Source organism: Trachurus japonicus, chromosome 8, assembly GCF_045865225.1.
Source record: "Trachurus japonicus isolate A0001 chromosome 8, Traja_1.0".
NCBI classification, from domain to species: domain Eukaryota; kingdom Metazoa; phylum Chordata; class Actinopteri; order Carangiformes; family Carangidae; genus Trachurus; species Trachurus japonicus.
The window spans coordinates 9604095-9674823 of record NC_140914.1 but is presented as its reverse complement, the minus strand read 5'-3'; the positions used below and the strand labels follow the sequence as shown (position 1 = coordinate 9674823).

The window sequence follows — 70729 nt, the reverse complement described above, 5'->3', positions numbered from 1 at the left end:
TAAGACCAAGAGGTAGAGCTTTATCATTCCATGTGTTTGAGTTAAATATTTACAATGTCGAGAGGGTTTGATACAGAGCCTGTGTTTGCAGAGCTAGTGAGCTTGTAAGATTATGCTAGTGCTGGTTTGGCTCAGTAGTTAATGGGACCATAAATAAATTCATAATTTATTTAGTATGTTTGTATCACAGATTGCATGATGTGTGCAATCTGGAGCATTGCCTATACTCAAACAAAGAAGAGTTAAGTAAAAGTAACCGATATCGTGCAACAAAGATAATGATAGCCTCCTAAGTTTTGGATGCAACTTCATCCCATCAAAGGATTGTTTATGTAAAATCACGAATCAAATCTCAACTGATTGAGTCCATTGACAAAAATAATAACTCTTAATTCTTGTGTATTAGTTTGAGCAATAGAACAAATGTTGAAGTAATAGGTCACAGTAGGGGCTACAGCAGTTTCCATGTCAACCGAACACACAACATCGACACGGACCAGAAAACAGTCAACATGTCAGAGTGAAGAATGAAAAGAAGACTAAACAACAATCCATTGTGATTATTGTGAAGCAACCAGAGTCAGACTGATGTGAGTTGGTTGCTATTTTCTTTTTTCCACCTCAATCCTCTGTTAAGTAGCCGCTCCCCCTCGGCTTCACAGAGTTTGCTCGGGTCATTGTGTAGCTGATGAGATCAAACCTTTTTCTGTTTTGCTTCACTCTCGCTGTTCTCACATCAGAGGAAAAACACTTTAAAGCTGCTGGTGAACACAATGGAGCATTTAGCAGCTTAAGAGGACACTGGTATTTCCCTCAGGAGGTGGTGGAGACCAAAAATGGAGGCAAAAGAATGAATCTTTCAACTTAAAGACACTTGTTGGCAACCGGCATCAGGAGGCCAGACGTGTCAGTTTGTGCAGGTCAAAGCACTGTTGGGTAGTGGCGCTGTACTTTATATTAGGACATCCATGTTTGTCTACAGTCTGTGGTTGGGCAACTTTTCTTGCACGTTCCAGCTCCAAATGTCACGGAAAGATAATGAACTTTAGTAGAGAGGAAAAAGAAGTGCAGCGACCTCAGGTAAGAGTTCATGTTAGACAAACGGATAAGAGATGATTTCTGTTTAGTAAACAGTTTGAATTAAATTTGTCTTGTCTTGTCTTGTCCTCCTGCTCGGGTGGAGTCGGGGTTTTTTTGGTTTTTCGTTATTTTGCAAAACGGATGAATCTGCAGCATTTCTCATTTCTGTTTCAGCCTCTGTCAGATTTTTATGATAAATCTTTGCCTGGTGCATGTTTGAAGTACAACCTGCTGCGGACCAGGAGAAAATAACTCAATTTCTAGTGGATAAATGTTTCCTGCTTGAAGGCAAAATTCATGGTCTGATTTTAATAGAGAGGCCCAGATGATTAAAGGTCATTAGATGTTGAGGTGCTCATTAATAATACTCATTACAAAGCAAACCAGCCTGTGATTAACCCCTAAAATACTACATGAACATTTTTGTATGTCACTCAAGCAATAACTTAAGGCAATATGACAAATATGATAGTAAAAGGGGAGGAAATATTGTCTTTGTCTATATAGGTTTATTTATGTGCATATTTGTTTTCTTTCCAGTTTGTCAGTTTTGTCAAGAAAATACCCCCTGGCAACAAGTGTAACATCACATCGGACCTGCAGCTCCGTGCGAGGAAGATGAAACGATATAAACAAAAGGTAGAAAATAGCAGGAATGCGGTCGGGTGGGTACAGGGTCAGAAAGTGTACACTAGATTGATGGTGTGACACATGTGTGAGGCCCTGTTTCTGTGAACTGCATTCCTTGTGCAGGGAGGCCTCCAGGATAGGGGCTTGCTGCAGTATTCTTGTGCCTGCCTGTTTAATCACATTTAAAGAAGGCCGCAAGCCACGGTCAGGGCCAGCCGGGCCGTCTGGAGCGGACTGCGGAGCTCACATGGCAGACCATGCTTGCAGCTCGCATCTTGGCAGCTCAGGCACTGCCTCTTTCCTCCGAGACCCGCATCACAAACCAATGCCTGAGCTCCTCCGTCAGCGCTCCGCCCCGCCTCCGCTCCTCCCTCAGTCCACTTCTGAGCCGGATTCCACTCCAGGTCTTGACTCGAGCTTGTTCCCTACTTTGAAAGTAGGTCAGTGTTTGCTTTGTATTATTCAGCAACTGGAATGATTGTGCAGTGAGGGTTCTTGACTGTGATCTGGGTGACATGCAGCCAGCCAGTGGTGTGCAGAGCAAAAGGGAGAGGGCGGCAACAACAACACACCCTGACCGGTTGATTAAAAATAATATTTGGCGTCGCAGAGCAAAGTGTAACTTCTCCCCATCAGTTTTTTTGCGCTGTCACACTTGCTGTGAGCAGAAGCCTCAATCTGAATGACCTCTGCGCCCACGTCGGCCTCTAGATCTCATGCCACAGAGTAAGGGAACGGGTCCTTAATGAGCAGTCAGGAGGAGGTAGATGAATAAATGGCAGCATAAGCGGCGAGCTGCGGAGCGAGGAGGTCATAGCAACAAGGGGTCATGAAATGTTTTAACATTTAAGAGCATGAAATGAAACAAGGCTTCTGCAGACACGCACAGCGATCTAAGATGAGATGAACTCACAGCGAGTTCATCTTATCCTCGCCACAGCTCCTGCACAGCCTCCGGTGCATTGATAAAATCTGGCAGGAGTTTGGTCTGTGTGTGTGAAGGTATATATACGGCATATTTGTGCCCACTTGGAATGAAATACTTTCTATTTTTTTCTGCTAAATGAATCTGTATTCGGTCCACAGGGGCTTTAGCCCAGGCTGGGATCCTACCTGGAATGCAGGGCTGTTACGTAACTCAGAGGACTTTGGATGATCTGTGATTGATGCACTTTGTGGCATGTTATTCTGGACCGGCTCCATCTGAAAACACAGCCATGGCACACAGACGCACACAAATAAAAGTACACACTATAAAATTATTTGTGGCAGTGTTAAGCCTTGTGTAAAAATCAGTGGGCTCGCCATCTGTGGAGTCACACATTTGCTCTGAGAATCTATCAACTGTCATTCTCATAGTTGGAGTCTGTGTGAATATTTTGAGTGTGGTAGAAAAGGGGAAGGGTTGTGGTTTTTAGTCACTGATGGAACAAAACTGTCAGGCTGAGACAAGTCGTATTTTATTTGCTTGAAGCAATAATACGAAATCAAGGGGCTTATCAATCTTTACATCAGAAGACATCTTCCGTCCTTAGACTGAGACTCACAAATCGGGATCAGGAAAAATATTTTCCAAAACAGCTTTTAAAGGGGAAAAACTGTGGAAAGGAATTTCAGGAAAGGCAACACAGACTGACAGATATGGAATAAATGTTGTGTCTACGGGAACCACATTTATAATCAGGATGATAACATCATGCGCATTGAGAATATCATCAGTGCTATTGGATGAGAAACTAAAAAACTATGGCTGCAACATTGGAGATGCACTATTTTAAGTTTGTAATGACTCCAAGGGTGAAATTTGGCAGATATTGAACTTGTTCTGTTTGCATCTTGTGTATATTCTGCTGTATATTCTGCAACAGATCGTTTTGTAAAGAGTTTCAAGTTGTTACCTACTGATTCACAACTTCATTGTGTTGGTTCACACTGAAACCCACTTGCTCAACATTTAATATCAGACAGACACCAACTATATTTTGTTACTAAGCAGCAAGTGGAGACCAAACATGGTGCAAAAACTGAATGTTGCATTTACGCCAATCAAATGCTCAAAACATGATGTTGTTCTGCAAATTCTCTTTTCTATAAATAACCAACTGTCTTGTTAACTACTTCACCACAACATCATAATTTATCTCTGTTTTACGCATGTGGCCAAAAACCTCCTGTTATTACAGGTTTCAGCTCTACGAGTACACAATGAAAGTGTATTTATTTGCTTGGTACCAAGTCAAAATATACATTATCTCAAGGCATTTTACAGCATAAAGCCAAGACCTTTCAATAATATAAAGAGAAACCCAATAGTTCCCACAATGAACAAGCAGTATGTGACAGTGGAGAGGAAAAACTCCCTTTTGCTGGAGAAAACCTCCAACAGAACCAGACTCGGGGTGGGTGGCCGTCTGCCTCGACCACTTGGGTTGAGAGGAGAGAGATGGGGGAAGAAGGGGAGAGGGAGACCAGGAACACTTTCATATACTGTTGTTTTTATGCACTCTGACTGATTGTAAGTGGAAACTTTAGCAGCTATACCAATACACTGCTGTCATTTCCTTTTAACATCCCAGCGTGGAGGTTGTTGCAGAGTAAAGTCGGCCTTGTTTTTTTTTTTTTTTTAGAAAAGTCATTCTCACATATTCCCTTCGCTTTCTTTTCTTTCCCTCCTGATGCAATTTATTCCTCTTTTCACTTTCTCACTCTCACTGACTAAATAAGTGGCATTATAACTGCAGAGAACGCAGTGTTAATAAAAAATCTGTGTGCAGGTATATGGAGCATATATGGAGTGGAATATTTTCCATTACTCTGTGTTAAAATAATCTGTATTCAGTCCACGTCACCGCATTAATGCCACTGAGGAAAAAAGCCGGATGCCTCCCAATACAAAGCCTTGGTTTTCAAATTGATACGCTGGCCTGAATAAAGACGGCATATGAACAGGAATAAATCATCTGCTCGTCTCCTACTGTGGTTCTGATAACCTTTTCCTATCCTCATTAAAGGATGGAGATTATAGATGTTCCCCTGTTTTGAAATCTGTCATGTTTTCATCTCAGTGTGATAAAAACCCATCAAACAGGTTGTCTGATTGACCTGTCTCGCTGTTTGTAGTTACCACATTCATCTTTGTAACTCATCTTGGGTTATTAAATCTGATATTAAAAACTGTAGCTGCTTCTATTTATCCTGTGCACCTGCATCTTACAGGAAGGTTGCAAAGATGTGTTTATGAACCACAGAAAATCTGATCGTTTCCTCTTCGTATCAGGAACATTGTCTCTTTTCAGTGACTGATTATGAAAGGTATGAAGGTGGGGATGAGAATACAAACATGTCAGGCATGTCAATTAAAAACTGATCTGTGACAATTAGTTTCTCAGATGTGCTGCGGATGATTAATTGATTGAGTTGTTCTTGCATTGCACAAATTCTGAGCAGGAAGTGTAACAAGAATTAAATCCCCACATGTTTCTGATGTCATCCTTGATCATTTGACCTATAACAAAGTGTCCTCAACAGAAATCAATAATGAGATAATTAATGCCTGAATCCAGTGTAACAGGAACACCTAAAGGACAATCTAAGGTTTGGTCGTGAACTACTAGCCCAGGCAGGTGTGTAAGGTGTTGTCTGTTGTGTGCAGTTTGTCACCTCTCCAAAACCAAAAAAAACAAAACAAAAGAAACAAAAGTGTAAGGAGTGGATAAAATGGTGTTTGTGTGCACAGTTGTCAGCTGCTAACATTAACCCACTTGGCTAAAGTAAACTTCTGTTGCAGCCCAAGATCATTAGCCAACAGGTAAATGCCAAAGCAACTATAAGAAGGACTGTTGATAGCATTAAGACTGGGAGCGAGCTTGTGTCGATACTGCAAAATCCCATTCAAAACAACCTTAGACTGAACCAAAGGTGCTAAAATTCAAACTAATTTGCAGGTTTCAAGACTCACTCCAGCAGCACTCTGTAAGAGGTGAGATCTGCAGAGGAAAACTCAACTCTAACAATGTCGATGTGTGAGTTTAAACTGCTGTAGGATACAATTTTCTTTGTCACAGCTGGGAAATGTTCCTTACAGAGTGTAAACTGATTATGCAGACTGATTTTTCTGTTCATACAAATCTTTTTTTACAACTTCTGTGTTTCTGGTTCCTTTTTTTATTCAGATTTTTCTCATCCATCACCTGAAAATTAGTCCAATTGAACCAACAGTCGAGCGTTATTTAGTTGTTTTGTATGGAGGCTTCACAGACAGCAACAGTAGCTACCAGGGTCTGGTCTTACTGCCCATGAATTCACTTTTTCTCTACAGTCTCACTTGAAAATAGTCTTTGTTTGCCACATGTCTTGCAGGCATGCGAGTGAGCAGCCTTAATCATAATCAATGAGATGGAAGATCATTAAATTGCCTTTAGTCATTCTCAGAACAGATATATTTTGGAGAATACTGATCTATTTTGAGGACTCGCTGCAAAAGACAGCGCTGTAGCTTTATCCTCATTGGGTCTCAAGGCCTTAAACCATCGACCAGCATCAGTCTGTTCAAACCTTTTGTTATCAACATCCATTCAAAAGAGAGAAAAAAAATCAATGTTGCTTTTTTCATGATTTGTTTAGTTTTTGGTTTGTTGAGCAGCCAATGGGTCCATTTGGTTCTGCCAATAACTTTTCCAAATTTCCCAAAAGTTATCACTGGAATTTTTTTTATCATATTCAGCCATAGTTAAGCCGCCACAGTCTGTTACTCAGCTCCTGAACATCACATAGTGCAAAACCATCAGCAGGTTTTTGATCTTTAGAGAGCTTTAATGGGAACAAAGTTGAATAATTCATGATTCAAATCACGAAACTCAACCACAAATGGATGAAACACTCCTGTTTGTGAAAGAGAAACCTGCTGCCTAAGACTCCTGGTGTATTTAAACATTGAGCCCATGCCAGTGAACAACAACGAGGAGAGTGCACCACCTTAGCGTGGTTTCAGTGGGAGCACGCAGCCCACACAGCTGCCTGCTTGTTTTTAGTGCGTCTCTTGTTGCCCGGCTCAGTGGTGGTGATGGCATTGGAGCTGGCACTGTCATCAGCCTCTTCCTCCACAGGGAACAACAGAGAATCATCCAACAATGTCCCGCAGAGCCGGAGATGAAGGACACTGTCTGCTTCAAATAAGGTTCACAGAGGTGAAAACACACCAAGATCTTCCACTCTAACAGAGAAATGCTCATTAAAGAAATATTAGAGCACCATATTAAAAGCTTTAACCTGACCGTGTGTTCCAGCTTTTTTGTTTTTGCTGTTGTTGGTTTCTTGCAAACAAACACTTAAGGGGATTTTGATGACTAAATTAGCTTTTCTGTGGAGCTTTGTACACACAAACAACCATTCACACCTAATTTAGAGTTGCCAATTAAAATAAACTCCTCGTCTTTGGACTGAGGGAAGGAGACATTCACCAATTAATGTGCCTCAGTGGAACAATTCATACTGTATGGTGGTGGGGGGATTGGAAACATGGCAATAAACTGGTGTGTATGGATGTTTATGAATAGGAACTATTACTGTGTGCACATACTGATAGCAACAGACTAGAGCGCACATCTTTTCAGTTCAATACAAATCCCTGTTTGCTTTGACGACCATAGCAGTAACACAAGGTCAACACAACCAATTACAGGACAAGGGAATGATGAGATGAATGGCTTCTTGTGTTAATGACAACTGCAGTTATTATGGATAAACCATGTGGAATCTAATACAAACACATGTCTCTATGACTATTCAGCTGCTCTTTCACTGGATTTGAATTCAAAATGAAGATAAATACAACTAAATAGGGTATGTTTCCATCTTTTAGCGTTTGGAAAAACAAATTCTCCGACCTTCAGGTGGAGGTCAGTGAATTGATCAATGATGTATGTTGTCACGTCCGCCTTGCTCTGCTCTGCTGCTCTCCCACTGTCGTCTCATCTTTTCTGCAGGATACTGGTTAGGTGCGGACTGACGGTGCTGCTCACACAGATGAGTCATGGGCTCAAAACGATTGCTGGTACTGAACCTGCGGCCGCCATCTGCCGCGTGCCCTGTCCTGAGCGGCATCCTTAGCTCCGCCCACAAAAAAACAAGCTCAAGTCAGGACATCAGTGTTACCCCGCGCGACCCCTGAGCGCTGCTGCCTTTATGCATGCTCACTGACATGCTTATAATGCCTCAGGAGTCAGGAGAATAAACATGAGGAGCTTAGCTCGTGTCCTGTTGAATGTAATAAAGGTTTAATGCAAATATTGCAGCCAATAAGCTCCAAGAGTTTGACAAAAATCAAAGAGACAGAAGCAGCAGCCTCAGTTTTTTCAGTGCGTTCGGGCTTCGAGACAATCTCTTGTTCATTAAAGGTGACACATTTGAAAAGTACTCGTTATTTTCAAGGCTGCAACTGTGCAGCTCTGTTTCATCAGTCTGAAGGCTGAAGACATGACTGTAGCTTAATTCACCACCTGTTTCTGTTTCTCAAGTAGAATTTGGTGTTTGATTTATGTAATGCAACCAAATTGTCCGGTAATTATTGGTGTTTTGTCGAGATGCATATATTAGTAATCTGGATTTTCTTTTTTTTAGGCCTCCTTTTGTGCCTGTGTCGTTGCTGCTGTCAAGTCACATTAATTTCTCTCATCGTTTCCTTTCCCCATATGTCCCACCTCTCACTGAAACAAGCTTTTTGCATTTTCTTTGTCTGATCCTCCGCTGTGGGTGGCAGCTGCAAAATTAGCCCGATGCCTTGATGCTTCATTTCAAGAACATCCTATCCTGTACACTTTTTTGTTTTCCCACATAACCGCTTGCAAACTCCAGGTTTTTAAGAGGCAATTAAGTGCAGGGGAAGCATAGCCGTGCTAACTACCAATTAATTTATACTGGGAACAGGCAGAACCACAGCAAAGCTACACAAGAGAGAAGTCAGGTTTGGTGACTGAAGTTAAAAAGTAGTTCAAACTACTCCATGGGAAAGTGAAATGTGAGATGTCAGATTTGGTTTATTAACAGTACCTGCTCAAACACAAAGCCATGTTTATTCTTCCTAAGGCTGACATTACAGAGGTGTGTATCCATGATGATGTTTTCATCACCTTAAGCTTTTGCACATTCAGTACACAAAGGTGTGTGTGATGTGGTGTAGACTGTCTGACAGATGCATCATCTGGCCCGGCCTTCACACAGGTCTGAATGAAAGAGAGATAAAAAAAAATAAAAAAATAGAAATAGAAAAATGATTATGAATGTCCCTGAACTAGCAGAAAGCATTCACTACATGTCTTTTCTACTCCCCAACCACAACAGTTATGTTCAATTGCATCAACTGTACTAAAAACAATATCTTGTACTTTTTTTGAAAACAGACACAGAATAATGAGAAAATCCATCTGCAGCTCCTCATGGGGCATGTTTTATTTTATTCTAGACTCATAATCCTCCGTTTTCTGTTGAGGAACATCCTCCCACTCCCTGCTGTGGTTATTGTTTTGGTCAGACTGATCTGAGCATGACAAAAAATAGCCCTGTTATGAAAGTGCAGGTGGAGGTTGAAGAGCACCGAGGGTTAAACTGACTGCTCAGAGCCGCAGGTTATAAATTCATCCTGGTGAAGCAGCAGAGGATGCAAAAGAAAATGGTCAAAACAGGCCGAAGTAAGCGCGTAAGTAAGCCATCATCTAATTAAGGTGTGATTGGCTCAGAGGCGACTAGTGCACGTATGCGTATGTGAAACTAGGTCGAGTTAACCAGAGTATGTAAGAGTGACGGCACGAACTCTTCTCTCCTTTGAACTCAACGGAGTCGGCGGAGACAATGTTGCCTAGAAACTAGAGAGAAACTGCTTATTCCTCACTTCTCCAAGGTTTCACATTGTTTTCGTTGTTTTTGTTGTCACATCATCGCAAGTCCTGTGTTGAGAGGCTAATTCTTTGAAATATAAACACACACACACACACATAGAGAATCTGGATTAGGGAGAATTATTCATGATTTGATTCACTAATCTCAACCACAAGTGGGTAAAACAATCCTATTTGTGATGGAGAGACCTGCTGCATAGGTTGGTTTATTTTGTGTCCACGCTGTCACAAAGCTGTATATAATTCCTGGTGCATTTCCAGGCAGCAACAAGAGAGAGCGTACCACCTTATCATAGTTTGAGTGAGAGCGTGCATCCCACACAGCTGTCTACTGCTCACTGCTTCACTGTGAATCTGTTGCCTGGCTCAGCGGCAGCTTTTTATCTGGCACTGTCGTCTCACTCGTCCTCCGCATGGGGACACAACGATGGCGTTTACTGAGCATGCCGCTCCTCTCTAAAAATGAACATTATGTCATTCAACCAATTAACCAGCCAACCATTCAACCTTATTCTGTGGCGAGTCACATGTTTCTGCCATGATTTTCTTCTCAATGAGGTGACATAAGTCTGGGTTACGAGAACAAGGACTAATCCTTTATTCTTGATTTTGGTCGAGTGGGAGCCGTGGGTCTGAATGTGAAGCGGATGCATGTCCAGAATTTATATTAGAGATGAATCACAGCGGAACTGAACAAATGCATTAGCCCTGCCATTTTTCTTTTTCATTTGTTTGTTGTTGTTTCTCACTCTCTCTCTCTCTTGCCCTGTATAAGGGTAATGATCTAAAGTGCCCTCTGACACATTTAGGTGGCTTGTTAAGATTTCCAGGACATGCAGGGATTTACTTAGTAATCCTCCCATCAGCTGGTCAAAGCCAGTCGACTATTTTTTGCCAGACTGATACTACACTGTACTATTCCTGTAGTGTTTTTAACTTTGGCTGACCAGTTCAGGAACACAAGCTGCACGCTGTGGAGAGACATAAGCTACATGTGTGCAATAACCTGGTGGTTTCACAGCGACCTGTCGAATCTCAAGACATACAACAAGATGAGATAAATTAAAGGTACCACACTGCATAAACATTGATTTCCATGTGCGGTTTGATTATAAACCAGGACTAGGTTCCATATTAATCCTGTCAAAGTATTAAAGTGCTCAGTTCACAGAGAAACGCTGACAGCCTGTATTCAGAAAATGGGCCTTAACACAAGCCGTCTGGACTTCTGTGACTTTGTGATGTCACAGCCCCCGCCGTACCCCAAGCTCCGCCCCCCTGGACCTGCAATTCAACTTTGCAGGTGTTAGTTTCTGTATGTTGAGAACACTGAAATCTGCTATACTTGTATTTTAATCACTGAGTCAACAGTCAGCCAATCAGAAGAGAGGCCCTGAGCTTCCCCTTCTCTGATTGGCTCATTGACTTGATGTTGTTAGAGCTTCAGAGAGAAGCCTGAGGTGTATTTTGGTTGTTAATACCACAAATAAATCTTCTTATGGAGCAACACTTACACTTACAAATAAAACACTTAAAGAGTGTGACATATGGGACCATTAATTGATGTACACAATAGTCCTGAAACTATTTTTAGGTTTATTTAGTGAACTGAGCATCAGAAAGTTGATCTGCAATAGCGATAAATAACTTAAAACAGTAAATAAACTAATGTAAAACATCCCAGCTTCAAAAATATGACAATTATTTTGATAATATACCTAATCTGTTGATGTCTATTTGGACTAAAATGTGATTTTTCTCGACTTTCTGACAAACTCAATCAATAAATCCTCCTCACACAACTTTTTCATCCTAAAAATGTCACTGAGTTTGTATCAACTGAGTTTATTTCAGTGCCACTTCACGAGCAAAACCGCCAACATTTTGTTATATCCCCCAAAAGGTCACAAATATCAAAAATGTAAGTTTTTCATATATCAGAGTGACAGTGGTGGGCTTAACACAGCCTGTAATCTTCACAGTGTTGCAGGGAGGGAGATTATAAAGGGCAGAGCAGAAAGGGCAGAAACAAACAGAGATAAAAACAGAGCTGAATATATTCACACATTTTCATTTTTAAACTGATGAACTTCCTGTTTTACACCTTTGTTTCTCTTCAGAAGAAGCTTTAAATTTTGGGCATTTCCATGTGCATATTATGTATCAGCTTTTCACTGAGACTATATGATGAATGGAGGTTAAGAGAGATTGCATATAACATCTGTTTTTAAAGCTTCATTCTCCAACTATTAGTGTCATATCTGGTTCACAAAACCCAGTTGAGCCTGGTTCTTAAGGACTTCCTAGTACACATTTTGTGTATCACAGAGCAGAGTCAGCTCCATGGCAACTAAATGCTTGTTAGCTGTTAGCGCTATGACATTAGTGGCAATGTGAATCACTTGGCCTGAAGGCTTCCTGGCGAGCCTCCAAGGGGCTTCCGTGACAGCACCAGACAGCCGGAGGACAACCCCTCCAAAACGCACACTTACTCACTCACTCACACACACACACACACAACAACACTCTCACACAAATCTGCGTCCAGCTCATCCGTCTCCCTCCTCTCCTCCTCCCGAAGACTCGTTTGTGCCTCAGCTCGAGTCCGGCAGCCCCGAAGGCAGGAGGATGGTACCGCCGGGCAGCAGCTGCTGTTGCCGTACCAACACTGGTACACCGGAAATAACAGACGGAGCCTGGAGAGCCTGAGGGACACTTTGTGCTGCGTCCATTAAAATGTACGGACAAGCGGTGCATCACACCACCACATGAGAGACGATTCAAATCTTAACCCATTTTCAGCAACGCATGTTAATTTTCATCCATTTATGAAAAAACACATTAACAGTTTCATATTAAACCAGTTCCTGCAGCACAGAAACTTCCTTTCACCTTCGGTTCAGGCCAAATAGGATTCAGGGGGCGGTCAGCCAACAGATGGATTACTGAGTGTAAACACACTCACTGTTCATTCACACTTGTTCTCTGCATCGTTTAGACTGAGTAGAATCTAATGTGACTTGTCAATAGGCCTGTTTGTGAAACATCAGAGAAGATGAAACACGCTGCATGGTGAACCACAAAAGGCAGATCAGACTGATGAGTTAATATACAATAAAAAAAAATATCTAGCCTACATTGTCTGATTTCTGTGTGTCGTTTGCAGGAAGTATCGTGCAAAAGAGTGTGTTGGTGAAGGTGGGAGATGGTGTTTCCACTCGTGCATCCTGGTTAAACAGATTTCAATCCTTTTCCTCTCCTGCGCCATTAGATTTTAATCCACTAAAGTTAAATATAAACGTCTGATGTGGCGTGGGAACATCAACGAGTTCATTTTTGACACACCAAAGTGAACTGGGGGAACTACTGAACTTCCTGGAACTGTCACTTCCTGGAAAACGGTGTCCTCTTGTTGCACTAGTGGGTGTCGCTCTGAAGTCCCACCAATTAAGCTGCTCCAACTAATTTCAAGGTCAGTTCACCTTTACATCCTTTGTATCAAATCAAATCAAATCAAATCATCCGCCCTAATAATTTACATTAATCATACTGTTTTCAGGATTATTAGTTGTACTATATCCACATTCTTTCATTAACTCGAACAAAGTGGTTTCTATTAACAGTGCTTGCCCTCCTGCTGACGGTCAAAATTTTGCATGAAGTTATTTGACTGATGCAAAACAGTTGCTTATGAGCACCTGAAAGGGTGTGACTCTGTCCCGCTGAGTGTTTTGCTTCACTTCCCTTTTCCAGTTTGCACTCACTACTTCACCATCGGGGGGTTCTGGCTATAAAGATGTGGACACCTGAACATTACAACCAGATGTGGTTGTGGAACATCGCATTCAGAAACAATGGATGTTATTCTGCTGTGGTACTCCTCTGGTTTCAGGCCAGTTCCAGCTCATTATGAACCAGGCAGCAGGGGCTTCGCTCCCATTTAGCCTCAAGAACATGAATAAGATCCAACAGTGACGTTATAGGTGATTAAGTCTGGCTCTAAACTAGAATACGGTTCGTCAACAAAGGCATTGGATGGGGTTGAGGTCAGGCTAGTTGTCTTTTCTTGTGTCACTGAATGAATGCGCCGAATAAACTTTGTCATGTAGCCAGTTTTCATGACTCAACTTGGACCTTTTTTGATTTTTCACTATACTTTTCAGTATTTCGTACCTGGTGCATCTCTTGGTATCACTTCCACAAGGTTTGAAATAAGATACGGTGATACCACAAAGTAGTGTAAACACACTGCAGACTACTGATTGGTCTGATCTATTGACGAGGGGACAACATTTCTTTGTTTGGATTCCCTTTGTTTTGATTATTATTGATTATCCTCCATTGTTCATCAGTTTGTCGCGTCAAAGGTTACGTCAAAATAGTGACATGCATTGTTGGTTTAGTAACAACACTCCATTGAAGGGTACCAAGTAGAAAATAGGTAGCTGATGCAAAAAGGAAGTAGTGTTCAGTCAAGCTGAGTTGGTTTTAAGCTGGTGCACTGATATTATATGGCACAAGTCTGAAATCTTGGTGATGAAGTACTCATGATCAAGACATCAAGAAGTAATAAGTCTCCAGACCAAGTCAAGTCCAGAACTTGAGAGTCTAGTTTAATTGCTAATTAGTACCTTTGAAGATTTAATGAACTAATGAAGTCGAGTTGAAAATCACGTGATGCAGGTCCATGTAGAGTAATTTGCTACTTCAACTTATTGACTCGATCGTCGTACTGTGGGCTTCAACAAAGCTACAACGCAGCAGAAGCCAATCAAAGCCAGCTGAAGTTAACTGTGGCGGATAATCACATTCCCTGATTGCAGCGGCCGCCGCCGCCTCGCTGGGGGACGCCTCGGCTCAACACCAGTAACTTCAATCAAATGAACAGTGGAATGGGAGCAGACAGCAGTCGTTTAATGAGGCACTCTGCTGGGTCCAGATTGTTTACGCTCTGTGTCATGGAAAAATGAGAGGGCTGAACTGAAAACGGTCCGACTTTCTCGTTTGGACGTCCACTGTCTGTTCTCTGCCTCTGCTGTCTGACTCACCGCAAGAAAACAGAAACATGGAAACAACACACAGCCCTGTAACACAAACACGACAGGTTTGTTGTTTTGTTTGCGTGACAGGAAGGGAGACTTAAGACAGAGATGAAGAAAGAGGGCAAAGAAAGACCGAGAGTCACAGAGAGACAGAGAGCTAAGTGAGACTGAGAAAAAGAGACGAGACAGAGAGACAGAAGGCATGTGCTTAGAAACGTGTCTCTCCACGCTGACAGCATGTGACTCCATACAAGTCTGTTTTCTCTAGTAATGTGTTCAGATCTCCATCATTCTCGTTCTGCATGTGTGAGCAGGACTCGCTGATCTGTGCCAGAACCGTTAGCAGGTTCGGACAGAATGTGAACAAAATCTCATCAACGTCCCAAAGAGGTGGAAAAAAACAGGATGCAAGGTTTTCTCCTTTATTTGCCACCAGTGTGTATAAAAAAATCAATATAATTTAATATAGACTATCTCATTGTGTGTATATGGAACATAAGAGGCCCACTTCTGAAGCTATAAGTATGAGGATCTGCTGTGAGGCCTGCGTGGAGTTTTCTGTAAGCTTAGGAGAGGCTATAATGGAAACCCAGACAAACAAACTGTCACTATAGCTTTCAAGTTGTTTTCCCTCGGCTCTCAGCCTTAATTACTAAAAAGGCGAAATTAGGCAAAGTCCCATTTCCACAGTACTTTATGAAATTGAATTTCAAAAACACTGTTAGTTACTTGCTCTGGCTGCCAAATCATTAATTCGAGTATGACTAGGCTCTACCAAAAAAATTACAGCGCTCGCACAAAGAGAATAATCACCGTAATGGATGGAAAATTATGTTCACATCATTTTGTCCACTGCAGCACTTGATTCAGGCTCCGTGCTTTTAAAATAAACACAATCCACTGATGACCAGCATCTTTTAATCTCATGAGAGTTTATATCTATTTTATTTTGGAAGCTAATTCATTCATTATGTGTCATAAAGTCCCAACAATGAAGAAGCTCCCCCCTCTCTCTCTCCTCCCTCTATAAATGGACCCACGGCGCATTACAGACTCCAGAAATATACAGTAGCTGTCAGCCACTCAGGTTCACCTGCAGCCCCTCTCCAATGTGTGTGGGCATCTGAGAGCACGGCGGCGAAGCAGCAGAGGAGATGTGAGTGTTTAATGCAGTGTGTGGGATGTGGGAGATGAACAGCCCTCCCATACGCCTCAACATCTCTCACCTGCTGCTGGCAAGTGGAGCTGATGAGCAGGTAGGTGGAGAGTCAGCTGGAAACGCAGGAGCTAAAACTGGCCACGTCTGTTCCTGCAAGTAAAGGGCCCAAGTACAGCTGCAAAACGCAAGATCGTTCCCATTCCTCGTTTTAGCAGAACGTGGGCTGGAGTAATTATCCCTCCATACCATAAACACGTATTACTCTGTTTGGTTTAGCAGAGAGAGAGAAAAGGGGGAGATCTGGAGCCCTGAAATGAGCTAAAATAAGGTAAATTATAAGGGTGTAGGCCTAATTTACAGCTATATGATTCATTATTGACACATCAGGCAGATTGTGTTTCATAAGGATTTTTTTTTCTTCTTGGTAATCTCCCTTTTTTTCTGAATCAGGGCTCTGTTGAAATTGAAATTAAATCTTATTCCTCACGGCGCAGTTGCTGTCACTGCACATCAGAGACCCACAATGCAAGGGCATGTTTTCAAAGAAATGCCAGCCGTACAAGCAAGTACTTGTCTGTCTCTCAAAGCTTATGTGTGGAATAGGGGTTAAATGAAACCATAAAATCGGCACACAATAGAAGAGACCTGCTTTACCCGAATGCATGTACACATATTGAAGTCCAATGTATGTACATACATTCAACATCTGGAACCGATTGGAAACTGGGACAGTTTTCAATTCCTCTTTCATACAAATTGGAACCATTTCATATTCTGAAGAAAATGTCTCGCCTATATAAATATGTATGTTTATATCATTATACTGTAAACATACTGTACACTATGTTATGTAAATATATGTCTCTTAGCCCACATGTTGATATTATAGACAGTAGAGACCACTTTTCCGAGAACAGGAAGAATGATGTTTAAAATTGTTTTGGGATTAATAAATAAAACATATGAGGGATTTTTTAATAACAGACAAGTATGCTGCTTTATGCAAATGTAACTTTTTGTCCAGAAACCCTTGAAGGCATCACCACATTTAGCATAAAAAGATATTCTCAAATAATAACATGACGAAGCCAACTGTCAGCAGAGACGCATTAGCAGCTGATTCATTTCCATCCACTGATTTGATGCGTTAATTGTGCATTAAAAGAAATTAGCATTTACGCATTATGATTGCGTTAGCGTTGACCTAATAACCCTCAAAAGTATTTATTTTTATCATGTTTGTTGTTTTAATAAAACTGCATATGGGATTTTTATGTTAGAAAACATATCTTGTATTTACAGGTTAACCTTTTCAATTTAAAACAGGTCTATTCACTACAGCACATCCACCATGTGTGTGTGTGTGTGTGTGTGTTATTCTCCCTGTGTATGAGAGTCTGGCTCTGACGCTGCAGTATCAGAGTTCAGCAGCTCTGTGCCGCTCTGAGGTTAATCTGAGGACATTTACACTCACAGCAGCTCCAGCCAAAGCAGATATCCAAGATAACTTTACACTCATGCGTTTACTCTGCTAGTGAAACACACTGTTCAGAATGAATTACAGTACGAGTCTGATTTTGACCTTTTCTTCTTATTGTGCACAAGAATAAAAGATGTTGCTTCACTGATGACTCTGTGGGACCTTTGAACTTTCGCCTCAACTATATGTCACATCATTTTTTCAGACTAATGAGGACTAGAAATGACAACCCTAGTTCCTAATGGACACCTCAATAGTTTTTATTGAATCTGGCTGCGAGGATACACCTATAGTGAGTAGAGATGAGATCTGGCTCCTGTTCACCACACATGTTTTTTTATGGACTCTGATTTAAAAGGACATTCCAGTCATTATGGTTCATTTTTGAATCCCTCTCATCGTATAAATGCTTCATTGTTGAGATTTTAGTGCTTGTCATGTGTCAGATAATGTAATTTTTAAAAGTCTCCTTTCAAACCTCTACAAAGAATGATTAAATAAATAAATAGCCAGCCTGATGGTGAATTCTCTCTATTAGGTTAAACGTCCAAAATAAGCCTGAAAAAAATAAAAACAAAAACATATCAGGTAATTATGCTGAATTATTTTAAGACTGAGTGAAGGTTCCCTCCTGTCCTGACTGAAACACTGCGCACTGGGACGGTTGTGTATAGTTGCAGACCCGGGACGCTGCTGTAACAGGCGAGGGGATAACCAACCGCCTGAGTCCATGTAATTGCTTTGCTCAGTGTTACGTAACAGGACTGGGTTTGTTGCAGATTGCGGATCATTTCGGCAGCAGCGGCGGCGGCAGGCTTAGAGCCTCAGTGCTGCTGGATTACTCTGATATATTTTATCAAGCTTATTCATTTCCACTCCTCCCATGTTATCCCATTTCTCAGAAAGAAAAAACTTGTTTCTGACATCATTTGACCCATTTATCACATGGGGTTAGGGTATTATATTTTTCACATAGCTCTTATATTACCAGGATGCTACAATTCAAAGTGTGTTGTGGTGGAAAAAACTTTTTAGGCGAGCTATGCGTGCTATTCCAGGTGTGACACACCTGTCCACATACTTGAGTGCAGCTCTGAAGTATGTGTAGCTGTTTGTTTTGTTGCTGTGGATCCTATAGCTCCAAACAATGAGAAATGTCAGTGCTGAACTGACATTATAGATGATTACGTGCCTCCTGCTTTGCTGCAACAGTTTGAGGAGGGTCCTTTCCTGTTTCAACGTGACAGTGCCCCTCTGCACAAAGCCCTGAGTGATCTAGTAATCAGGCTACTGTGATATTAAACCCACTAAACCCACTTTGAGCCGACCATTTTAATTAATGATAGTGATTGTAATAAAGGATTTTTTATTTGACTTTTACCATCATGGCGTCATAAAGACGAACTGTACGAGGAAGTAGATTTATTTGGCAACCAGACAGGATAGCAATGCATGCAATGAGATTCACAGTATGACTGCATCAATAATTTAGAAGGTCCCACATAGAGAACATAGAGTACAACGAGCACTGCGCTGAGGAAGAGGTTGAGAAATCGACCCTGCGTGACCACAAACTTTGACATGAGGGACTGTTTTTCTCTTGTCTCTGTTTAGGAAAAGAACGGATGGGTAAAAGAAAATCACAGTTTAGCCAAATGGAAAAATTTCAGAATAGTGTTTTTGTCATCTGTAAACAGTGACATGTTAAAGGGATAGTTCAACATTTTGAGTTATTTTCGAGGTAAATTCATGCAAAACAGCTGATGCGCATTCCCATCAGGGGGCAGTTTTCCGGCAAGCAGTCTCTGCATTTGCCTTGAAAACAACTCAGTCTCGTAACATTCAGTTATTATCTCATAGCGTGGTGAATGTGCAGGTCACAACTTGTCCACGAGAGCGTTTTGGAGTTGTTGGATTGTGTAAACCAAGAAATCCCATTAGCCTCCGTAACGTAGCTCTGAGCAGCTTGCAGCTCTGCTCTGCCATTCTAAAAATAGCTGGCACTGACAATTAAAGGTAACAAAAACTATCCTAAAACTATAACGAAAACTCCTAAAACTATAGGGATTATGGCAGTGAGCCAGTTTGCCGCACCATCAGACATTCTTGAAGACTGCACCTCAAACGTATGAGGATGAAACCTTTTGATTTCTTCACTCACATATACAAAACATATTTAAAGCTGATATCCGTTTCCCAATGCAGTTTTCATTGGGAGTATTTCTGCAGGAAACCGTGCTCCTGTCTGGGTTGTTCTGAAGAAGTCTCCTGTGTGTAAAGACAATAATAATAGATGAGCAGACGCACGCTCTTCAGTAGTAGACTGTTGTTGTTGTTTTTTGCTGTGGGGTTTTTGTGCATTTAGGCTAAAGTTACCGACACAGAGTCTGTTCCTAAAATGATCGCTACAGACTCTGATCATGAATATGAAACAGAATACAGTATGCTGCAGATATTTGAAAAAAATAACTGCAGGAAGTTTGTGTTAACTTCCTGCCTCTAAATGAAAACATGAACATGAACAAATACTGCTGTTTTTGCGCTGGTGCTTCTCATTTTCACATCAAACAATAGAATAAAACAAATATCTTATGGAAATCTGGCGCAGACACCAAGGAACACTGTGTAATCCCCCCCGTGTCTCCTCACACAGGTCTTTGTGGCCTCCTGTCACAGCTCAAAATCACATTTTTGCACGGCAGCCCTTCTTTGAATTTGCCTTTTTATGTGTCCTTGACTAATTCCGCCGCAGTGATTCAGGGGCACGTTGCTCCGTTCAGCTGACCTCCTTCATACAACACAAGTTTTGTTCAGCTCAAACGTCACAGTTTTCCCTCTCACAGAGTTTTCTCACAGTTGGGGGAAAAAAAACACACACATATTATTGCTTCCTTTACTACATGAGACAGTGTGACTCAGCCATGCATCACCTCTGACTCTGACCTCTGACCTTTGGTCCTGCAGCAATTCTCATGCAAAGCCTTAAGTGCATTGTTTTACTATTGAAGCAACAGGAGTGGATCTATTTTAGTAGTTACATCACGGTCACTGTTTTTCACCATGTAATTATATTTGAGAACATGACGTCAACTGTAAAGACTGACTGTGTTATTAATAGACTATTATGGCATTTTTATACTGTTGACCTGCATCAGGAATGATGTTGATTCTCATCTATGATCCTCAACATGAAGAAGATTAAACCTTATTTGCCAGATAATTCGAGTTTTTCATGTGTGAACAAGTGCATTCATATAGAGTAATAATAGAACTGTGTAGATATTAATTGATTGATTGATTTTAAAAAAAATGCACGCTTCTTCCTTTGGAATGACTTTTAGACTAAACCAAACATTTAGAACAGTATGAATTAATGGGGTGACAGAGAAAGAAGAAGGATCTCGTCATCTGGTGTAAAATTATTTCTGTTCATTGGACGGCTCTGCATTTTCTCTCTTGGATTCTTTCCTTTCTGCTTCCTGGATGTGAAATTACTCTGAGCTGTTTCGGTGCACAGCGTGTGTGTGTCCAGCCTCTAGAAATAAATCTGTGTATATCTCTTCCTTTTTAACTCTGTCTCAATCACCTCAAACTATTTTTTTTTATACTGCATGAAGCCGCAGGCAGAATAACAGTAATAAAAGTCAGAATGAAGTCATCTCACTGTGCAGTTCATTTTCTACCTTTGATTTATGCTTGTTCTAATTCAGCTTTTTGTAGGATGCTGAAATGAAGTGATACTTATGATATACAGATAATTTACCCTCAAATCAAATACCTTTCTTTACATGCCCATTTTGTAGCCATTTATAGTGAAATTTACCCATGAAATATATCTAATGTGCCTTTTACTGTAAATTACATATTTTTATCTCATGCAATAGCATATAATATAGCAGATAAGATGAGTTTTCAGATAACTGTTCATATCTAAGTCCGTTAAAAAAAAGGCTAGGAGATGAGAGGAGAAGCTTTTTATCAGGATGAAAGACGATGCTGGTGTCTCCTGGTTCTGACATAGAGGTGAGGGGTGTGAATGGGGGAAACACCCAGTGTCGTATGGTATGAACAATAAGATGTGTGTTTTGATATGGTGTGACACGGTCATGGGCATGGGGACAGTTTCATAAACGGGGGAAAAGAAAGAAAAAAAAAAGGTGGGAGGTGGTTTTGTTCCAGTCTGGTCGTGATCAACATCTGCACAATCACAATCAATCACGTCCTCACCATGCAACAATGTTTGTCTCCATCTTTTCATTTTTTGTGGAGGAGAGGAGAGGAGATGCTGATGATGACACAGACCAACCACTCATTAAAACAAATAGAAATGGGCAGAGCACAGCGAGGATTTCAAACCATGACTCAGCCACTACTACTCCAGACAGCGTGAGTTTCCATGTGCCGCGACCTGCACAGATAGAATTGCAGCCTGACAACACCCATTGGCTGAAACTAGGTCAAGTTTAGATTCACGTCATTCTTCATCGTGGCACCGCAGTGGATTGTTTCCTCACCGCTCAGATTTACAGTTGAATACAGCAGCACAGATGCTTTTTTTTTTCTTTCTTTCTTTCTTTCTTTTTTACTGGTCAGGACATAAACTGTATGACAACCACTCTGTTTGAAATGTGGTTTTGGAGAGTTTATACGTCTATAAACACTTCTCATCTGAGGGAAAGAACTTGAAGCAGTCACCGAATTAAAATACCAGTCTGACTTTGAGAGCATAAGCTGCAGCCAGTTCGGTTTTAGTGGAAAGCAAATGTCATAAAATCTTCTCGAACATGAAATTACTGCTTGAATCTACTGTTTTAATATGTTTTATTTCCACTAAGAGCTGTTCTGGTCATATAAGCAGTATATATACATTACCCGAGCTGAGAAAGATGAAGATCTTTCAGGGTTTATGGGCGGATTTTATGAGACACTTACAGTATAATTTTTGGAGAATGTTTTTGCTCGGGGTTGAAAAAATAACTATAAACGACGTGGAACTGACTTTTACAGGTGACATGTAAATGTAGCGTAACAGGCCTGTCAGTCACAGATTTTCAGTGTTGACATACCTGCTCTAAAAATACCTGCGGTGTTGCAGTAACAAGAAAATGACACGGGAGCATTTGTGACATGACAGCGATTGGTAACCGGGTAAAGCTTCAGATGACTGATGGGTCTCGATGAGAAACAAGCGTGAATCACTCAGAGTCAGACGAAACATAAAACCTGTTGTAAATCAAGTAGTTCATAACTTCTGTGGAGGAAAATGCAGTCATTCATTCATCTAATACAGCTGTTTGTGCAGACATGTTTTAACCCTGCTGTCATTTAAGACACTGACACTCTCTCTCCTGTTCACCTGCTCCCAGTGTAGCCGACAGTACACACCAGTCTGTTTCCACCTCCTCTTGGCTTGCCATAGACTGTCTGTGTGGTTTAGCACAGCTCCCACTGCTGTGTTTTGGATTTTGCACACAGCCTGACCTTCTGCTTTTATGTTTATATCCTTTTTGTTTGTCTGTGTTCATTTTACATCTCCCTCCTTAACTCTGTCATGCTGTCATGACACGTTGCACCTGTTGTAGCTACCAGCTCTGGATCCTTTTGCCCAAAGTTTAATTGGTTATATTTGGGAGAGTAAATGACTGCAATGTTAATAAGTCTTGATTGACTGAATGAACTTTTCTCCTCTCAGTACAGTTTGAGGAATTTGAGGCTATTGTATTAATGTTTAAATTCAAAACACAAAAATATAATCTCAGTGCAAAATGATTCTTTTCTTTTGTGTGTGTTTTTTTTGAATGAATGAATGAATGAATGAATGAACATCTTTCATTCATCATCTTTGTTTTGTTGTTGTTGTTGCTGTGTATATATTTCTCCAAATAAAACAGAATAGGCTAACCAGAGATGTTCTAATAACCCACCACAACTTCCAGAGTCATTGTGAAGTCTTCTTCTGTTCAACTAAAAATGACATTATAGATCAATTAAAATTATAATTTTCTGCTTATTGGCCCTTTAATCAACCAATTTATTGTTTCAGCTGTGATGCGAAAACATGCGAAACAAACTAAATCGCATGACTACAATAATACGCTCATACTAATACGCTGAAATGCCAAATAACATTTTTCCGACGGTACCTGAAGGCAGCACGTTTCGAGCGCCTTTCCAGAACGGAGAGGTTTGTTTTCTCCCACGCGAATTGAACGCGTCGCGAGGACTGGTCCCCGCCCACCCGGGGCTTTGACGTCACCGACGTCCGTCTCCGCACATGGATGGAGGAGTGTAGAGAGGCTCCGCCAAAGCCGCGCTCCCTCCCTCCGCCCTCCTCCTCCTCCTCCTCCTCCTCCTCCTCCTCCAGCTATCTGCCAGCCAGCCGCAGCGACAGACATCCAGCCAGCCGCTCACCGTCCTGCTGCTGCCGCTGCTGCTCTCAGCCCCGGCGTCGCTGTTTCCTTCTCTCCCGTCTACGAGGAGCCCTGCACGGGCTACCGCCGGCTCGAGAAGCTCGGTCGCGTTTCTTTTTTCTCAAGAGGGGGGGATCATATATATTTTTTTTTTAAGAAAAAGTCTCTGTGAGCGTTGTTCTCCTATTGCACCTTCAAGACATATGGAGAAAATGGCCAGACCTCTTCCAATAAACCCAACTTTCCTGCCGCCGACTCACTGCGTACTCAAATCCCTGCTGGAGAACCCGCTGAAGCTGCCTTTCCACCACGAAGAAGGTGCGTTTGAAAATGTTTGTTAAAAGAAAGAAAAACTTGAGTTGCGCGTAGGCTACAGCTTCTCTCTCAATCTCACTGTGGTGGTGCCTCTCTCCGCAGCTTGTTATTTTCATTCTGCAGGCATCCAGTCAGTGTTTTCACAGACAGCGCAGTGAAGGACACAGGTTCACTAAACCTCTTTAATATATTACTGTCTTTGATCAAAAAGAAACAATGTAACCTTAATGTGGAGAGAGAGAGAGGCAGAGATGATTAAATCAGAATGATGATTGTCTCTGTTGGATGTTAGTTGACTGACAGGTTGACGTGAACTTCAGCTCAAGCAAACGAGCTTTTTTTTTTTAGCTCCCATTTGTGACTAAATTAGCTAAAAAATACTGATCGATCAGTGTGTTTCTGTTGTGACTGCTGTTTTTAGCACCGAAGGTCCATTTATAACCTTTACACCCTCTCTTGTCTTCAATGGGATTTGTCTTAGCCATACCACAAGCTGTCGATAGAGGGCGTCTTCTCTGCTCCTCAGCTGTTGTCAATGTTGTCCACCCTCTGTTTATATTGCATCAAGTGTCATTTCATCACTAGACATCAATAGAGGCTTTATTTTTAATCTTAAATTGTCATTTTGCCATAACAACAACTTATTTCTCCCACTAGTAGCCATGATAATAACTTTGTTTTTTGTGTGTATATGTTAAAATATCAATATTTATCCTTTCCTACAATTCAGGTTTTGTTTTTGCTTACAGCACTGATAAATTAAACATTCATATTTTTTATTAACAGAATTAATTGGTTAAACTGACCCTTTAAGATGTCACTCACTCCAGGCATACTTTCTATTTATACCCATGCACTGACCCGTGATCTGAGACACTGCAATGACTGTGTGTGTGTATGCAACTGTTTGTTTTGCAGGATTTGGGAAAGACAAAGAGAAAGAGAAGAAGCTCGAAGATGAGAGCAGCACAGCCAGCCACCCACAGTCGGCCTTCCTGGGCCCGACCCTGTGGGACAAGACGCTGCCCTACGACGGGGACAACTTCCAGCTGGAGTACATGGATCTGGAGGAGTTCCTGTCGGAGAACGGTATCCCTGCCGCCAACACGGCCCAGAGCGAGCAGGCTCAGCAGGCGGCGCAGCAGCAGCAGTCGCCACAACAACAGGCTCCTCCGCCACCACAGGCCCCGCCCACTCCCTCCGTGGTCGACCTCAGCAGCCGCGCGACCACCTCGGTTCACACGGGCATGGCGCCTCAGACCTGCCTCCGCAGCCCCAGCAGCACAGCAGGTGAGGAAGAAGCACAACGATGCACATGCAGCGGAGCCTGATGTGCACCTGAAATCACACCTGCACCCGAGGGGGGGAGGGAGGGAGAGGGAGGGAGAGGAGGGGGGCACACGTGGGATCGCACACTTGTTGTTCACGCCTCCTCCTCCTCCTGTTTGCTCACCTGCTGCTCACACGCACGCACACATGCACGCACGCACAAACACAAATGCACCACCACCCACCATTAGTGTAAGTGTCAACCCAGAGATGCTGTGAGGAAACAAAGACCCTGTGGTTTTTGAGTCCCTGAAGGCATCACACAGCATGTGTTTCAGAGCTCTTTCTCTTTCAGCTCCCCGCTGCTGCTGGTTGGAGCATTTGGCTTAAAGGTTAAATACACACTAACTAACACACACACACTCCGGCTCCGATTTACAGCCCTGTTCTGGACTTTGGAGTCCTACAGTACAAGCCAAGCAGGCTCAAGTCCAAGGATGTCGCTCGCGCACAGTCTCATTCATGAAGCTGTGACTGGCAGAACAGACGTTGTCAGTCACGGCTCCTGTATATTGCAGTGTATTTGCACTATGGTTATAAGGATGTAGGTTGTAGGTTTCATTTCTACACTCTGTACCAGTCTGCTTCCCAATTTATTCTTATTACCAACAGTTTCCCTCTCCCCGTGGGGTTTGGAGACTGCTGATTAAAAGTTGCTTGCATTAGTCAGAAGAAATGTGATTCATAAATTACCAGATTGTGCTAGACTTCATTTTTTTTTGTCCTGCAGTGCTGCAGACTGAATGAGATTAGTTTCTGAATAATTTAAAGACAGAACATTAGCATCCACCTGGGATCATCATCAGAACATTTCAAACATCTCAGGAAATGAAGCTTCAGTGATTTCAGTGATCGAATGAAGCTGCTCTTCATGTCAGATGTCGTAATTGCAACGAGCTGATGTTAAGCAGGCAGTCGGCATTTGGATTGAAGCATTAAAGCTGTGTAACAAGAGTTTGTTAAGCTGCTGCCAGACACTATTTAATGTAGGTTTGTCAATTCACCACCAGACACCGATTTGAGCGATTTGAATCGTTTTAGGGGGGGCCGACCCCCGCCGTAAACATCAAGACAGCAAACAGTCTTTGTGTTTCACCTCCAAACTCGACACACAAAGCCGCCAGGCAGAAGATGTGGAGATATGTGGCTGATAAACATATGTGGGCTGTGTGTGTGTGGTTGTGTAAAACGCTGTGTTTGTGTGTTTTACCTGTAAACGCTGAACAGGTGGGTTCCTGATTACAGCTAATAGAGTGTGTGTGTGATACAGAGATAAAAAGACCTCAGTGCAGTTAAGTGATTGAAGATGTGACAGTGTGGATGATGATTGAGGTCGAATGGGGATTGATCACCACTCCACTCATCGTTTATCAGCTTAATTATAAGACGTGTGAGCGGCTCCTGTTTGCCTGTCGTTGGGTGAAGTCATCCATGACTTCTCCTCCAACAAATGACCAAGCCCCATAGTGAGTAGTAGTTGTAATGGTGGTGGTGGTGTTACGTTAGGTCTGTTTATGTGGAAAAACATGTGGTTGTGATCTCTACATCTGGTGAACAACCACACACATACACGCATACACGCACATCCTCTCAGCATGTTGTGTCTTCTAGCTTTAAGATTAGGAAGGAAGAAACGTTGATGAGGTATTGTAAAGACCCTGCTACATACATTATATCACATCCAGTGTTTGTTTGTTATAAAAAGGCCTGAACAATAGAATATATGGTATCAAAAGTCGATCTCATCAGCATCAGTCAGCCAATCAGCATCCAGCATGCATGAACCATGATGTAGCCTATTAATGCAGCTGATGGGCTGTCTATTGAACAAAAACACGTGACCGAGCTTAAAAATAAAATAAACGTGAAACCAACATGTGTAGCATTGTGAAAACTGTCATTCTGATCAAGAGAAGTTATTATTATGATTAAAGTCCAGGTATCGATATTGATATGGAAACTTTGTAAACGATACCCAGCCCTGTCCCAATCCTGTCTGTCCAGAAAGTCTGAACCTGTAACGTAACCTTAACCTACCCTGTAATTTGTAGATTAGTCATGTTGGTTTGTTTTCATAGAGCAGGTTCAAAGCAACATGTTGGACAGAGTTGTAAAAAGTTCAAATTTTTTAGTTATTTTAGATTGAAAGGTGGCAATCAAAAAACATATTTCATAGCAGAACCAGACAGAGACAGAGACGGAGCCTCCAGCTGAGGTTCACATGAAAAGAAAACAAACATAAATGTAGAAAAAAAACACTCATATCATCATGTAACTAATGTGATAATACAGTGTCTGATCAGCACCAGTTTGCTCCAGTACTCTGTGATGTTTACCTGTGAGCGGACTGAGAGTGTTTCTATCAGTGTAATGGTTCACAGGCTTAAGTTTCCTCTGAACCCCTTGTGGCCTCTTCGCCTGCCCGACTCCACCCTGCACTGAGAAACAGTTCAGTCAGACTTAGAGCTGCGTCTAACTAATTATTGTTGCTGCTGATCAGTTGTGAAAAATGTCCCATCACAAGGTCCCTGCACAAATCTGAAGAGACGGCAATAATTCAAAGATATGTGGTTTTAAAAATGAGAAATGAATCGTTTTGTTTGTGTTGGATACGTGGTTAAATTGATGGTAAATCCCCCCTCATTTTGACGTTTGCTCCTCCTGCTGCAATGTTGCAATTTGCGGCTTCACGGCTGCTTAATAATTACAACATGATGATGATGATGATGATGATGATGATGTTCCTACAAGCGCAGAGAGCTGTGGAGGTTCAGTTACAGCTCCAACACCGAGCACGGGAGAGTCAGTCAAAGGTACAGCCGTTTGTACCGTACTGTTTATTCCAGAGCGAGTGCACATGGGCCTAACATCTGTGTGTGTGTGTGTGTGTGTATGAGTGTGTGTGTCTCTGTACTGTTTGGGTCTGCTGTTTCTATGTGCGTCTTCACATTTCACGTGAACGCGGCTGGGGTTTCCTGCAGCGTGCCGGGCCATGTGACGGACACATGCAGGCGCCGTGTGCAGCTCTGAGCTGCAAACAGGAGCTTGTCACGGCATGAACCTGCCTCCTCTCCTCTCCCCTCCCCTCCTCTCTCCTCCCCTCCCCTCGTTCTCTCTCATTCTCACTCTCACTCTCACCCTCCCCTCCTCTTTCTCTCTCTCTCTCTTTCCCTTTAACACTCTGTGCTTCCCGTCCAGCCTTCCTCTCCCTCCCCTCGGCGGGCTCGGCTCTGACACAGCCTGGACTCGGAGCCAAGGCACAGGCTGTTCCCTGCAGAGATCACATGGACTCGGGCGTGCTTTTGTCACGTGCATGCGCGCAATATTGTTCCAGCTCGCCAAGTCTCGTTTCGTCTCGTCTAACCAGCCACTCCACCACCACCAACACCGACACCCACAACAACAACAACAACCACAATCCCCCCTGCTCTGCTTGCATTCACTACAGCAGGCAACTGATAACATTGTTATCACTACCAACCAACTAACAATTGAAAGAGCAGGCGTTTCACTCTGTTGTCAGCTTTAGTGTCCTGCAGACGTTGAGGGGTCGGGACCCCCGTTCACTGTGGGCAGGGAGAAGTCAGATGTATTGCAGTATTGTGTATTGTGCATTCCAGTCTGTTAATGAAGGGAAGGTATTGCATAATCAACATTGTCAAGGAGCTGAATGTGAAGTCCATCATCGTATCAACATGTAGGGATCATAGCAGCGAGTTATCAGTGCACATCCTTTTTTTATTTTATCTTCCTTCATTGTTGCATCCAGTTTCCTGCAGCCAGTGTCCCGTCATGCAGCCTGCAGTGGACTTGGTTGATAAATGGGTGAGACAACAGGTTTGCTTCCTGCACAGGATGAATTAAAAGGCCCCTTTTTGATTTCATTAAAAAAAAACAAAAAAAAAACACATCGTATAAATGGAGTTTGAGTGGAAACAGAATAGAAATGTTTGTTTTCTATCATACACATTTAGTGTAAGTGAGCGTTTGGTGCAGGAAGGTGATGTATGTGTTAATGGTAATGAAGCAACATGTCACCCGGTGCAACAGTAATGTGTTTCTAATATAGTCTCAGGACAATAATGGAGCTCTATGGCAACAGACTGATGAGACGTTCACGCAATACATCTCAGTCAGATTAATGAACGGTTCTTCTCTTTATGAGAATCCTTCAATTTTATCCCTTTTTTTTTTTTTTTTTAATCTTTCTGCCCCTTTGGCCTCCATTTGCAGTTTGTGAGTGGAGGTGTGTCGTGTCGTGTCGTGTCGTTGGCCCAGATCAATACGCCCAGGTCAGAGTTCAGCTGCTCTGTTCACTGTTCACAAGATACGACCAACAGCTCCTCTTATCACCAACCGTAACGTTATCAGTCACACAGCAACTTTGATGTGATCCCCGTAGCATGACAGCAAGCAACCTTCAGCCAATTTGTGTGTGTGTTGTATGTGTGAGTGTGTGTGTAAATAGGTAAAAATGATTAAAGATTACAACAAGTTCCACGGGTATTTAACCAAGAAACCAGTGTATTCCAGCTTCTTTCTAGGTCAGCGCTGGACTCTACCTTTCCTGGCTTGTTAATTTTAGATTTCCTGTTCAGGAGGAGGTGTGTGTGTGTGTGTGTGTGTGTGTGTCGGTGTGTGTGTAAAGGGAGGAGGAGGAGGGGTGGGGGCTATTTTGCGAATCCACATTCAACTTTGTACATCAGTTGAGCACATTACGGGTCAGCGAGCAGGCTTGTGTGTCTACTTTTAGCCCGTGATCATGCTAATTAGGAGATCAAAATGACCCGTAAAGGTGATTAGGGCACGGTGGGCTATTTCTAGTTTCTAGTGCTGCTCAGGCCTGACAGATTGTCTCAGACTGCATCTAGTTTTAGTGAGTAAGTAAGAAGCTTTCTGTCTGGTAGGCAGCACCCAGGTTATGAATGCTAGGGTGGTTTTGTCGGGCAGCTATATGTGTCTTAGCTTATGTGATGGATTATCTCCAATCATGTGATTCTCAGAGCTGATGTTTATCTTTGAGTTCAAAAAAAAAAAAAAAAAAAAAAGTGGAGGCGGTTTCTTAGATCTGAAGATGATGTCTTGTTTTTGCAAATCGACCGTTCACATCCTCCCAAAAAATATGCAGTTTAATATGATCAAATCCTCAGATGTCAGAGGCTGGAACCAGCTGGAGACATGTCGACTTCTAATGATTATTTACATGATCAATTATGAATTCTGGGAAATAAAAAAAGGATGAAAATGTCCAAACAAGAGCCTGTTGAAACTTTGCTCACCAAAACCAAATGTTCAGTTTTCTTTCATATATGAGAGGGAAAGAAAAAACAACATATTCAGACATTTAAGACATTAATATCTAGTTCAAATGAATACAGTGATAAATTGTTGCTGAGGAAAAAGAAGGGGAAAAAGTGGTCAAACAAAATGAGCCATAAATGACAGATTCTCAAATTTTCTGCTTTTTATGTCATTTTGAAAAAATATATATATATAAATCAGTAATTCCATGACGTCACCAAGCAATTAACCAATTAATCAATTTATGTCCGGTGAATGGATGGCTGCGTCACGTCTTGTCAACAGAATCTTGTTTACTCTTCATGTCGTATTTACTTCAGTGCTGGAACAAATAAACAACACTGAACCTGTCGGCTGGTTGTGTCGGCGGAGAATGTAAATGTCTCCAGATGACACAACACGTTAAATTAGCATATTCATGACGATATGTTTACATTCAGTCAAGTGTCGGCTGGTTTCGGCATTTGGTTTTTAGAAAAGGCTGAATTCATAATAAGAAAAAACCTTCTCATCTCCACCTATAATGTCAGAAAACAAAACAAGTGATTGAAAAACATGAGTCATTAGGACTTGTACATGTTCAAAATCAAATCCTGATTTATTTATAACCGTGATGTCATCTGACTACTGTGTTCACTGTTAAAATGAGCACTCAGGTTAAATAACAGAAGGTTTGTACAAAAAGTAGCTAGATTTGCCACAAGAGCTATAGAAAAAAAGTTTTAAAGGTCTGAAGATGAACATTTAGTCTTTATATTTTTTGCTTTTTAGCCATTGTGAGATATTTGGTCGATCATTCAGTTCTCTTTCTCACTCAGCATTTTGATATTTGAAACCCTTCGGCTCATTTTTTGTAACATCACACATTTAATTCAGATTTAAAGTCATTGTTTTCGTGTTAATCTGATGGAGGGGTTTCAGACCCCACCCGCTGCACCCTGTGTGTAGTGGACTGCAACTTCAACATCTGCTGCACACTGTATTTCAAACATACAGTATGTGAGGAAGTTGTTGCCGTTGCGTTCAGTGGGGGATTTCTCTTCCACATTTCTGTTGAGCTTTATGAGGTGATAATGAAACGCTTTAACAGTTTCTGCACAGTTCATCAAACAAACATAACCGTGTCTGTCTGCAGAGAAAATGTTGTTTTCCTCGAGCTCAGCAGACAAAACCTGCGGCACCCTGCTCGAGGTTTATTTCATGTCTTCGATGAAGGAGCCCATCACTTCCTCTGGGGCAGGGCAGCGCCTCTTGACGTTACAGACAGTGCAGGCTCAACACAGACTTCCTGTTTGTTTCTGATTTCCACAGAGAAAACATTCAGAGAGCCCAGTCCGACGGCCCCCTTCTCAACACAAACCTCCACCGCAGAGAGAGAGAGAGCAGTGTACACTCTGACCGAAGGTCAGCGCCAGCATTGATTGGCTGTCACTGCAGGCTCGCAAACAAAAAATCTGGGTCATGATGTTCAAACCGAGAGCAGATCATCAGCAACTGGTGGAACCACACGTTCTGCCTCCAGGCGTATTCCCAGTCCTTGTTGTTGCCGCTGCCCGTCGATGGTTTTGTGTGAAGTGGGGAATGCAGGTGTGGTTCGTGTAATTCATGTAATGAATCAAGCTGTAATTGTTCCATCCAAGCCGCTAATAACCTGAGTCACCCCGCACAGGTCGGCCCATGACTGCAAATCAATTAGAGAGGCTTTACACAACAACAACAGGCTGTATAGGCAGAGCAGAGCAGAGCAGAGCAGAGCGCCGTGGAAGCATCCAGCAGCTCCACATCAGCTGACAGGAGCTGCTGATACCTGCTGAGCCTGGAGATAGGACAGCTTGTGAAATGATGTGCCTGTGTGTGTGTTTACCTGTGTGGTGTAAAAGGCTGGTGTGATAGCACCACCTGCTGGCCGCATCTGGAACAAGCAGAGAAAGACGTTGTTTTTTCCAGAAAAGGCTTCACTTCACATCTGCAACGACTCTTAAGTCAGAGTCTGACATTTTCTACAAGGATCAGCCCACGAACACACAAACATGTGAGCTGAGGAGGGGGATGAAAGGCGGCATTCAGCTCCCCCTCGGAGCTCGCCACCTCCTCCACCGCCCCTATAGGAGAGGCTCTTAGCAGCACAGCACTACCCACCGCGGCTCCTCCTGTGTCCTCTGTCCAGCTTTAAAAGATTTTGCTGATGAGGACTCTCTCATGATGTTACATAACCAATTATCCCAAATGGAGCTGCCACCTGCAACGCTAATGGTGCCATTTCTGCCACTACAGCCGGACTCAGAGTTTGGTTTCCTGCTGATTCTCATTGTCCCTCTGTGTGTCTGTCCCTCTAATGCCCTTTCTTATATTTTTTTCTTTTTTCCTTTGTAGCACTGCCAGCATCCCGGGACACCCCCAGCCCCATCGACCCAGAGTCCATTCAGGTGCCCGTCACCTACGACCCCGACCCGGCAGACCTGGCTCTGTCCAGCGTCCCCGGCCAGGAAATGTTCGACCCAAGGAAACGCAAGTTCTCCGCAGAGGAGCTGAAGCCGCAGCCCATGATCAAAAAGGCCCGGAAGGTCTTCATTCCCGAGGACCTGAAGGTGACGCGCTGCTCTCACTCTCGGGGTTGATCGGGGGGAAGAAGGGTTTTTGTGGTGGCGAACTGAGATTACACCCAGTGCTGGGATCTGTTGTTATGTAATACACACAATACAGGGAGGGAGGGAGGGTGAAAGGCAGGTTAGACCCTGAGGGGAGACAGACCTCAGACTAAAGGAGGGATTTAAAAAAGAATAAATGTGAATATTTCAGTGTGTTAAGTAGAAGAATATAAAACATTAGAGCTCAATATAATGTTATAACAAGTGGATTTCTACTTTGCAATGATAAAGGTAATATAAATCCTTTTTTTAATGTAAAACTGATCAATATTAAATATGCCAAAACATAAACAAATGCAAATCTGGTAGATAAGAAAGTAAAAAGAAAAAAACAGAAATCTTTAACTGTTAATAATTCAGACTCAAGGAGTTGTACATGATGTAAAATTTGTTTTATATCACATGATTGAAGGTTGATTGTTTTTTTTGATTAATGAAGATTATTAAGCTGGCTAACTTTCAGAACTTATTAGTATGAGGTATTTGGAGCTGTGACATTTCAAAATGTGAATTTCATTGGTAAAAAGGCTTCCTGTTGACGAGTTTTCAATGATAGAAGAACAGCTTCTTATGAAACAGACTTAAGATCATACGTTAAAACCATATTTTTAACACTTCTATACAAAAATGGTAAAAGTGAAGGTGTTAGAGTGTGATTCATATTTTTAAAAATCGTAACGTCTTATGTTATGAAAGAAAAGTTCAGTCCGAGTTCAACCCTAAAATAACGTCAGAAACATGAAGTAGCTCAATAACCTGAGTCAAAAATGGTTATTTAACACAGTTGCATCTAAATATGGAGCAACAGTGTTGTAGTCAGTTGAGATGAGTCACAGCATCAAACAGCAGAAGCCCACACGGCGACCTGCTACGGCACAAACCGGTCACCTCTGGTATTTTTAGTCGTTTCCGGAAAAAAACGGAAACGAAGCTCCAGGTTTTTAGAAGAATATTTAACATTAGGGCTCAATATAATGTTATAATAAATGGATTTCTACTTTGCAATGATAAAGGTAATATAAATATTTATTTATTGTAAAACTGATCAATATTAAATAGGCCAAAAAATAAACAAATACAAATCTGGTAGATAAGAAAGTTGTTTTTTTTGTCGTTTCCGGAAAAAAAACGGAAACGAAGCTCCAGGTTTTTTTGGTTTTTTTTCAGCAGAGGGTTCAGTTCTGTAGTTCTGACTGGTCTGTCTGTCTCTGCTCCTCAGGACGATAGGTACTGGGCCCGGCGCAGAAAGAACAACGTGGCGGCCAAGAGGTCGCGGGACGCCCGGCGGCTGAAGGAGAACCAGATCGCCATCCGGGCCGGCTTCCTGGAGAAGGAGAACGCCGCGCTCCGCATGGAGGTGGGGGACTTGAGGAAGGAGCTGGGCCGCTGCAAGAACATTGTGGCTAAATACGAGGCCCGACACGGGCCCCTGTGAGCCCCCCCCGACACCTGCCCCCTCCTCCCCTCCCCCAAACCGCCACCGATACCAAGCCCCTCCCCATCTGCCCTCCTTCTTTACCCCTCGACTCTTTACCACCCACGCCCACTTTTTCCTCGAGTTTAAAGGACAATGTGTCTCTTTTGGTGGCACTGCCCCCTCCTCTTCCTCCTCCTCCTCCTCCTCTTCCTCCTCCACCATCACCTCCTCCTCCTCCCCGACCCCCCACCCTCCTCCAACACACACCTGTATGATTCTGGTATTATAACTGTCATTTTGACTTCTATCATAAGCTTCGATTTTTTTGTCTGTTCCTCCTTTTATTTTTCTGTACACATTGTTCGACTGAATATATATACATATACATAGATGAATATATATATATTTACACATGCAAAACCTCCCACTTTAATGTATTGTGAGGAGTTATGAGCCAACCCACCAGCTGAGTCCCCCTCCCCCTCGACCCCTCCGACCACCTTCCACTTTTGAGAAACGATGCCATGCTGTTTGTTGTTCACTTTCATACCAATTTTATACGTGACATCAGGACTAAAAACTGTTGTTTCTTGATTCCTGGCGTCTTTTTCTTCTTCTTCTTCTTCTTCTTCTTCTTCTTCTTCTGTCTTATAACCATGTGACGTGTCAGAACCTGCTTCGACCCCCCCCAAAAAAAAAAAATCTGGTGTTTTTAAGCTCCGCTTTCTGTTGTATCAGCGAAGATCATCATGTTTTTGATCCTTTTTATTGAGGTTTATGTTTTATTTCAGTTGTTTGAAACCCCCCTTCCTCCTCCCCCCCCCCCCCTTCCCTCCCCTCCAGCTTCTCTAACAGCATCCTGGGTATTTTAACGTTCAGATAGCACTTACATTTATTTTCCTCCTGTGCAGTCGTGGTGTAGATTTACCGGTTTTATAAAGACACGAAAGAAAAAAAAGAAAAAAAAAAACACCATCATGGTTTTTCGTCATCACCCGGACAATGAGCAATAATCCCTCTCCAGAATTAAACCGACATGACTACCTACATGTTCCTCACCCCCCCCGCCCCCCCGTGCCCCCTCCCACTGTCACCACACCACTATAACCACCTCTGACAGATTTCTCCCTGTTTCCACCTCACATCTTAGCTCACCTCCGTTAACCGAGGTGACTTTAGCTAACCTCTGCACTAATGCGTGTCTCACAATCTGATCCGGTGCAATGTTTCCACTTGCTCAAAAATTTTCCTCCGCCTCATATTTATCTACCTTTTTATTTCTCAGATGGAAGATTGTTGTTTTTTTTGTTTGTTTTTTTTTAATATATATATACAGTATATATACTTATATATATATCTATATATATATATATATATATTCTGTTGATATAATTGTTAGTATTAATACTTCTCTTGACATTGTTGTCGTTTAGCCTCCTCCTTATTTCAGATTTAAGCATGATTTCTTTCACAGAATGAAAAGCTATTTACAAATGTTTTCTTTTTATTTGCAAAGTTGTCGATAATTCTTTTCTCTTTTTTTTTTCTTTTTTGCTTCTGTTTAACTTTAGCATGATCGATGAGTGTCTTTATTTTAGAAATCAACAGATGTCTGTAGTCTCTCTCTCTCTCTCTTCTCTTTCTCTTTGTAGCTCTATGTTTGCCTTCTTTTTAAAGATGGCTGTATGAATGTAAAAGATGTTGACAAGGTTGGATGGTGTTGTCCAATACTGTGGTTAACCCAATCAATTTGTTTACTGCAAACCAAACGATTCACAACAGAGATGATATATTGGTTACAAGAGATATGTTTATATAAACCTATTCTATAAGTTGTTCTTTTTGTACAGTATTTTTCCTATACATTACTGAACTATGTATTTTAAAGGCACAACAGATCCAAAATATTATTAAAAATACAAGTATATAACTCAAAGACAAATGCATATAGTGGTATTTTAATATTCTATATTAGCTAGGCTGTGGTAGTTTTACAGAGATTTGTGGATATTCAGCAGCACCTAAACCTCCTGGGCATTATTATTATCATCGTTATTATTATTAATATTATTATTATTGCTATAACAACACTCCTCATGATGGTGCCACCTTAAGGCTCCCATATAGATAAAGACTAATCCCATTAAACTCATGGGAATCAGATGCACCGAGACAAAATGCAGTCCAGAAGAGAGAATGTAAAGTCAGGCCCTTTCCGAAAATCCATAAACACAGTTCCTCCATCGTGTTTTGTGTCGAACCCCTGGCCCCGCCCACTGACCCCCACGCGCCCGGCAGTCGGCTTTTCTTTATGTTCAAAAGCCAATATTCAATTCAGTATGGAGGCTTTTTTTCTTCTTCTTTTTTTTGTGGCAGCGCAGCTTTTGAGTCTTGTTTCTTTCTGATCTGCTTTGATGGGATGAAGTTACTATGAAGGAAGGGAAATCTATAGCTGGGTGCTGTTGCTGCTCTGTACGTGTGATTGGTTCCCTCGGCCAATACAGTTGTAGCGTGTCCCTCAACCTGAGTGATGGACACTGGGAAGCTCTTTAATTTTTTCTTAAAGATGAAAGCTTACAGTGGAGTCCCTCCTGCCCCCCACCCACCCCCCCTCCCCAAAAAAATAAAACAAAAAAAACAAAAAAAAACAAACGTTAGCTGTGTTGTAGTGTAGCTAGCGCTGTGTGCAGCAAAGTTTTGTTTTCTTTGGCTTTCAGTCAGGAGTGAGATGAGACTGATTTGTGTTTTTGAAGGCTAACTGCTGATATATATCATCAATACTGTGGAAGTTCAGGAATGCAAAAATTTCAATTTGTGCTTTAATTATGAAACTTCAGCCAATTGGCAAGCAACAAAGTCCACCTCCAAATTCTGCACAAAGACTAACGTGTCATTTGTTTTTAGCCTACACTAAAAAAAATTTTTGTTTTAAACAGTTTATATATATGCATTATTTGATGATTGATTAAAATCGCTATAATATTTTGTTTCCCTTGGACACGGCCGGACGTAGCATTTTCCACCTGCAGTCTGTGCATGGAGCTATGTATGCTAACCAGCTCCTGGCTGTAGTTTTGAATTTTATTTTTGAAATGTATTGATTTCATAGATATGAAATTATTTTCTTCTTTATCTGCAAGAAACACTGATACCTTAACACAACAGAAAATTAATTTTCTGTTCGATTTGAGAAATGTTTTATTGTTGCAGAAAGAAAATTAATGTTCCATTTGTGTTTTTATAATGTATGATTCAAACTATCCTTTGGCTGGATAATAGCCACCCAGTGGTTTTTGATTCAAATTGAAAAGCTTGTGTTCAGTGTAATAATTACGTTTTTCTACATGAAAATTGAAATTGACTGTAAAATTTTACTTTTGTGACCTCTGAAAACAGGATTTCAAAAACATAACAATCAGAGAAGTCACTTATGGACCTAATAAAACACTTAAAGCTACATCAGTCTGATCCCAGTCCAGACTTGGCTGAGCGGTGTCTCTCCGATCCAAAGGTGTGTGGTGCGATGTAAAATGATCCTTCTCTAATCGAGCTATGGTCTTAATGTTCTTTGCGCTTTAGAGGGTGTTTCCTTTCTGCACCTTTTTTTGCACAGATGCACTCGATTGTGAACAAGGCTTGTAGAGAAAAGTGAAGACTGGAATGACGCCGTTCAGCAAATCTGTGGAGCGTCTTTTTATGAAATCATCTATATATACCGTATATATATAAATATAGGAAAAAGCCAATAATTAATCCATGTGTATCCCAAAATTACCTCACTGTCGAGTGATTTCACTACCTCACCCGGAAACGTTAACCATAATTCTGAGTCTATTCCAGTGCCTTGAATACACTGACTGTTCCCCAGTCTCTCAGCAATGTAAAGATCTCATCACAGCGCCATTCGGATAGGTTCAGATCTGCACTGAAGGGCTTCTTAGTGCATCAAAAATCTATACATTATATACACTGACAACTCCTTTCATTTCTTATTTTGGACATTGCAACAGACTTGTAACCATTGTATTCATGGCAACACCAACGGACTGTTTCAGAGTGTATAATATTACAACATAAAGGAGTATTCGGTCTTGTCTGTCATGGAATGGATGCATAACATTTATTTGTGCTATTCAGCCCTCAGCCTCTCTGTCTCTTCTCTGTAATTTGTAGTGTCTAATAAAAAATCCCAGTTCTTTTCTGACCTGGTCTAATTTCTCTGTAGATTGAAGTCGTCTGTGTGTTTGTGTGTGTATATTAACCAAAATGATAAGTATCGGAGAGCATTTAAATCTAGTTTTATTCTTTGTTATCCTCCTGTCCTTATTTTAAGTCAATAAATTGGGACTTTTTAAACAGGTATGCAAATACTTATGTAGAAAAATGCTTAGGCTACTGGTTTGTTTTGATTAAAACGTTTATATTTATGTATTGTATTCATTCATATTGAATATTACATAAAGTTGGACATGGAGATATGATGCCAGTCAGTGGTCAGGGGCAGAGTGGGCAGCAGCTCATTTCCCAGGGTTGACTTTTTTCTGTTTGGTCACTAAAACATCACTTTATTTAAGCATCTACTCCTAAAAATCAAAGTTTTAAGAACCCAAACACCATCCTCTGACCCTCTCCTGGCACCATTTAATATAAATATTTTAGGATTATCGTTGTATAATGTCAAATAAGCCATCAGTCTTGAAGGCCGCTGGTGCAACCAAGGACCAACTGATTTAAATGGATGATAAGAACCAATGTGAGGCTTTTTTGTGCCTTCAAACTTTGCAGGCAAACTGAAATGATGCCTTTGCTTTAGTTGATCCTTGAGAGAGAAAAAATACTTTAGTTAATTCAACTTGTGGTTCTTTCATTTCTATAGGTTTGCTGCACACAACACTGTAAGACTGATGGAGGCCATGTAGTAATTTTCAACTCTTATTTACATTTTCCAAGAGTTTACTGCAGTGCTGAGCTAATTTCTATTACTTTTAATTTAATTTAATTTTCATATTTGTGTTTCAACCATATTTGAGAGATCATTGCAAAAAATGTGTAAGTATGTAGGTCATCAGAAATGTTTTACCTGCAATGATGAGAAGTTTGCTATATTTGAGGATTTTGTTGTTTATCAACATGTGATTTTACTGTTTCTCCCCCCTCTGACTGAATGTTTAACATGAATGAAGTTCTCATCCGACATGGGGCATTATTGTTTTTATTGTCACATTATAAAGGTACTCAGTATAGTGGAGGAGCATTCATGTTTATGCAGCACCATTAACAGCCAATGGAATAGACAGGAAGCAGTTTTTTTTTCCCTGCAAAGGCCAGGATTCATGTAATCAACAGAACAAACAACAGAATATACAAACATTACAAAACAAGAGTGGTTAAGGAAATCAAAATGTCAACAAGAGCCACAATTTAAAAAATATGCAATCATTCAGCTCCGCACATCGCTAAGAGGAAAAGCAACAGAAAGGTAATTTTATGAGTCAGGAGCCATTGAGCAATTTTACAAAAAAAAAATACATAAATCAAAAAAAACAAAACAAAGGACATGAGATTTCTCCACCGATCGAATACAGACAGGAAACATTGTTCGTCCTAGTGGTGCAAACCAAAAACAAGAGAATCAGTGGAAGTGTAATACTGCACTATACAGTACAAAGGTCATGCATACACACACACACACACACACACTCTACTGCACACTGTTCACATTACAAATACAGTGGAACAATACTGTTTCACCACCACCACCATCTTCACACTGCCTGTTTTCTCTCGTTTGGCTCATTAATAATAAAAATCCACACCTCAACCTGCGTCAACCTGCAACTGCCTGAAATGTTATAAATGCCCTCCAACACCAGCCGCCCGCCAGCACCAGCAGGGGGCGCCGGACACCAACAGGATGTTAAGTGTGGTTATTTGAAAACTGAGGACTGTGTTTAGGACACAAGTCAGAAGAAGAGTGAACCTGGATCAGATGAGCTGGAAATTAAAGAAGAAAAGAAAAAGAAAAAACAAAAAAACTAAATTTTTTATTCCTGACTGAGAAACAAAAACACTTCCTGGTACAGAAAGTTGGCGCTGATGTTGCGTCAAAACACCAGTTAGTGATTAAAGTTAGAGTTAAATGATTATTTTGCCAGTTTGAAACCATATAACTTTGGCAAAGCTCCTGCACATTTGTGTCTTTAAATACACAAGACCTTTGGCGTCTTTACTAAAATGGAAAAAAAAAATTTTTTTAGAGAGAAACGTGTTGATATTTATCAATAGCAAAAGCATAAAAACAAATATAATTTTGGAAAAAATGGTACTGCAACCCAAGTATGTGGAAAGAGTTGATTTTTTAGCACCTCGTATCCTCAGTGTTCAAATCTCCTGCTGAAATGTTTTTGAATCTCCAGGTTTTCGTACACAAAACGACCCCAAATGTGGAATGTGACTTGCTTCAAGTTGATACAAAAGACTGCTATCAAATTTCTCAAATGTTCATGAATGTGCCCGTTTTAACACCAAGAGTAAAAAGTTCAAAATTTCCTCCCTCGCTGTCAAGTTTCTTTTCTTTTTTTTTTTTTTAACTTTTTTTTTTTTATTTGTGTTAGTTGTACAAAACATATTTTTAAAGAAGCTTTTGTTCGTCATTTGAGACGCTGAAAAAACCTGTTCTCCTCGACATTAGAAAACAGTAAACAATTCATGGTCAATATTTTTTTTTGTTTTTCGTAAACTTTTTCGGCTGTCGCTGCAGCTTCAGCGGGCAGTTGAGGGAGTCGGTGTGCAAAGCGCCTCTGGCTCAGGGCAGAGGGGGGAAGGGGAAGGAGAGCTGGGGATGAGAGACCAGGGGTGGCGGCCGCACGCCGTGGTCACGTGTTGAGGAGGGTGTCGGGGCTGGGAGCCTTGTAGAGGTATTTCCAGATGGCGTAGTAGTGCACGGCGGCAGCCAGCGCCACGAACACGTGCCAGATGGCGTGGGCAAAGGGGATGACGCCGTCGCTCTTGAAGAAGAACACGCCGAGGCAGTAGATGAGTCCCCCACAGGCCAGCTCCTGCAGCCCCTCAGTGTTGCTCTGCAGGAAGCAAAGAGAAATACGGACATTAAACATGTGCTCTTTCTATATTCAGTGGTCTGAAATTATTCATTTTAACATGCAATGTAATTTATTCCTGGACCTCCATCTTAATTGGTCATTTGTCTCTTGATATTTACTAAATTGATATCAAAAAGTTATTGTCGGAGTACTTTTACATTAAAGTCAATGTATTTTCTCGTCCTATTGTTTTCTAAATTTGCGTCCAGGGCTAACCCTGTTTCAGAAAGCAGGTTTAGTAAAAACTCGGAGTTGGAGGAAATCTGGGTTTTCGGTTTTACAAATCCAGTTCAGCTCGACTGGCAACATACTCCGTGAACCTAACCTGCTCGCTGGCAGGTTTTTCCTTCAACTAACCCCGGGTTTCTCCTCCTCTTTATCTGAAGCCTGCAGACTGAAAGCACTGGCAGACAGGGTGTGATATTGAAGCGTGTGTACTCCGCCAGGAGGATTATTAGACCCCCATTGGATGTTTTATTCATTTTTATCATTCCTCTTTGAGCATTTGTTTGATGGTTCCCGTATTTCTGCACCATCAATTTATCTGAACAATATTCTCAGCCCTCACATCGCTCACATGACACATCGTGGACAAAGCGCAGTTCAGAGCAATCTGTACTTTTTCTGTCTCCCTCTCTATGTTTATTTTTCATATAGATATCGGTGAAGTCCAACACTGAAATGTTGAACAGCCTAGCCTATATAATTTGTCGTGTTCCCACGAATTCATCAGAGGCCACAAAATAGCAGCATTTATAAACATGTGTAACTCCACTGGTGAGAAGTAGGAGGGGCAAGGCAAAGATACTCTACGACTATCTAAACCAGGGGTCTCAAACTCAAATGAGCTGGGGGCCACTGCTGGCACTGTCATCTCAGTGGGGGGCCACTTCAGTGTTCGAGACAAGTATATAAAAAAAAAAAAATTCTGAAAACGGGGTTTATTTTCAAATATTGTATGATAATTAGGGCTGTCAAACGATTCAAATTTTTAATCGCTATTAATCTCAAAATTTCCTGATCGCATCTTTTTCATTTTTGCTTGAAATACCAGCAATATGAATGGAAAGCATAAGAAACATCCAGATCTGGACGTTTCTTATGCTTTCCATGCTTTCCAAATACCATTTTCATGGTATTTAAAAATCATCTGTCAGAGAGAGAGCATCCTCGTTTGGTGACAAGAACAAGTTCTCTAGTGTAGGAACATGAGGAGAAAAAACATGCAGGTTTTCTGTAACATTATAAAACGGCGCCCCCCACCCCCCCACCCCCTCACACACGCACGCACGCACGCACGCACGCACGCACACACACACACACACACACACACACACACACACACACACACACACACACACACACACACACACACACACACACACACACACACACACACACACACACACACACACACACACACACACACACACACACACACACACCACCCCCTCCACCCCCCTCCCTCCCTCACCAGGCTGAATGAACGGGCAATTGAGGGGGGAAAAAAACTCGCTTGTCGAAGCGGCAGCTCTACGTCGCGCGCAACCACAATAACGTCAACAACAGCAACAGCAACATGTTGCAGTGGATTATCACCGTTTGACCACGGGGCAGAGAGAGCAACTCCTCACAGTACAAATGCACGGTCGTCGGTGTGACGTGCAGAGCGCAGTGGGACGACTCCTCAGTCCATGAGTTTCATGTCTCAGACCGGATCATGTAAATCCAGCTGCAGAAATATCCGGGGGACGGGAGCGCCGCGGTAACCGTAGTAACTCACACACACTCAGACACAGACACGTACACCGACCTGGAGAGACAGCCCCTGCTGCCGACCTGTGTGGCCACGTCTGGAGAGAAGCAGCTTCTCCGTTTCCCAAAACTACGGAGCGACCCGAGGTTAGCGCATTAACCCATTTAGGCCTAAAACGCCTGGAAAAAATGCCTGTAAAACCTAAGGACGATTTTAAAATAACCCCCTAAAACCTGAAGTTTTTCTGGAAATTCAACATAAGTGTCAACGCCTACTAAATAATTGATTTCTCAGGCTCTGTAGCAGATAGAAATGAAATTCAAAAAGTATTTGAGAGCTTATACCTGTGGCTTTCATGAGAAGTTGAGTTTATTTGTCCAAACCTTCAATAAAGTTTTTTAAAAAATCAACAAACTCAGCAAATTGAGAAAAAAAGGCTTTTTCGCCTTTATTGAACAGGAGAGTTGACAGGAAATGGCAGTGAGAACCATAGCCTCAACACATGGGGCTAAACACTGCCCCAAGCAGCACTATTTTCAATCAAAAATGTAAAAAAAATAAAGTGTCAGTACAAGAATAAGTGCCTGGGATTGGGCAGTGAGGTAGTTCAGGAACCAGCACATTTTCCAGAGCTTGTCATCTCTGTTCACATCTGCTGCCTGGTTGTTCTGGAGGTGTAGATACCTGAAAAAATATAGACACAGGTAAGCTACCTTGGATGAAAGCATAATATAAAACATAATATTCATATAAAACATAATATTTATATATTCATATAAAACATAATATTCATAATTCTCATGTGTTGTGACTATGTGACATGTAGGCTACTGTCTCTATATTGTAAATTACATTGGACTGTAAGCTACTGTTTACAGTTGAATAAAAATCCTATGCATAATAGGCCTACCATCTATATTGAAATTACATTGGACTGTAAGATAACGTTACTGTTTATACTAGTACTGTATGTGATGATGACTGAATAAAAATCCTATGCATAATACGAATACATGCCCATTAGCAAGATGTAAACATGATACAACATAGGAAGAAAGACATACGGTAGCTCTCATTAGCCTACTGTAATAATAATAAACAATAATAAATACCTCCATCGGTGATCGGTGTTGCATCTGCAGGTGACTTTCGCCCCTGGGGTGCGGTTGAATCGCCTTCGAGGATTACGTTAGGGTGGTAATTATTCGTCCTACTCGGTTTCAAAACCTACAAAATCATCGTCCTCATCTTCGTCATCTAAAAACATATTCTTCGTCCATAAATACCGGTCAATTGGTTCCAAGGGTTCAAAGTCCGGATCAGCAATAAAACTGAGTGAATAGTTTTCATCAAGATCGCTTTTTTCACTCACTTCGGAGCTCCCTCCGTCTTCCGCCATGATTTCAAAGTTTTTTTTTTTTTTTTTTAAAGTCCCATGTGGCATTGCGACGCTCCTACGTGTATTCTGATGCATTTCATTGGCCAAGAGACCGGAAATAGGCGGAAAAAACTACAAAGACTACAAAATGACGTATCCGCTTTCCCGGTTTGAAAGGTAGAATGACGCAACAGCGCCCCCGGTTTTAATGGTAGAAATGCGGTAATGCTGTCCCGGTCTAAATGGGTTAATCGCGCGTAAAAAAAAAATAGCGGATGTGGCCCCCGGGCCGGGAGTTTGAGACCCCTGATCTAAACTGTGTCTTATTTAACAGTATTTGGGCGAGGCTTCTTTCACTTGTTGCCATGGTGAATCATGTTATCTTTGTTCCATTGATGAGGGCTTTTTATCTCCTCGTGTGCAACCTTAATTCAGGGTCAAATTAACTCAGACTTTATTGAACTAACTTATAACTATGATAAGAGTCTTATTACTTGTTCTGAAACCGAAAACTCTTCAGTCAACCCAGAGGTCAGGTTTCAACTCTTGACTTCCATAACCCTGCTTTCTGAAACAGGCCCAGTTACAATTGTTTAAGTCACCACAACAACCTCTGTGCTAGAGCTACAAGCTAGTGTGTGATTACTGACCAACACTGTGTGTGATTGTAATGACACTCTGACATAAGTTCAATCTTCATTTAAAAGATTCAATATCGATTCATAAAATCGTTAGATCAATCTTTTAATGAGGCCACTGCACTGTTGCACTGCTTACTTCTGGAGTGGGTCATCATGTTAAATAAATGTGCATTAATGTAACTGTTTTTTCCGTCAATCTTTTTAATAAAACACCAGGTTAGAGAGTTCCAACTTTGTACAATTTGCAACATTAGTTTTGTGAAAATCTCCTTCATATCCAAACAAATTGATATTAAAACTGAAATATCTCTAAATGAATCAATATTGAATCGAATCAGGACCTTGTGAATCAGAATCAAATCAGTTAAGTAAATCAGTAGTGATAGCCGGCACAATTAAATATTATACCATTTAAATACAATGGGAAAGAAGAAACAGTGTAACATGAGTAAATCCACTTGATCATCACTTATGCCGGTTTTTTATTTGTTTATTTTTTTCTTACTGCAGGGTTGTGTGGACGACTTTCTTTTTTTTTTTTTTGTATAGTTTTTTTTTTAATTGTGTTTAGTTTTTTTTAAATTGGTTTTCATTTTTCTCTCGACTTTTAACCGAGTGTTTACAAACAGTAACCAACAACTCCTCCCTATCATCACACCCTAAAATAAACTCTGTCCTTTCACCAGCGCGGCTCCACGAGGTCTGAGGACCACTGCTCTTTAGTGTCAACGTGACCAGGAAGTCTCTCACACACACACACACACATACATACACACACACACACATACATACACCTCCACCCTGCTGCAGCGGCCTGTGGAGCTGCTGGGTGGAGGAAGTGACATGTGACATGTAAACAAAGTGAATGTGTCTGTAAATAAAATACCATTGACGTCACGACTGAGGCCGGGAAAAAACCCATCGTCAAATAGAAGGCCAGCTCGACGAGTTTATACCTGCAGAGACAGAAACAGTTGCTTAGTAGCTGCAGCTCCTTTCACACACACACACACACACACACACACGTCAGACATTAACATTTGGGTGAAACTTCTGCAAAGCTTGTTTATAAAGATTGGGTAAAAGCTGATTAGACACCCAGTAATAAGAGAAAGTCTTTAATTTAAAAAAAGCTCAGACTCTCTGCGGCTTTTAGACTTTCAGCAGAGAAAATGATGCGACGTCCTGCAGGTGACTGAGCACAACAATGAAATTAAGCTCAGATTAAACTGGTCAAACCTGTCAGTCTCCATACTTCTACATGATTTAACAGAGTGATGTTGATGACCAGTCCTACGTCATGTGCTTTTTTACTTGTTTACTTCGATAAGCTCAAATGTTTCCAGTATTTTTCAAACCTTGATTTTAATCATGGTCACTTTAAACTTTTAAGCCACATTTTTACAATTATCTTTTTGTACTTTGGTCATTTCTAACTTTACATTTTAACTGATTTAACTCAATCATTGGACGTCTAGATTTTGATTTATCATAGAATCAAGCAGAGTAAACATCAGCAGCAGCAGCAGCAGCAGCTCTGCTCCCAGCTCCACTGAGACGTCCTTTGTTAGAGAAACACATTTTTTAACGTGCGGCTGTTTTAGTCTGAAGGATTTAATTGGCTTTAACTCCCTGCTCTATTTGTTTTGGACAGGTCGAGACGTCTATGGATGATTCATGAACCACTAACGCTGAGGGAATCCTGACTGTAAGAAACTGACAGCAGTGGTGGGTGGTGAAGACGACAGCTCCCATGATCCAGTGCTTCTTCACAACATCACCAGACTCTGCCTTTTTATTTAGCAGAAGTTACACACTGTGCCTTTAGAGCTAGGGTTGGAGATTCTGGAAAAACTGTTCTATCGGGCCACATTTTGAAAATACACAAGTCAAAAGTCCCAGCCCCTTTCCTCAGACTTCCTCTCTGAAGCAACGGCTTCACCTTTCCACAGACGTAGGTGAAGACTCTGGTCGCGCATGCAAGAGGGGGAAGAGAGGTAGAGAGACGGCAGCTTGATTGGGCGTAGGCAGAACTAGACATGAAGGCATCTGATTGTTTTTTTGCTTTTCGGAGCGAAACATGGATTGGTCAAAGTTTTGTCAGTCCTGCAGCTGCCACAGAGGTCTGATTATTTCACCCAGTATACCAAAAAGTGTTTCTGAACATGATTACAAACCATAACTTCACGACTAAGAAGAGGGCTGATTCTCCATGAGAGTCGTTTAAAAATGTAAATATCAGCTGAATTAAAGGGATACTTCACCCAAGATCGATAATTCACCAATTGTCAACAATCTTCTATCAAAACGCTTTTGGAGTTCCAAGGGGGGAGTCCGGCGGCTGGCAACAGATTTTCATATAATGGTGGTGGATAGAGCTCACAACATCAACAGAGCCACTGGGAGCTGCTACTACAACAAGGCTAAAAACAGAGATCTAATTATTTTTTTCCGAACAACTTTTTCATGTGGCGGCTTCAGGACACTTGGGTCAATACAGACGAGCAGTATGGAGGTATCTGGATGTTTCATAGTGTGTGTTTTGGATGATTCAAAAGTGAGCTCTATCCGCCGCCATTATATGAACATCTGTTGCCAGCCGGACCCCCCTGGAACTCCCAGAGCGTTTTGATGACTCTGAAACCTTCCTTGGCATGACGGTGAGTAGACAATTGGTGAATTATTGATTTTGGGTGAAGTATCCCTTTAATTATTAAAAACTAAAAATCCTAACTCAAAGTTACAAACAGAGGCAGGACTCACTTCTCATGATAGTTGAAGACATAGATGGTTCCAGCAGCAGCCATGAGCCACACAAACCAGCGCATGTGTGCTGCCATAGGGCCCAGTTCACGCAGGTTTAACCTGAGCAGAGACACAACAGTGACACATGTTAAGTCTCCATGTGAGAGAGGACACACACACACACACACACACACACACACACTCCTGTGAGTCTATACTGGGCTCTCTGTGTGACACTCACCAGGGTGTGTAGGAGGCAGCAATGAAGAAATATATGACCACTCTGTCGCACATGTGGAAACATTGTTCAACAGACCTGAAACCAAAGCACAGGCAGGTGAACAGGTGAAAGCTTTGTTATTAATGAACCGTAAGAAAAAACTTTCATTTGCATTTTCACACAGGGGGATGAAACGGCATTAGCTGCTCCAACGCTGCTGTTTTTGGTTCGTAGTAGTAGCACAACATGAAGACAAATGTTCTGTGTTTTCTAAAGTGATTAATTCAGACAGCGTTTGACAGTTGAGCAGGTGATCTGGCACCTGTGTGAGCAATGAATCACCACTGACTGAAATTAAACACTAGGCTGCAAAATCTTCATGAATTTGCAGCCTCAAAATAGACTGGTTAAACATCCTAACTCTTAAATGTTTATTTGGTCTGGATCGGATTTGAAAAGCACTGGGGTTGTATTTTTGATTCTATATTGTACTTTGATCACAGAGCATCAAAAACTGACGTCTGATGAAAAGTTTGTTCAAATTTATTCACTACTTTGCTCATTTTCTAATCACATATTTTCTTTTTTATCCTTTTTTATGCCAATCTTAGACAGTACTTTGGTCATGTGCAGCATGTGCTTCTGTGCTTTTTTATTAATGAAAAAGACACTTTTATAGAAAAGATAGATGTTCAAATTTCTCAAAGTGATGTATCAAAATAGAAACTCAGGTAATCAATAAAACAGTGAAGGAAAGAGCAGAAACAGGCTGAAAAAGAATTTGAAAGAAACAAACACAGTGTTTTATAATGGACATCAGGACTTTCTGGTTTAAGACAGAGAGTTTATGAGCTGGAAACCTGAAACCAAACAGGTTTCAACCAAACAAAGCCACAGGAGAAGCTGAGGAATCCAAAGTGATGGATGTGTGCTCATCAACAGTTGATGTCACAACGCTGTGTTATTTCTAGTGGGGACAGTGATATTAAATCACTTGAAAGGAGACACCAGCTGCAGCGTGTACGACCGCTCTCGCTCTAAATAACACAACAGCAACAGGCGATTGTTGTTTACATCCCAGACCTGTGTCTTGGTTTTGTGCCCATGTGTCTGTCATCACTTTGCATCCTCTCACCTCATGTGGCTCTTCTTCCAGGTGATGATATGAAACACAGTGGAGACCAGGAAAAGGGCGCAGAGGCCCATGCCGTACACCCAGGCCGTGATCCTCTCCCAGCTGTTGTCTGACAGACGGTGCAGTAACGCCATGCCCACGAAGGCCGGCACGATGAGGAACTACACGGAGGACAATTAAAATCACACAATTATCAGCATCAATCAGGTTGACTGGCTCTGAATTTGATATTAGAAAAGAATAAAAGTTAAAAACAAGCCACTTACTGCATGAGTGTAGCAGTTTGCAGCATGCTCATAGCAGGTGGGCTGGTAGCGGCAGTTTGCAGAGGCCCGTCTGTTCATAAACCTGAAACACACAAAATAAACAAAGACAAAAAAAAACAAGAAAAACATTAACAACCATGTTTGTAATGTGTCTCTCCAATGAGACCTTTGTCCTGAGCCACTTCGTATCAAGAGCCGACTGGTGTAAATATTGATTCATGGATGTAAAGTAGCCTTTGATAAATGAATTTAACAAACCACACACTGTCAATGTATTGTGATTCATGCAACATAACCAGACTCTGGGTAAATAAATAAAATAGATGAGATGCTTAACTTGATATTGATCTCCAAGTTCAAGTTAATTGGAGAAGAGTCCTCTCCCTTACATGTGCATTGACAGTGATATGCTGCACATTTCTTCAAGTGACATCCTCATAAACCTCTCAGCCTTAAAATATGTTGTTTCACATAAGGTCTGCCTGAGCTCAATAGTCTCACAGACAGTTATGTAAACATATATCATAGGTTCATACATTTAAGTTAGTGGTTAATATAACATTTACAGCTGAAAATAACATTATCATCTCATCTGTTGTCTGTGGTGTAGTCTATAAATTGTGGAAAAATCACCAGTGCTTGCACAAAATTCAAAAACATTCAATAATAATAATAAAACAACTTAAAACAGAGGAAAAAGAACAATCCTCACATCTGAGAAGCTGAAGCTGGTGAAATAAATGTCCTGTCACTGGCTTATATTGAATCAACAGTTTAAACCTTGTTATTATTACCCTTTTTTCATTAACTGGTATAAATTCAACCTTTCATAGTGTTTTAGCGTTAACTGTCCTGTTTGTATATATTTTATGTTAGAAAGAGGCAACTGATTGGCATTAATAACATCAGTAATATCTAAAAAGAAACCTGTTTTTTTTTCTGTCAGACCACCTGGTTTTTCCACCACCCACCTCTGGAAGCTGTTCACTCTCTTCATTTCACTGCTTTAGGAACCACAGGGAGCAGAGGGAATGAAAAAAAATCAGCAAACTCCAGCGAACAAAAGAGCAACAAAAGGGGAGAAATAAAACAATAAAGAGTCCTGACAGCCCGCAGGAAAAGGAAGGCCTAACATGAGCTAGTCAGCTAACTAGCAGCTAACTTTCATCACAGCTAACTACAAGGCACCGGCAGCTTTAACACTCCCACTACTACAAAGGCACCATTTTAGCCTTTTTCTTAAAACCATCCTGCTGCAAAAAACACACACAACTCACTCCCGTTTATCTGAGCTACAAACATCCATGAGCACCAGCGGCAGCCAGGACCGAAACCGAAAACAACCCACCCCCCGGACACCGAAGCAAGGCAGCCGAGCCGAGCCAAGCCGAGCCGCTCACTGACTGAGTCGCTCAACTCTAAAATATGATTTTTCTCTTTTTTCAGTTGGTGCCACCACTAGTGGGGAGATTGTTGACTGACAGCAGCATCGGCCAATCAGCGCCGAGATCACCGGCAGGGCGGCCAATCAGATGGTTAGTGGGCGGTGTCATGTGAGAGAAACGTCACAGTCAAGTTCTGAATAAGAAAATAATGGGAATGTGATAAAAGTTTATCCCTGGCTGAAGCCTCGGACTGACCCTCTTTTTGTTGTTGTTTTGTTCGCTGTTTTATTTTCTCTGTGTGTTTTATTTTGTTCTTTATCCCTATTGTACCCATCTTTGACTTATTTATTTATCTTTTCTTTAAACTGTATTTTTGTAATGATCTATTATTATACAATGCTTGTATGTATTAATTGTTGGTTCTGTATATTATACCTCAATAAAAAATAATAAATACTGGTTCAGTGCAATTATAAATGCTAAATTAAATAACAAAATACACAGACACAAATTTTTGTCTGCATATAGATCTGCTGCCTGGCAAATGTCAGTAAAAAATTATAGATACGGCTTTGTAAGACAGATGTAAGCTATTTATAAAAAGAAATAGTCTGATTCTTTACAATTCTTTGTATTTACCATTGCTGGACTGAAGCTGTGGTTGAAAACATTAATGAATTGATTAATTTTATCTTAGTATTTAAGACTGCAGGGCATTTCAACAGCAGAATTGATGGCCTCTTTTAAAAGCCTTTGTAAATAAAGAGGAAAAACAGGACAAAAATGTATTCTCCGCAACCTGGTAAACTAAATTGATCTATAAACGACCAATAACTATATATTAGATACATTAGACATATATTAGATTCATATAAAAGTGACATTCACGTGCATATTTTAAATTAGGGTTTTTTTTTGTTCATAAGTAAGAGCAATAGGCCTAGTAAAAATAAAAGGGGGGGGGGGGTCCTAGTGGTTGTAAAATTGTTTAGAAATAAAATCTTCTTTTTGTGATTCTGTTCATGTTCTTTCAAACTAAACACGGTCTTGTGACATGTTATGTAAGTTCCTGATGTCAACGGCTCCCACTTGCCACAAAATGAAACTGATGTTACAGCATATTTCTAATTTTTTTGCTATTGAACAACTTGTGCTGAGGACACAGACGCACCACAGGCAGCTTCCTGCCGCAGTTACCATGTGGAGGAAGTGTGTATTTCTGATGTTACAGTCGCACTTTTAGCAAAAAAAACAAACAAAAGAAAAAACCGAGTCTGTTCTTGCAGCAGACAAAGTGACCCAGACCCAGACAACAAATTGCACGCACTCCATGTCACGCACTAAGAGCCCAGTTACATAATACAACTGTAACTTGATCAGTGACTCTTAGGTATAACAGTGTTTACGTAAGACCAATGTGCAATCCTTGTGCTTAATGAAGTTCAAGCTGTACCACTGTGTTGATGCCGTGACGGCTGCTGCTGCACACCACACAGAAATGAGTGAACCCTGAGTTCATTTTCTCTCTCTCACAAATGTGTGTTTTTCTTTCTTTTATATTTTTTTACTTCCATCCTGAGCACATGAAGATTATTTTAAGCCTTTTTTTAATTGCGTTACAAATGGTGGATTATAAACAAAGGTCAAGCAATGTATGTGGAATTCAAAGAGGGATGGTGAACTATATCAAACAGAGGTATCTGGGTCTTTGTGGTTAACATACTGTACCAGTAGGAGCAGAGAATGGGACTGATCCAGAGGAAGAGAAAGAGCTCTTTGTTGGGCTTTTAAAAAGGACATTATCACAGACAACGGGCGAACGCCAGAGGCCATATGTCAGCAGACAGCGTCTCCTTGTTTCTGGCCTCTCTCTGCTTTCCTACCCCGCCTGCCTCCACCTCCCACGCTGCTTCACTAACACCTCTAATGTGAGACACACCTGAGAGCGCCAGGTCGCCAGTGTGTCACAGCGGCTCAGGATGGCTTCCCGTCCTGGCTGTAAACAATCTGTGTCTGCGCCGTCTGCGACTTGCACTGATCACCTTCCCAGTTTGATGCGTGGTGGATGGATGGATGGACGCCGAGTCTGCTTCTCGGGTGTTTGACCTGCACTCTCATCTCACACACTCAGCTGTATCACTTTACATGCACAGTGTCACTTTATGTAACCGGGTATGCTCACAGCAAAGATCTGACTTAAGCAGCAAGACTTGTTAGAGATGTTTTTTTCATATGAAGCAGAACCTAAAAGCACCTTTACTTTTTAATAACATCAATGCAAATCTTCTGCTATTAACTTAAAATGCCACTATGTAATTATCTGTTAGATCTGGTTTTTGGAGGCTTTCAAGTGTTTGCCAACTGATTTAGCACCTCACTCTTATGATATTGTCAAAGAAGTGATCTTAATTGCTACAGCACAACAATATATATTGTTTTTTATTCCTTTTCAAAACCTGGTGCCTTCATTACCCTCAACACAGCTAAAACTTCTAGTCGTCTGGATCCTTGGGCATATATTAGGAGCAGAAAGAGTCTGCAACTCTGAACCAAAACTCATGCAACATCACTCGATCTTTGATCCATGTCTCCTGATTGGCTCTTGTTTACTTGGAGGACAAAGTTACAATGTGTCATCATCCTTCACACCATCACCTGACTACAAACTGGAGCAGTGCTTTTTGCAGTTTTCAGAGTGGGTGCAGTTTTGCTGGATGGTAGGGTTAAAGTGCTTCCGTGCTTTCCTGGCATCACCTAATATCCTGCCTTGTTCCACCCACCCTTAAACCTGAGCACAGGTTTGATCAACAAGAGGAGGTGAAAACATCTGTGAGGCTGAGGATAACCCTCACATGAATGGAAACTTTCAGGTTTGTAACTGTTCAACAAATGTCAAAAAGAATGTGGAGAAATTCTCCCACGCCCTCAGGGACTTTTCCGTTCTTCACACCTGATTCATTATGAAGTTACCAAACTGCAAGTTTCCAGATTGTAAATATAGTGCACAAAGATATCCAAATCATAATGATGCCTGCAAATCTCATATACGTCTGAAAACACCAGTACTGTATGTCCAAGTCTGGAAAAGCAAACAAACTCAGACTGACTCTACCTTCATACAACCAACTTGAATTGTCCCACTGATGTAAATGAAACTTGGAGCTGAACCTCCTGTAACCACAATCCTTTTAATTCTCAACAGTTTCTAACCGTTAACCTGACCTGTCCCCTCTGTGCATACCTGTCTCCCATCCCTTCGTCAAGCCACACCTGTCCCATCAAGTCCTAACACATAAATAGCCCATCAGCCACTTTGCCTCTCCCAGACGTCTGTGTTGGTCGTCTGCCAACTTTCAACCTTTTCCTTTCCCATGGTCTGCCATCTGTACCTGTCATCTCCCCGTGACCTGCATTTGAACCATTTGAACCATTTGAACCGTTTGAACCATTTGCCCTATTCTCGTTCACTGAATCCAGTTTTTACACCTCCAATAAAGCACCTTTTAATTTAACCTGCTCTGAGTTTGGCACATTATTTTTGTATTCATAAGATGATCAAACTTGAACTGAAATCATACATATACGCTCCCTAACAACTATCCCCAGCTTCAGACAGCGTGCTTCTGACTGCCATTAGGAATTTAACAGTCATGCCATGTTGCTCACTGACCTGCTGATTTAAAGAAGAAAAAAAAACATAAATAGCAGCCGTTTCTAAATTATAAATTATCTGATCCACTTGAAAACTCAGGTTTAGATCTCATGTGTATTAGAAACCTGCTGACCTGGCCTCTCAGATGCTCCAATTCAAGATACACACACAGTAAAACACAGAATCAAAGGCATTCATCCACAGGTAAGCACTAGAAATGACAGAAATCCATGTTCTGTGGATGACTGAGGTCATAGGCCTGCTGAATCTACTATAGATGGGAATACGTTTAGAATAAAAGAGGCTTTCTGTGCACACGTGACACAGGGTTAAACAGCTTTGTAATTGGTTTACTGTTTCATGCTAGAATGTATCGCCCATAGTTTACCTGCAGAGAGGAAAGAAAGATAAATGAATACGATGGAAAAATCCCAGCAAACAGCAAAGTGAACACTGACTTTTAAAATGTAATGGGATGGTAATCCTCAGCATAAAAATAGCTCAGTCCTTTAAATAGTAGATAGTCCTTTTGAAAGTGACTGCAATGGTGAAGGTGCTGCATAAACTGAGAAAATGCATTTTCAAGGCATCAACATAAGAAATAATTAATAAATTGTTGCTCAATATCCAGATTCTGATATAACTTTTAAAGAATTACATTTCTACATGTATATGCAACAATTAGATTTACGTCAGATTGTTATTTATAGGCTATCTATTCCTGCACAAGTCCAAGTTTTATAAAAAATACCCATGTGAAAGAAAACTAAACAGTGTGTTCAGTTTGTGTGTCAGACACTTTGCTGCTGCAGTGTTTTTGCCTCACCCAGGTTAATTAATCTTGCAGCTAATGAGCTGAGCCTAGCGTGCGCTACAGTGGAAAGCACACTGATGCCTCTGGCTGAGGATTACTGTGTTCATCGAAGCATGGCTGCCTTCCTGTTCTCACCTCACACCTTTAGTGTCACAGACACAGCTCCACTTTTAGAGCCAGAACTATTTATTTTCTGTCGTGTGCACACACCAGACATTCACATACACTAGGATTGAACACAAATATTACATGTTATTTACTTTTGGTCATCATATATTTGGCTGCTTCTATGATAAGCTCCATTTATTGTTTCTTTTCTCTTTGTGGTCCCTTGCGTGGAGAGCCCTAACCCCAGCGGGCATGCTCAGTAGAGTCCAGTAAAGACGGGGGCCTGACACTGCAGTGTATACATTTTCCTATTTATATTACATTTCTAAATATAATAAATATAGGAGAAAATATATGTAGAGAAAGCATGAATAAAAGGAGCCCAGCATGACTATTGAATATTGTTAAATGTAGCCTACTGTAGCTGTATTTGTATATTGTTGGCAGCACAGTTTTTCTTTCTGTAATTTCTCTGCATATGCAGACCACACTTTAAGACAGTGTTTAATTGTTTAATTTTGTACTTGAAACTGAAGTGTTGCAATGTGTTTCCAGCCTGGTCTGGTACCACACACAAATTTTAGCCAAGCCAGTTTGTTAGCTTACAAGTCTCATGGCGACACAAAAACATCTGTCAATGAAACAGATTTTATTATTTTTGTTTTTAGATGTCATCAAAAGTAATATGGCTCATTTTTGAGATCAAGTCCTTCCAACAATAACTACGCTAAATAACCAGTTAAAGTCTTTGGAAAGAATAGGCCTGAATAAATAAAATTAGAAAACATACAACCAAGGAACCTTTTTTAAGACATTTTAAAAGTCTATTAGGCTGCATAATGTAGCCTAGTTATTGACCATCTCTCTAATCTTAACGAACTTCACAGTTGGCCTATTTTATGAATGAGATCCATTTACTGTACATTTCTCAGAAACAGGATTACTCAGACCTCCATCCTGGTTTCTGTCCACGCCGAGCCGACTGTGACACTTCTCAGAGCTACGAGGTCTATTTTTGCTCAATGTTGGCAGCACAAACTGCAACTGTAATCACAGTGTGTTGAATAATCAGGTTTCTTTATTAACCAACAAATAACTGTTTCAGTTGCTCCAGATGTATTTCCTCGAAGTTAGTAGCATTAGCCTACTTATCTCACGTGTAATCTGAACAAAAAATTAACAAGCTAACACAAAGCTAAAAGCAAACCGGCCACATAGTTGCATGGTGAGCATGCCCACTGATTTTCTTTTTTTCTTGCTTATTTGATGAACAAGCAGGTTATAGCTACTTCCATTGCTAGCATGTGAAATTAGCCTCACTAGCTGTGTTAAGAAAAACATCAATGTAGTTGTCACTATTACACTATTGTGCAAATTTAGCCTTGTTAGCCATGCTGAATTAGCCTTGCCAACTGGCTAACCAGATAAAACAACATGGTTTGGGCAAATCTCTGCAGCACAGAAATGCTTGGTTACTATAGGGTAGGCCTATAATATGCAATGCTCTCAACATCTTCCAGTTTACCAACTTAAGTGAAACTCAGCCAGTGGGATTGTTTCTCGCTCAGCTGATCAGAAAACCAGACTACAGGAACTTTTTTTTTTTTTGAGACCTCAGTCTCAAGGAAATGCTCATCAACTAAAATCATTTAATCAGTGTAATGGCATGGCTTTTTTGAGCTGTTATAAGTGGTGTGCTGAAAGATGCTGTGATGCTGTCCAAATCTATTATTGTCATTACCTGTAGCCTACATTACAAGACATCTTACAAATGAAACATGAGGTTTTGGTAATGTTTATTCCAACCAATTTGTCTTAAATAATAATAAAACATCTTAAGCCCCCATTGAATGAATGGTAGAGATTGGTCACGCTTGAGCATTTACATCATCAAGACAGTTGTGTGATTACACAGTCTGATTAAGCTTCAACTTGGGGGCGGGCTTTTATTTCCAGGTGACAGGTTCCATGAGTTTCTTGAATAGGCCTCAACCAGGAAGGACCCTTTGTCTTTTCTAGATTTGGCAGAATTTGAGGTTAGCTTAGCGCCATTGACTGACCACCCTGGAACAAGTGCAAGACACAAAAGTCCAACTCGCCACAACACGATGCTGCTGCACACACCATGTAGGCTACTCAATGAATTGGTTTGGACGAAGCAAGAAGGAGCAAAAAAGACGTTACGTTAGCTATTTGTAGTCCCTTGAAAGGATAAACATCGAATGCATGCAAGGCAAAACAGCTTCAGGAATGAATGGTCAGTTTATTCACCATCAACACAACCCCAGCCTTATATCAGCCGTGCTCTGTTTACTTATCAATTACTGCAATCTTGTGCTTCACTGTGCTTAACATAAGGCTTTGTTTGCATGTTTCCATAGACTGCAGTCCAGTGATAAGACGAGAGAAAAAGAGAAACCAAGCAAAAGCCTTTGTTCAAGTGACTTCTCCATCCTCAGCATCTCCAACAAGAAGAAGCCTTGGCTCGAGCTTGTGGTAGGCCTACTGGAGCAGGCAAGTGGAGCACCGTGTTGATCCAAGGGTTAACACCTTCCTGTTGTGTGGGTGGGGTGATTAAAGACAGACGTCTCAAAATAAGAATCTAGACATGGTGGGTCAGGACCTTGATCGGAGTAGGCTACTGTCACCCATCACCCTAGGCCTACGTGCCTCTTCGTCTCCGTTAACTCTTCTCCAGTGTTGCCATTTGCAGCTCTCAACTTGGTTTTCAACTTAAATAAGAACCAAATTTCTGTTTAGACTTCAACAAGAAGTTGCCCATAAATAAAAAGCAAATGAACAGCAATAAATATCAAATGTATCTTTGGTCTCAATGACATGGAGATAAAAAGTTTTATCTACATTATAAAGAGGAGCAAGGTCCAAAGACAATACGGACAACAGGGCACTTTCTAAAGGATGTTACTGTAAGACACCAACTTAGTTTCCTCTCTACTACACTTCTCTGAATGTTTTCCCAGCTCTAACCTTAATCTTAAACCTCTCTCCCACTCTGTCAACTCAACACAACAGAGACGCCCTCTTTATTCCTTGTGCTTTATCAGTTGTGACATTTCCTTTCCAGAGCAGACTGCAGGCTTTGGCTTGAGATCCTTGAGATAAACACGGATTTCACGCGCATACACATAGCACTTAACGACATCAACACATGTCAACCCCCCCACCTCACCACCCTACCCCACTCCACTTCTTACCGTCCAAGTCTGGTCCTGTGCCGGTCAAATCCTAGCATTGTCCAAGCAGCAAAAGACAATAAAATGTAAAAAGAAACATATGTACAAAAATAAAAGAGTCAGGTATGTACAAAGGTGAGTCCTCTGAGTCTCTCTCAGACCATCGTGCTCTTCTTCTCCCTGAAGTCTGCGAGTGTCGGCTCGTGGTAGGTTGTGATCATGTTGGTCGTGTCCCACCGTCCCACCGGAGCCGGAGAGCTCTGCATCACCACCAGCCTGATGGGAGACTGGGTTGGCTGTGGGTCCGGGGCGTACTCCTTAGTTGGATCTTTGCCCCGGCAGTCGTACATGATACACGATATCAGGAAGACTAGGAGCAAGATAACGTAGCTGGCGATGAGGATGCAGAGGTTCAAAGTGACAGGGTCTATCTCCTGGTAGTTTTCCAAAAAGCCCATGGTGCCTGCTTCATGCTGGGCGGCCCTGAGGCCTCGGAGAACAAGCACCTCAGTGGAAAGGAAGGTAATAGGTATCGACGGCCGACGGAGAAACACTAAACAAGTCGGGTGGCAGCAGGGTTTTCTCCTTCTCTATCCTCTTCAATCTGTCTCTCTACTGTCATCCCCCCTTCCCTTCCTCCCTCTCTCCCTCTCTCCCTCCCTCCCTCCCTCCATCCTCTCTCCCTCACTTCTGTCTCCCACTTCTCTGTTTCAGATGAGCGCCGTGGATACGTGGCTTTGTGGTAAAAATACTTTAATCCGCGCCACTCCTCCAACCTTGAATTTCTGCGATCAATGGATCACTTTAATAACTTAAGCTCCAGCTGTAACTCAGCAACTGTGACAGATTCTGTGTTATGTCATCTGCTAGCAAGTGAACATTAATTACTGTGCGTTTGACGTATTTGAGTGCATGTCCGTGTGTGTGTGTGTGTGTGTGTGTGTGTGTGTGTGTGTGTGTGCGCGCGCGCGCGCGCATGGTGTAATCTTAATCTTGATTGTGAGTGGGGATTGACAGAGGAAGCCATCTGGCTAAATAGAGGCCAGAGAGTGCGACTGAAAATGCTAACATGCTAACAGAAGACTTAATCAACCCCACAACAAGATGGATGACATTTTCCTTACCAAAGAGTATGATTTTATAAACATGTAGTTCAAACAGATTACAGCAAAGTCCACTCGTTGTAGCGAATCAGAACCGGGATTATCACAATGGACGACAAATCCTTCAGGTTTATGATCTCTGTTGATGGAGGACAACACAAACTATGTGTACAGGTGCAGCAGGCTGGTATTAGTTTGTGTAAAGATGGCTATGAAAAAAAGTTACATGCATTTCCACAAGTAGTTTGTGCCTGAGATTATGGTGAGACTGAGTGAGGCCAGCAGGGGGCAGCAATTAGCAACAAAAGCAGAAATAGTGAAGTCAGAAGAAACAGAGCTGAACTTTAACCCAGACAAACACTTGAGGAAAGAGGGACGGAGGTTTACACAAAGTAGACTAAATGAAGCGTTCATAACTCATCCTTACATCCTGAAGTGAAAAATAAAGGCAATTTGATTGCAGACACAATTTACTCTGCATTTCCTTCTGCTTTATTTTAAAAAGCGCCTTGTGCATGATGCAAAATAAAGGCTGCATTCCAGATCCATACACTCTGATTCTGAACAGACTCTAAAGGCAAATGTGGGTTAAAAAAAAAAAAACGGACAGTATGGATACACTGGAGGTTGGAATGTACAGATGTTAGAGGGTGCAGATGTTGGGGTGTGCAGATGGACGGTGTTGTCCTACACTACGGAAGTGGAGACTTGGCTCCAGATGCAAAATTTGAAAACAAAAAGTACATATAGTGGATACATGTGAAACAGAGAAAAAGTGTTAAGCTCTTCTTTTTTTTTGGCAGTGTCACTCAGCATCTGTGTCTGTAACAGTCTGCACAAAAGAGAAGCACATCACCATGTATCACTACCACTGTGAAGGAGTAATGAAAACTATATGTCTTAAGATGTTGTTTGGTATAAAGATGTATCTAAGTCTCTTTGTGCGTCTGTAACATCTGGTTTTCAATCTGATTTTCATCTTAAAATTTTCTCTTGTTTGCAAACATGTGAAGTTATTCCCAGAAGGCTAAAACTGCGTCCTCTGCCTTTTATTTTACATAAAGCCAAACACATTTGATGGCTTTGGAAAAATCTGAGTCTGAACGATGCGATTACTTTTTGCTTTGGTTTACAGTACAGTAAGACACTCAAATGCAAGACAACACGCTTCTTTAGAGATGCACCAGTATTTAATAGACATTTATTAAATATGTCGACTTGAATTTAAAATGAGCTTTTTGTACTTGTCCACATAGAATCAGTTTGGGATCATGGATATCAGTTAAGGACTTATATGGACGTTTTAGTATACAGTACTTAATGCACTAGACTCTAGAGCCATTTGCCAAATTATAAAAGCAATATTGGTACATATCTGCTATTGTGGGTTTTCTCAACTCAAATCTCTATAGTTTTAAATATTAGGCAACTTTATTCATTTACCAAACTTAGATGCTAAAACGTCAGCAGGAGAACATGAGCAACAGGCAGCACAGTGGGTTTCTTCTCTAAAAGAAAGAGTTTTCATAACATAAACATGCAGGGCATTAAATCAAGGACTAATCTGCTCCAGCTTCGCCTGCAGAACAAATTCTGGCACTTGTGATGTTTCCTGCCTGCTGGTGTGTTACATCCAGCGAGGGTGGGCAGCATATGTAGCTATATACACACTATATCTGCAGAGCAACGAGTGACCTCACTCCTCTCTTGATGTCCAGGCCTGTAATCCCTCTATATGTTCAGGAAACTGATGTCAGAGGCAAATGGCTTGACCCCGATCTTGCCTGACCTCCACACAGCTCCCCCGGCCTCAGGATGAGAACTGATGGTGGTGGGGGTGAGAAGAGGGTGGATAGATGGGTGGGGGGGCCCTTTGTCAGGCTGACGAATAATCCCACTGTGAAAAACGATGACCTCTGTGCGTCACTGATCCTGGTCCTGCTCCAGAAATCAGCATCTGGAGGAGCCCGAGTGCACTCTGCAGCACACTGGAAGCAGCGGCCACTGAATCATTTCCACTCTGAGGGTTTTCATAACACAGTGTCATAACAGGCTCATGATTATTGACCGGTTGTCATGTAACAATCAGGATATTTCAAATAGATTTACATTATATTATATTATATAAATCTGGATTAAAGGTCACACACTTTCTGTCATTCATATGAAAGAAATTGAAAACTCCGGGGGACATAACTCTGTCTCATAAATACAATTTATGACCTAGATTACTTCTATTAAAAAGGCTGAACTTGATGTATCACACCATGGGGAAATAAAGAAGGTGCAGTCTTTTATATTTTATCCTCACACATGCAACGTGATACATGTTTAATTTATCAAACATTGTTACTTGGGGATTAAGAGCCAGAACAGATGGGATTTACATGGCAAAATCCAGTTTGTAGATTTATCACTGCTGTACGGTGGCCCTGAGAGCTCAACACACACTGCAACTAAGGAGAACACGTGCAAATTCAGAAAGCATTATCATATTGTGTTGGCTGCCAGGAGCAGTATTTTACTGGAGGACTTAGATAGACAGGGTGATAAAGTTTTCTCTCATTTTAGGATCAGTTTGCAGTGAAGTAAACACAAGTTCTTTTAATTTGAAATGAAGGCAAAAGGTCCTATTTATGTAAATTAGATATAATGTCAGATTTTATAGGCTGGTTCCAGTATTTTATTTTATTAATAGTTTACATTTGTTTTGGTTTTATGCATGGGAAATAAAGCTTATTAAAACCAACTGACTCTTGACTTTGCTCCTTCCTCATGTTGAGTTCATGATTTACAGAGGTGATTTTTGTTTGGTGCAAATAAAACACAATAACTATAAGACAAGACAGTTGTAAATTATCTAAACATCATGAGTTGTTGGTATATGAATCTTTTCATTTAAAATTTAATCAACTATGACTCCAAATGAACAATAAAATTGTGTGCAACTTTATTTTATTTGTGCACACTGGTTTGCATGTTGTCATAGATTTAACATTCCAGTTGTGTGCTTTAGTTTAGACAGCTTTATTTGACACAAAAACAAGGCAAGGGGTGTATTTGCTGTAAATATGATTTGATATCAACAAAAACAAGAGCACCAGCCCTGTTTGAGACCAAGAGAAGCCATGTTTTGTGTCAGTCTGTCAGTTTTCAGAAAGGACTGAGGGCTAAAAACAGTCAGAGGAAGACTGGTGTCTGTGTCCGGGGAAATGTTTGTGTTGTGCTGGTGTCGGGCAGTGATTAGCTCAGAGGATGTGATGGGTTTGTCTGTGTGTATACCAGGCTTCTCGGGTGGAGTCTCTCCTGCTCATCTTGAAGAGATACAGATCTTCCCTGTGCAGCGCCAGACTCCCTCTGGTGCCAGGGAGTCCGGCTCTCCGCCTCACCAGGACCTGGAGACAGACAGCAGGGAGAGGTGTTGACAAATCCAGCAGGCAGGAGGAGTGTTTGGCTGTAGATCCCGAGGACTCTAAGAGTTTTTTGTCTCTGCTTAATGTTCCTGCTCTGTCTCTCGGGCATGAAGCCCTGTGGTGATCCTCGTCTCATCACAACGACCTGACCTCACGTCACTTCCATCAGTCAAACATGGAGCAAGAAACAAGCTCAGAAGATGAGGAATAAAATACCATTAAGACTATGGGTTTACTGGAATATCAAGTGAATCACAAACTAATTACAGTAGACAAAATAAAACACACTAAATTATATCTTCATTTGCACATCTTCCTTGCAAGGACAACAGGTTAATTGAGGAAACATTGTGAATACTGGCTGGGGTCTGCATGTAGCGTGATGGAGGCAACAGGTTTCCATGTTTTCTGTATTTAAACGACTTGTTGCACATGTTTTTTTTTGCAGATCCTCCATTAGGGTAAAAGCACAATGTGTGAACTATGTGACATCAAGTCAAATTTAATTTTTCATATTTAACTCATATTTCTTTAGTTTTGTTTCTAACATACATTGAGGCTTCTTTACCATACGACTGTTTTCATATTTTTACAGCATTTCCTCTGTTGTCGGGCTCCGTGCGTCAGTCACAGCTCCCAGATATATGAAACTCCGGCGAGTAACTCTATCACTGGTTTAATTTAATTAACTTTAATGTTGATTGTGTTACTAATTGTGTGAACTCGGGTTTCCTCTGTAATGGAAAAAAAAGAAAACGTTGTGTCACTCTTACTGACGGAAAAACAAAGATAAATAAAAGTGAATAAGTTCAACGCAGCTTCTCAGTTACAGTTACACAACACAGCAGCTCTGGTTACGTTACCCCATTCATGTTCAGTTCAGATGGGGATCGAGTCGTGTCTCCTGCAGGAAAAACTCAGTCCAGCCTGAAGTGGCCTGTGGGGCAGAGGGCAGTGAGGGAAGAGGGGAGGGAGGGGTGGGGGGTGTAAGGGGGATGATGGGGGTTAACGTGATCCCCCGTCTCCTTTGTGTCTTCAGACTGTTTGAGTTACTGCAGAGATGTTCCATGAGGTCAGCAAGGAGGTGCTGATACATAACCAGGAGACAGCTGAGGGAAGCTCCTGCTGCGCTGCCCCCCACCCTCCCCCTACTCCCCCACAACCTCCACCTCCACCCCTCCGCCCCAAACACTGTGTGGATCCAACAGCTGAGGACTCGACTTGTCTCTTTGGTTCATTTTTCATTTTTCCCAAACAGAAGACTAGTTCACAGCCTGAGGCCAAGATTTTTCTAAGAGTAAATAATTATAATAAAATCTGACAAGAAACAGACTCAACAAAGGGAACTGAAATTATTCTAAGATTTCATAATATTGAGTATAAAAATCTGACCATATTTTGTCTCCCTAGCATTTATGCCCTAATACTCAATCACTCATTTTGTGTGTCAGCAGCTATGTCCGAGTGAATTAAAACACACAGACAATGCATCAAAGATGGAAATTTATTCTTGATTATGTAAAATATTTGAAATGGCAATAACAAATACAAAACCTGCTTTTTGACATTAGAGTTGAGCCTTTAAAAGAGAGATTTTCAAGTTGTGTTATTGCTACATGGCTAACATCAACATTACCAGATGTTTACTTATCAGTCTAAATGAAATGTTGTAAGATCAGTATCAAACTTTATTTCATTTGTTTTTCACTTTGTTACTTCTGCTGAAATTAGCATGCTAACTAGCTAGGCCCAGCCCTATTGGATTCACGCCACTTTCCGATAGCCTACTGAGTCACAAGTCAGATCACAGCTGCACAGAAGACAACAACAATGGCAAAAGTTCTCAACAAAACTAATAAATAATAGCAATAACAAAACTTAGCTCCTTTTAAAACTGTGAGTTATGGATAACACCCCAAGACTATAATAACAGCCTGCAGGCCCGATTGCGCAAGTGCTCAGTTATTGTCAAACATATAAGTTCGTCACATTGTAATATTTAAGTATTAAGAATTTGGACTGGAAAATTTTTCCAAAAGGATCATTCGGTAACCCTTTAATTTACAGGTCACCAATTACATGATAATGTCAAGAAATAGCGAAGAAATAACAAGTAATTGCATCAAAATGTCAAGAAATAGCCTAGAAATAACGGTCAATTTCATAGTATTAGTAGTAGTAGTAGTAGTAGTGTTTTTCATAAAGGCAAGATTACAAATGCTTTTCATGCTTTGAATTTTTGGGGAAAAGCAATCAATCATTCTTGGCTATATTTCTCAACATTACTATGACATTGGCCTTTATTTCTATCTTTTTCAACAGTGTCTTTCTGTTGATTATTATCTTAATGAAATGCAACTTTTTCTCCTCTGATTTAAAACTAGGAAAACTCTACCACAAAGCAAATGGCATAAGCAGGAATACACAAAAAACTACATATCACGGGTTAAATTTCAGCATCGCTTTGCAGTTTTCCTTCTATATCCAAGCTCCTGGAGTCTGATGATGATGATGCACCGAGTGGCCTCATATCATCTCACCACATGACGAAGAAGAGGGAGGGTGGGTGGGGTCCCAAGCCTCTCGGACAGCAGCGGGTGACAGACGGGCCGAGGATCTTGCAGATCTGATAAAGGCCCAAAGAGAGCCCTTTCCTTTTCCTGAGTGCTGGACTGTTTGTGTTAGAGCGATCTGCGTCTCTTCTTCTGGGTGTGGGAACCTGCTCCTCCCAGAGTTCATGGTTTCCTCTCGTCAAGGACCCACATGTGTTGTCATTCAGTCCCAGATCTGCCTGAGGAGGGCTCAACAGGACGTCATGAATATTATCTGATGACATCTGTGATAGAGAGCCTGGTTATTTAATGAGGCATTAAATATAAAATAATTTCTTTGTTTCCCAATGTTTTTTTTATTGTTGGGAAAAACAACAGCTAGTAACGGCTTCAATGCAACAACATCAACATCGGTGACCTCTTGTGACCTTCAGGGGCGTGCTCATCCATGGAATGAGATCATTCCCAACAGGAGAGAAAGGTTTCATCACAGAATAAAGAGGATTCATTAAAGCAGAAGTAAGCGATCCGGTCGTTTTGGCTAACTTTCTGTCAGGCGATGGAGTTAGCAGTCCCCGCCCTCGTCCCTACGTCACCACATGCACGCGCATCCCTTGGCTGCACACACAGAGAGGACCGCCCCTTTATGCCGTTCTCTCTCCTCATTGGATAAAGGTTGTAGGATACAAGGAAAGTTTTCTCCTCGGCTTACAGCAGAGCAGAGTGACTGACAGACCCGTGTTTCAGACCAAACACTCTATGTAAGTGATTGCTGACTATTTAGGACTTATATTAACACAAATATTCCGCTTTCTTCTGCTTTAAAGACGACAAGTGGATCCAAACTGTGCATCCTTGAATATCATACCAGCTGTGGATGGACTGTTGTTGCTGATCCTGTCTGATCTCGTCCTGCATTGAAATTCTTGGTCTCCTGAGGAATACATATTACACTAATGCATGAGCGTCACACTCAATCCTGTTCCCGTAGATCTACAGTAAATGCAGATGTCAGTTTTGTCACTGTTCCACTTTAAGTCACTGTGTTTTTTTCTCCTCTTGCCATCTTGAAACAAATCAGAATCAGCTGGGCCTGCTCGGTGTTTTTGTACCTACCACAGAGCGTGATGGGATGTTAACTGCTTAACTGTTCCATGCGGGGTGTTCGTTACATTTCTCCACTTGTTTATTAAAGGATTTCTTTTAATTTTGTGGTTTATTGGTCTTTGACTGAATAGAAAAGGCGTGTTTTAGCAGGAACAATGGGTACGTACTTGAAGTGCAGTGGGTGTTATTTGGTATTTTTTGTATCATTTTAAACAGCTGTTTCAGAGCCACGTGGTCAATAGTTGAAAATCAGTCATTAAAAATTCCAATTTGTCCTCTTCAAACATCTAAACTAAACATAATTAAATCCATCCATGAATTCATTCTTCTGCTCTGGTGATTAGAAAACATATCTGACTGATTAACGGCCTAAGTTGTTCTCTGTGTCTGTTTTCTCGCAGCTTTGTCTCGGTTTGAACGCCTCAGTGCTTTGAGCTGCAGCCCACATTCACACCCAGTTTAAATCAGCAGGGAGTTGTAAAACCCAAGTCCTCGCTATTGTCTCCTGTACGTCATCACAACGGCTTGTGCGCTCTCTCCCCAGGCAGCACTCAGAGGAATGTGTCCACAGCTGATAAAAACCGAAGCAGAACCCCAAGATCTCCTCAAAACAAGCACCACCACCCCCTTCCACCAACCCTCCTACCCTCCTACCCTCCTCCTGGGCCCACAGTGACGTTGTTTACACTCACTTAGGAGAGTGAAAAGGGAGGTGGAGGGGTCGGCAGTGGACGGGTCTGGTTGCCTTGTTGACGGGGATCCAGGGGAAGGTGGCCTGCTGGTTTATGGGGCCACGGCTCCAACGCGCAGAAAGCAGAACAAAGCAGGATTTTCACAGCAGTTTGGTTGCTCTGCTGCTGAAAATGTCCCATAAATTTGAACTGTACGCTTCAGTGGTTCAGATACGATGTTTTCTCATCACTTTACCGCGTGAAATCCTGCAAGAAGTCACGGGGCTTTTATTTTTGACCTGCACTAAAGGAGAGTAAAGATAGGTTTTCATGCACATATCGGGTTTAGTTTGCTTTACAGATGAAAAAGAAATAAGGATAAGAATAAGTTCAGGCCAGGACGGCTACAGCATAGCATCAGATTTCAATCTTTTATATCACCACTCCAACACCAGAAGGGTGTAACAAGGTCGTATCAGACTTCAATTATAAGGCTGAAAGCTTGCAGTTTTTTGAGAAAATGGACTCCGTTACTGAAACAGAGACTATAACGGAGACTTTTTGGGGGGGGGTATAGGCTCTTAACACAAAATAACAGCTGTATTTTGTTTGTATCTTTGTGATATGATGTAGCTTTGGAGCTATTTTCTCATAAACCAACAGTTTTTGGACAATTTTTGTATTGTTAATGAACATTGATAGGTTATCAGTCGACAATCAGTCTATCTTGTATTCACCAAAACATTTGTTCAAACCTCATGGTTGTACTAGAGGAAATGTCAGAGGGTCACTGAGGTCAGATGAGAACATCCTCTGAGCAGCAGGAATGCCTGTACAAAGATTCATGGCCGTGCATCTGATAGTTGTTGTGATATTTCAGTCTGGACCAAAGATTGTCGTCCTCTCAGCACAGCTAAAGTCTTAAGATGCTAAAGGTCACGGCGCACTTGAAATGATTGGGGAACATACAACTCTCATTGAGTTTGTATTTTGGCAGTGTAATTTGTCCTCGTGGCCATGAAAAACCTATAATCCGAGGTTAAAAAAATCGAATCCAATGATTTGTGTGCAGGGAGAGGCCTAAATTTAATTAGACAGCCAGAGCTTGATGCTGAAACCGAAACTTGTTGGAAACAGATGTGGGACTGTTTGCACATCATATTTTGATCAGGAGTAAATAAGATGATCCGAAACCTCCGCCTCTGAGTGGACCTTCCTCTCGCTGAGGGCAACAATAGCACATTGTGTAGAGAGCATGTTGTTGCAGGTTAACGGTTCATAAACTGCATGCAAAGACGTGGCAACAGCGTGGGAGAGAGTTTGGACATTTACGAGACTTGGGCAGGAGAGTTTCAGCTCACAACCAACTTAGTAGCTCAGCTGTTCGGACGAAAAGGAAACCAAACGCTGTGAAGAAGCTACTTCCCATGACATCATTGTGTTTGTTAAATGACCTCTGTGGGGCTGTCAGACACACCTTCTCGTTTCCTCCCTGATCCATTCAAATTATTTACTTAATTTACTGACAGAGGGGAAAAATGGTTTATGTTGCCAGGTTTGTCCCTGAAACAACAAATAAGACACAGGAAAGAATGAACGAGTCTGTTTTTTAATCACAGGAATGAGGCTGATAAATGAAGATGTTTTTATCTGTAAGGAGTTTACGGAAAGTCATTAAAATAATCTAATTATTTTTGAAGTATTTCCATTTAGTCTGTTTTTCAAAATCCCTTTATCTGTCTCGTTTTAGACCCAGCAGACAACAGATTATATTTCTTTTTTATCCAGAGTTACAGAAAAACAAAGTTGAACTATTTATAATTTATCGCCTTTTCACGTTGTCTTTCTTATATGGTCCTAAATCTAGACTCTCACAAAACATGTTCCTTCTACTGTATATGGGAGATCCAGGTCAGAAGTTTGAGCTTGTGGTTCATGGAGAGTATTAAATGTCATATCTTGAAATTTCCATTGCTGTTGAATGCTGCTGTTGAAGGCATGATATCATACTCTGTAACTCAGTCAAACCCAAACACACAGACATGACACACACGTTTAAGATTCGGTATGATTCGTACTCTCTGAGGATGTCATTGCATCTGACGCACTTCCCAAGAAATTGCAAAAATTCTCTGAGAAAAATGGTCCTGAACTTTTCTTGAGACACATTTTGATTTAATAAAAAAATAAATAAGTATTAATAAAGGAAAACTGATCATATTCAAATCTATGTTCAGTTGTGCTGATGATAATGTTGTAAAAGCCACAGGCCAAAAAGATTCATGAAATACAAAGAACCCAACAAGTTCATAATGAAATCAAGAAGTTGGATTTGATTCATAAGCTTCATAAAATATACACAGCAGGCAAATGTGTGATGTGGGTGAAGGCGAACAATAGAAAACAATAGATAGATCTTGCAAATGTCTTAATATCCTTCTCAGTAACTACAGTTTTTAATGGGAAAAGTTTGAACAGTGATGTGTTGTATAAAATCAGTCAACAGATATGTAGGACGGCCCCTAAGGACAAGCCCATACAGAACAACTGTGATGGCACACAGACTGCAAACATCTGGATTCGGAGCCTGTTTCCCTTAAGATCTGTGCTTTCACTCATGGATGCCTCTTGTGTTCGGGGCCTCTGTAGATATTAAACGCCAAATTGAGCAAAGTTAAAATGAAATCCAGTCAGACAATATGGTTCCAGCTTTAAAAAATAACCCGAGGTCCTGCTGTGGCGGTGCTCGTAATGTTATGTGTTTGTTGTTTCAGCAAAAAATGTCT

General features: G+C 41.3%; 2 protein-coding genes and 1 pseudogene across 3 annotated transcripts; 1 reads left to right on the top strand and 2 right to left on the bottom strand.

Moving 5' to 3' along the window:
* The first annotated feature begins 23666 nt into the window (after positions 1–23666).
* hlfa (HLF transcription factor, PAR bZIP family member a) lies at positions 23667–38907 on the top strand. The gene is made up of 4 exons (XM_085783655.1): positions 23667–24011; positions 24927–25298; positions 33012–33226; positions 34506–38907. Exons 1-4 carry the CDS (start codon positions 23897–23899, stop codon positions 34719–34721), a joined length of 918 nt encoding a protein of 305 aa, XP_085639781.1. The 5' UTR covers positions 23667–23896; the 3' UTR covers positions 34722–38907.
* A 992-nt stretch (positions 38908–39899) lies between these two features.
* On the bottom strand, positions 39900–59353 carry mmd (monocyte to macrophage differentiation-associated). Of its 2 annotated transcripts, none has more exons than XM_085783657.1 (7): positions 50916–51380; positions 49945–50026; positions 49679–49839; positions 48565–48639; positions 48342–48443; positions 46465–46534; positions 39900–41782 (listed from the first exon to the last, which is right to left on the bottom strand). In XM_085783657.1, exons 1-7 carry the CDS (start codon positions 50939–50941, stop codon positions 41579–41581), a joined length of 720 nt encoding a protein of 239 aa, XP_085639783.1. In that variant the 5' UTR covers positions 50942–51380; the 3' UTR covers positions 39900–41578. The 2 variants fall into 2 exon arrangements, with proteins under 2 accessions (XP_085639783.1, XP_085639782.1); XM_085783656.1 differs by lacking the exon at positions 50916–51380 and adding an exon at positions 59119–59353 and having other exon boundaries at positions 41269–41782.
* LOC146982604 (small integral membrane protein 36 pseudogene) lies at positions 59253–59555 on the bottom strand (annotated as a pseudogene).
* Positions 59556–70729: the final 11174 nt, after the last annotated feature.

What these genes read in the sequence shown, in the direction of transcription:
- mmd (XM_085783656.1), bottom strand. Translation starts at nt 59,156, where the DNA reads ATGCTAGGATTTGACCGGCACAGGACCAGACTTGGACG. An exon ending in CACAGGACCAGACTTGGACG is followed by an intron (nt 50,027 to 59,118) that starts GTAAGAAGTGGA and finishes TGTGTGTTTCAG; the next exon opens with GTTTATGAACAGACGGGCCT. An exon ending in CAAACTGCTACACTCATGCA is followed by an intron (nt 49,840 to 49,944) that starts GTAAGTGGCTTG and finishes TCCTCCGTGTAG; the next exon opens with TTCCTCATCGTGCCGGCCTT.
- hlfa (XM_085783655.1), top strand. Translation starts at nt 23,897, where the DNA reads ATGGAGAAAATGGCCAGACCTCTTCCAATAAACCCAACTTTCCTGCCG. An exon ending in GCCTTTCCACCACGAAGAAG is followed by an intron (nt 24,012 to 24,926) that starts GTGCGTTTGAAA and finishes TTTGTTTTGCAG; the next exon opens with GATTTGGGAAAGACAAAGAG. An exon ending in CAGCCCCAGCAGCACAGCAG is followed by an intron (nt 25,299 to 33,011) that starts GTGAGGAAGAAG and finishes TTTCCTTTGTAG; the next exon opens with CACTGCCAGCATCCCGGGAC.